General features: G+C 39.2%; 2 protein-coding genes across 3 annotated transcripts; both read right to left on the bottom strand.

Annotated features, from left to right (window-relative positions):
- Positions 1 to 44,896: 44,896 nt before the first annotated feature.
- On the bottom strand, positions 44,897 to 45,481 carry LOC131148393 (ankyrin repeat-containing protein BDA1-like). Its single transcript, XM_058098100.1, has one exon. It carries the CDS (start codon positions 45,479 to 45,481, stop codon positions 44,897 to 44,899), a length of 585 nt encoding a protein of 194 aa, XP_057954083.1.
- A 925-nt stretch (positions 45,482 to 46,406) lies between these two features.
- Positions 46,407 to 59,828, bottom strand: LOC131147835 (uncharacterized). Of its 2 annotated transcripts, XM_058097441.1 has the most exons (7): positions 59,479 to 59,719; positions 57,922 to 58,017; positions 54,622 to 54,694; positions 54,407 to 54,500; positions 53,960 to 54,076; positions 53,825 to 53,882; positions 46,407 to 47,174 (listed from the first exon to the last, which is right to left on the bottom strand). In XM_058097441.1, exons 2-7 carry the CDS (start codon positions 57,934 to 57,936, stop codon positions 46,725 to 46,727), a joined length of 807 nt encoding a protein of 268 aa, XP_057953424.1. In that variant the 5' UTR covers positions 57,937 to 58,017; positions 59,479 to 59,719; the 3' UTR covers positions 46,407 to 46,724. The 2 variants fall into 2 exon arrangements, with proteins under 2 accessions (XP_057953424.1, XP_057953423.1); XM_058097440.1 differs by lacking the exon at positions 57,922 to 58,017 and having other exon boundaries at positions 59,479 to 59,828.
- Positions 59,829 to 72,089: the final 12,261 nt, after the last annotated feature.

Below are 72,089 nucleotides of genomic sequence, written 5' to 3'. Positions count from 1 at the left end.
TTTGTGTGTGTGGGGAAAATGAGCCACTTGTTGGTGACCGAGTGGCTGGTCAAATGTGACCTGGATCAAGGCATGGCACAATCCTGACCGTCCTTGGAAAACACAGATTGTGCGGTGATCAGGGTGGCCACGCAGACACTTTAATCGAACAGACGACGGATTGCCACGTGGTTGAATCCTGTGGCTCCGGGGCTTTAGATATTTAAACCTAATTTTTTTGTTCTGTTCATTTCCCTGCGTTTCATTCTCTCGAACGCCCTCTCTTTCTCTCTTCTCTCTTCTCTCTTCTTTCACCCTTTCTGTTCTCCTCTTTCAATCTCTGTGCTCTGCTCTTATTTGCTGCAAACTTAAAACCCTAGCCCCTCTGTAATTTCTTTCCTACTCTTTCCTATCTCCAAGCTCTCTCTCTATATACCGTTCTTTAGAGACCTTAGATCTTGGCAAACTTAAGATCCCAAACATGTTTAGAGGTGATCCAACTCCGATCGGCCTCCTATTCTGTTTTCGCGGTTAGCTCTGGAGAGATCTGGTGAAGCCCAGACAAATGATGATCACCGGGAGTGCCCCGGTAGGGAAGATCCGCACAGATGCAAGGAGAGTTCTTTCAAACTCCCATAGTAGATAAGTTCTTTCTTTCTTCCCTTTATAGATATATATTTCAATGTTGTGTATGTTTGATTACTGGTTGTTATTTGTGTGGAAATTTTGGGCTTGAGGTATTTTTGGTTTGGAAGTTAGGTTTAGGGTTTCATTAGGGTTTCAGTTGGGGTGGTGAGGTCGAGGATGAGTCAACTCGTCTTCGAGTCAAGTGAGTTGAGTGAATTCGGGGGATCACGAGCAAGCCACATGGGCTCTATCACGTGTTTAGGTCACGTGTGGTCTTTGGGACGGGCTTGAGTGAATTGGGCCCGAGTTTGCTTTCGAAAAATGGGCTTTGATTTTTAAAACGGGTCGGCCCAATTCAGAAAGAAACAGGACCCAAGTCATTTTTAAAATAGGCCGGCCCACTTTTCCTTTTGAAAAAATAAGGCCCATGTCTAAATAAACAATTAGGCTTGGATGGAGTTTTAAAACTAGGCCGGCCTAATTCAGAAAGAAATAGAGCCCAGGTCATTTGAAACAAGCCGGCCCACTTTTTTTAAAAAAATAAACCCCGTGTCTATTTAAATGGTTGGGCTTGGATTGAGTTTCAAAACCGGGCTAAACCAATTCAGAAAGAAATAGGGTTCAAGTCATTTTTAAAAGAGGTCGGCCCACTTTTTTTAAAAAACAAAAGCCCGTGTCTATTAAAACGGTTGGTCTTGGATTGAGTTTTAAAATTAGGTCGGCCCAATTCAGAAAGAAACAGGTCCTAAGTCATTTTAAAAATAGGCCGGCCCACTTTTTAAAGCCCATGTCTATTAAAACGGTTGGGCTTGGATTGAGTTTCAAAACCGGGCCGAACTAATTCAGAAAGAAATAGGGCCCAAGTCATTTTTAAAAGAGGCCAGCCCACTTTTTTTTTTAAACAAAAGCCCGTGTCTATTAAAACGGTTGTGCTTGGATTGAGTTTCAAAATCAAGCCGAACCAATTCAGAAAGAAATAGGGCCCAAGTCATTTTTAAAAGAGGTCGACCAACTTTTTTAAAAACAAAAACCCGTGTCTATTAAAACGGTTGGGCTTGGATTGAGTTTTAAAACTGGGTCGGCCCAATTCAGAAAGAAATAGAGCCCAAGTCATTTAAAACAGGTCGGCACACTTTCCCTTTTCAAAAATAAAACCCGAATTTATTTAAATAGTTGGGCTTTGTGCAAAATAAACCGGCTTTGGGTTCTTTTTAAAAACCGGCCCCAAGAATAAATGCGCCCCTCCTTTTTTTCTTTTTCTTTTTCTTTTCCCTCGGGTTTAGATATTATGACTGGTCCACATCTCTCAAAATCCGCCTCGGGATTTTTTTCTCCGCCTTGTGAACATAATCCTCCACTGAGGGGACTGCACAACTCCCATAGCTTACCTCGCTCACAACCTTTGGGGGCTTCTCGATGCACGTCGCCTCTCTCGTCCTCTTGTCAGACACACACTCAGCATGACAATTCTTTTTATTCTATTTAAGCAGACTTCCTCTCACACTTAAACACCACAGGCAAACTCCACGCGTGACTATAACCTATCTTTGGCCATCCTCTGTTACGAGAAACCGTACCTTAACCATCTCAAATCTCTCAACACTCTTAATCGTATCTCATGGCTGGGGCTTCATCTTCTAAGCAGGTTCCCGATTTGAATGTGGCACCAGAGGTGCCATCCTGTTCTACTGTTCTCAGTTCCTTCCAGCTCTCTCCTCAGTTCCAAAAAGAAATGCTAAGGAATGAGGCAGTATTGGCCACAATGTCCGATGTAGGCATAGTCAATCAGGCACTCTATCACAGTACCCAGGCAATGTCTTCGACATCTCACCTTGTCCGTCGCTTGCCGAGACAGAACGAGACCGTGACCCTCCTTGGAAATGAAACCTACGCCTTACGGACGAAATACTAAGAGGAACAGCAGAAATGGAGAAACTTAAGGCAAGAAAATATGACGTTAAAACGGGAGATCGATGATTTGAGAAAAATGGAGGTAGTTTACTCCGACGACCTTAGGCCTAGAATAGTTGAGTTAGAGAAAAGCCGGGAGGACATCTAGCGGGAGCAAAAATGGCTTAAAACCATGGCGCATGGAAAAGGTCCAACTTCTCGTTCTTCAACCTGAAATGAAAATCCGTTTGTATGTGACCTGGAAAAGGTCAAATTTTTTTTTTTTTTTTTTTTGGGTTTTGGGAGAGTTTTGGTTGTAATCTCCTAGAACCGTGACTGTAACCACGGTATTCCTCTGCCATAAGTAAGGGAAATTAATAAAATTTGAGTATTTTCTCTTTCTTTTTTTTTTTATTTATTACTGAGGATAATAGTATTGCTGGTACACTGAACTGAGTTATAATATCCTCTGAATGACTTGTTATGGATGTAAAAATTTGGGTCATGGGGGTACAATGACCAAACCCCCACGCTGGTTGGCTATGGATGCAAAAGAATTAATCAAAAATTTATTCAACCAGACAAGTATGAATGAATGGTGGTCTACTGCTATATGTATGCGTGTTACTAAATTGCGATGCTTGAATTCAGCGGCATGTTGTTATATATACATGATGCCCATTACATGATATGTCTGTATGCTGCTACCTATAATGGGAATGCCTTTCACTAAATGCATGAGGATGCATGAAGTGCATGCATGAAATGGAACTCAACAACTGCCCCGGTTTCACCCATATGCTATTAGTCTTTACCGCATTTTGGATTCCAAAAGGGTCTCGAAATCTGTTCCAGTGCTTTTCTCGTCACGGCTCTGACCATTTTCAAATTTCTACAGGCACTCAAAATCTGCCCCAGTGTCTGACTGTTGGTACTTTCCAAAAGATACTTAACATTTGTTATAGTGTTTGGTTGTCAGTACTTTCTTCAAAATTAGAAAGATGTTTAATTTCTGCCTCGGTGTCTGACTGTCGGTACTGTCCATGATCATCAAAGCTCAGGGATTGTTCAAGATCTGTCCCGGTAGTTGATCACTAACGCTTCAGTGATTTCCAAAACTTGAAGGAGTACTCCGAATCCGACCCAGCATTCCTTCATTACCGATGTTTGACACGCTTCAGGCTCCCCGTTGGGGTCTGAACACCCTCCTAGTGTATTGGGTTCCCGATTTTTTAACTCAATAAACAGGGGATTCCTAATAATGAGAATAATCATGCATTTATATCATTAATGTGCTGAATCAAGACGTCAATCTGTTTGAAAGAGTTGTTCTGTTACATTCAAAATTTATTCAGGAAAAAGATAAGTTTTACAACAACATCCCCTGTTCCAAAAGGTATCGACATTAATTTGTGAAAACTGAAATCTCTTGTTCTTGCGACAACTGCCTCAGTTTCAACTAGAAGGAGACTGACCCTTTTGGTACTATAAGGTTGAATAGTGCCTTTAGGTCCCTTGTTTGCTCGAGGCTTATTTTGGTGCTTTGCTTCATATTTCGATCTCTGGATGGTTTTTAAGACTCGGGACGAAACGTAGGCTTGGGGATTTAGGTTTTCAGAAGAATAAGGAAACCAAGGCTCAAAAACCCATCCCATGGCAACAAATCCTGCCCCAGTTTGGGGTGAGACATTTTTGCAGGAGTTTGACCAAACTTGTCCTTTTGAACAAGCTGCCTACGTACCTTTTCAGGATCAGGTTATTACGTAGTCCAGACCCAAAATTGAGTCTAACAAATCATTTTAGCAACACATTCCAAGCTGGTCAGTCTTTTCATTTCCTGGTTGTAATGATGTATTGGTATTGTTAAAGAAAAGAAGGTTTGCATAGGCCGAACGTATGACATTTTACCAAAGGGTAGGCCAAAGATCACAAACACCATATCTCCTGCCTTTCTTGGCTTTGATTTTCCCCTTGTTTTTTTTTTTGTTTTTTGGAATCATTTTCCTTTTTTTTTTGACACTGGGATCTCCTGTCCATTTATTATGTGGCTTCGTTTGAGACGGTATTTCAAACAAACTGCCCCAGTGTGGGGTGTGATCCTTGGGCGGGTGTAAAACGAAGATTAAACAGTTGTTGCACATAGGGGATATCAGAGTTTTTCTTTCTCTCACATTTGGGACATAAAAATGTCCTTCCGTCATTTTTGGCACGACATTATTGCCTCGCACTGATTTTGTTTTACTTTGAAATCCCAACCTGGTTTAATTCTGGAAATGACTTTTTCGAAGAAGATTATTTTCCGCTTTAAGCTCAAAAATGTTCATCAAGTGTATTAAAAATATGGGTTCCTTACGGGAACTGGTGGTCCAAAAATGGTCCATCCGTCATTTTAACTCAAACAATGAGCACTAGGGAAACAACATGAATATCCTTTCATTAATTTCTTTGGGGAGATGTATACACCCATTCGGCATATATTTCTTTGACGCATTCATAGTGTAACGGGGGTTCCTGGTGTTCCTTCCATATTTGCTAACATGTAGTGCATCCTCTTGCGAATGCCTCTTTACCACTTACGCTCTTCATAGTTTGGCGTCCACTTGCCACTAGTGTGTGGTATTAATCGTCAGTAAATCTTTTTTTCCGTCTCTTTCCCCCCTCTTGAACATCGGGGCCGTACTTTTGGTAACGCTCTTACATCCCTTTTTGGGTATAGTGTCTATGGGCTTATGACAGTCATCCTTTTCTCCTCAATCAATTTTAACTGTTCTTTCCTCTTCCTTATATTCCCATTTTTCATGCTGCGTGGGTTCTTCCTCATTTTCCCAGTTTTAATCAAACAGTGGGATCGCTACTAGTAAAGGTTGGTTTTTTTCACAATCGCATTTTAACATTCTTTCTTTCCTTTCAGACAGTTTATTTCTCGTCTCAACTTCTGGTTTACATATTATATTTTCCAAAGTTAATGTCATTACGTGGTGAGGAGGGATTCTGGTGTTGTTATTTACTTTATTCTGCTAAATTAACAAACAAATGTTTGACAGTTGATGTCCAAAATGCTCATATACAAGGACTTCATGATCATTTTCATTAATGGCTTCCCCTATTTTTCAAAATGGCCAGGGGAATACAAAAGAAAAACAGAACTAAACAAATCCTGAAAAAAAGATCATTACATGATGATATCTGGTAAATCAAAAGAACTCCAGTTCTAAAGCTGTACTCCTGGTTGGAGATGACGGATCCACTCTGTAGAAGTGTTCGAGGGGATTTCAGCATCCAAAGCCAAATGATCTAGGTTGGCTTCTTGTGGCTTTCTAAGTTCTACCCCGACCATACCAATCTGGTCTCCCTCATGATTGGGTAAAGGGATTCCTTGAATGCCCGTCGGCTTGTCATTAAAGGCCAGCCACCCTGCATCCTTCAATGACTGAACTTTATATTTGAAAGCCCAGCACTGGTCAATGGAGTGGCCCGGAGAGTTTGCGTGGTATGCACAGCAGGCATTGGGATCAAACGATCGTGGTGGGGGATCGGTGATGGGAATGGTTGGTATGGTCATCACCATTCCTCTCTCACACAGTTGAGGAAACAAGTCGGCATAGGGCATTGGGATTAGGTCAATCCTTCTAGCATTCCTCGGTGCATCCCTTTCTCGAACTTGATTGTTTGTTGGTGCTGGTCTTAGTCGGGGGGTTGCAAACTGGGGCCTTGGGCCCATATGTAGTGTTTGGTTCACTTCTGGTTCCATGTAGAAATTTCCCCTAGGTTGTTGACTTTGGCTTCTCTGCCTTAGGCTCCTGATAGATCCCTGTATCATTTGGGTCTCTTCTTCCTTTTTACCTTTGATCCACTTCTTACTTGGGCCGTTATCGATAGTGCCAGTCTTTATTCGTCCAGCTTTGATGTCGGCTTCCACTCTAGGCCTTGCCGCCACAATGCCCATGAAGTTATGAGGGGTGGACCCTACCAAATGTGAACGGTAGGGATTAACGTCCCTATGAACATCGATATTACCTCACGGTCGCTGACCGGAGGGTCCACTTGAGTGGTTGCGTCTCTCCAACGGTGTGCATACTCCCTGAAAGTTTCTGTTGGCTTCTTCTCCATCTCAAAAAGAGAGATCCTGTCCGGAGCCATTTCCAAGATATGACGATATTGTGGTTCGAAGGCATCAGCCAAGTCACCCCACGTACGGATCTGGGCCTTATTCTGCTGGACATACCATCTAGCCGCTGTCCTGGTAAAACTGCTTCGGAAACAATGCATCATCAACTTCTCATTATCGGTATAGGCGGCCATCGACTGACAATACTTCCGGAGGTGGGTCTGAGGGCATGTGGTCCCTTCAAACTTCTCGAAGTCTGGCATCTTAAACTTTGGAGGAAGGACTACATTAGGCACTAGGCAGTAATCTGAGGGTTTGGTGGTACTAGCGGTTCGAGTCCCCTTTATGGCCCTTAGCCGCTCTTCCAGCTCGTCACAACGGTATTCCGTCACGGTATTGCTTGTCCCTACACCCGCAATTGCTGATGAGGGCATCCCCATTCCTGTCACTACCGGGATAAAGGGTGGCGTGTCATGCGGCGGTTTCTTCGAGGTGAATGGGGGCAGACCAGAAGATTGCCCATGAACTGGCATAAAATCGAGCGGGTGGATAGGGTCATTTTCTTCTTCATGATCCTGATCTTGGACTGTCTTCCCTTTGTTCAGTAGTAGGTCCAATATCTTCTTCAGCTGATTGCTCAGCTCTTCCTGCCCCTGCTCGATCCCTAGAACACGACTTTCCAATTGTTCTGCCATAGATTTTGCTTTTCTGCGAGTGTTGTAAAGGTGTGTATTAGTGGGCTCAATGTTGGGATTCTGGATTTAACTTTGCCTGATTGGAAGTCAAAGAGTGATTACCGGCCCCTTGGAGAAAACATGTATGCATGGAATGCAACCTAACTAATCATTTGGCCAAGGTTCCGGAAAAAAAAACCTCAATGATCTCAAGGATGATCCATTTTCCCCTAGGTAGGGTACTTTAAGAGATAAAGTTTGACTTTTAAGTGAATCAGGCTTTTTTTGAAACATTGGCCAAGTAATATGGATGTCTGACATGGAGGCAGGAAGTATAAAGCACAAGGCATTTCATATATACAACAGACATGGATTACAACATGTGGAGACGGATGTGGCTTCTGTCCCGACCCTGAGGAAGGTATGTACATAGATTCCTCTAAGGCTCTACCCTAGGCTAGGGATTATGGATGACCACGTGTGGTTAAGCTCTATCCTTATAGACAAAAGGTTCCCAGATTGAAATTCCATCCTCCCTCACAGAGGTCCGAATAGAGCTCGCACTGAGCAGAGTGGTTCGCGGGTCCCCATAGGCCATGCCACATAGGAACTGGCACTATTACACTCCTTTCTAATCCTAGCTGGGAAAGCCTGGGTGTAGAGCTGTGAGAGTGTGTAAGTTTAACCATTTCAACCTACACCCCTGACCCCACATCCATCCATTATTCAAAATACATGCTTAATAAAATAGCAAGGGAAACAAAACATCATGCTTATTCGAGGTACTTCTAATCACATGCTTAGAAAAAACAAACAGAACTAAACACATGCTTATTCACATACCAAAGCAAGCAAGGCATTCACAATTATTCATGTATATGCAACCAAATTTGTACAAAAATGAAATGGAGTAATCAAAAAGGCTTATTTCGATTTGACCCGGCCCAGAGAACCAATCTCTGGTTAAAAATGGGTTCGGCTTGCGAATTAGGAAAAATGAATGTGTCTTTTGAAAATGTGAATTTTCATGGAAAACGATGTGTGGTGGAGTCTCCACTAACCTTTTGAAGTGTGGTTAGAACACTTGATTGCTACCCCGTTAGGGGTAGAATCGGTCTGCGTCACCAAAGTTGGGCTCGGGAGTATGGTTACACAAGGGCAAAGTATTAGCACCCCCTACACGCCCGTTCTTACGAACGGTACCAGATTAATAAAGAGTTTTCCCGAAATAAATGTAATAAGCCTTTAAAGATTACTCCCTTTCAAAAGTCAAAAAAATGAAAATACTATATAGGTATTCCCTCAGAACCGGGACAATCCAATACCCCAAAGAGCCAATGCTCTTGGTCGCAATCATCGGGAAGGAAAATCAAAAATAGGATACAAAATACGCTCCCGGGGATTTTGAAATCTATAGGTTTTTTTTTTAAAGTATCAAAAATACTATTTCGGGAGGTTTTTGAAATTTGTTTGGGATTGGAATGATTTTTTTCTTATGCCTAAAAAGATATTTTTGTGATTTTTTCTAAGTGCGAAAATGATTTTTGTGATTTTTCCCAAATTTTCAAAATAACACAAATGAAATCAGTTGAAATCAAAATGTGAAAATATTTTTGGAATTTTTGAAAATTTCATGATTTTTGTGAATTTTATGGATACAACAATAATATACAAGCGAAATGGAGAAAACCAGGGTGAATCAGTTCGGGAATGGTGAGTCGGTCAAATGTTGACCAGTTTGGGGGAAAACCAGTTTAAGGTCTTGGTCGAGACCATTGATTTTTCGGGGTTTTCCAATGTTCTTCCAAATATAATAGAATTTTAGACAACAATCATGAAAGTCATAGTTTTAAAGACATGACTTTAGAATGTATTTTTGAAAATTTTGAATGTAAGGAAACAGATCTAACATTTGCCAAACATGTTGGAAACTTTCTTGGATTTTCTTCAAAAATTTTCAAATGTAAATAAGTTTCAAAGCCTTAAAAATTTTTGAAATTTCTTTGACAATTTTTTTTGAATTTTTGTGTCTTTTATGAAATTTCTTTTTTTATTTTTTATGAGTTAAAAAGAAGCCATTTAAAATAAAATGAGAAATGAAATAGAATCAAATAAGCCAGCAGAGGTCAGTTCGGGAAAGGGGGGCAGAGGTGTAACATAGGAAGAGAAAGTTCATTGGTTTTACCTATCGTCTTTTTCTCCTACGGTCTTCTTCTCCTGTCTGTGAATCCGCAGGGGTTAGTCTACAACGCCTTCCCGAGGGTTGTTCTTGAGCTCCGACTCGAGGCACTAGGGAGTACCTTCTTCAAATGGAGTGACCCGGTACCAGCAGGAAACGGGATCAATCAACTGCTTGATCTTCTTTTTTTTTCCTCCACTCCGGTCTTCTTTTCCTGTTGGTGAGTCTACTAGAGCCGCTCTACAGCGTCTTCCCGAGAGTTGTTCTTGAGTTCTGACTCGAGGCACTATGGAGTGCCTTCTTCAAATGGGGTGACTCAGCACTAAAAAAAAACTAGCTTCACAAACTTATAATAGAAAACTTCAATATTTTAAATCTTCTCCTTATCACCACCAAGAACTCTCCTCCCTTGTGCTTGGAATGAGAGGGCTATTTATAGACTTAGCTTGGGGCAAGCATAGGAAAGAAGATATAAGGGAGTGATGATGGGGGGAACCAAGTATGGGGGGAAGAATGATGAAGGGAAATTAGCATGGGAAGAATGGTAAAAGGAGATAACATGACATGTGGTAAGTGATGATGGAGGGAACAAAGTATGTGATGAAGAATAATAAGGGGAATATAGTATGAGAAGAATGATAAAGGGAGAAAACATGACATGTGGTGAGTGATGATGGGGGGAACAAAGTATGGGATGAAGAATGATGAGGGGAATATAGTATGGGAAGAATGATAAAAGAAGATAACATGACATGTGGTGAGTGATGATGGGGGGAACAAAGTATAAGATGAAGAATGATGAGGGGAATATAGTATGGGAAGAATGATAAAGGGAGAAAACATGACATGTGATGAGTGATGATGGGGGGACAAAGTATGGGATGAAGAATGATGACGGGAATATAGTATGGGAAGAATGATAAAGGGAGGAAACATGACATGTGGTGAGTGATGATATGGGGACAAAGTATGTGATGAAGAATGATGAAGGGAATATAGTATGGGAAGAATGATAAAGGGAGGAAACATGACATGTGGTGAGTGATGATGGGGGGACAAAGTATGGGATGAAGAATGATGAAGGGAATATAGCATGGGAAGAATGATAAAGGGAGAAAACATGACATGTGATGAATGATGATAGGGGGACAAAATATGCTTGCATTTGACAAATTAAAATAAATAATAATAATAATAATAATAATAATAATAATAATAATAATAATAATAATAATAATATGAGGGTTCTAGAAGCTGTGCGGAGCCCATCGAAGATGTGTGGGGCCCACGCGCCATGTGGGGTCCATAAGTTATTTAAGGGTTATAGAAACCCGAGCTAGCAAGGCATCGGATATGTGAATCCGAGCTAGCGTACCAAAAGGGGTAACGTGCATCGGATATAGGAATCCGAACTAGCGTACCAAGAGAGGTGGGGCCCATAAAACATGTGGGCCCCGATGAAGATATGTGGGGGGCCCACAAGTTATGTGGGGTCGACGAGCCATTTGAGGGTCATAGGAACCTGAGCTAGCAAGTGCAAGCATGCCAAAAGAGGTAACGTGCATCGAACGTAGGGATCCGAGCTAGCTTACCAGAGGGGGTAAGGTGTATCGGATGTAGGAATCCGAGCTAGCATACCAGAGGGGGTAACGTGCACTGGATGTAGGAATCTGAGCTAGCGCACCAGGGGGTAACATGCATCGGATGTAGGAATCCGAGCTAGCGTACCAGATGGGGTAACGTGCATCGGATGTAGGAATCCGAGCTAGCGTACCAGATGGGGTAACGTGCATCGGATGTAGGAATCTGAGCTAGCGTACCAGATGGAGTAACGTGCATCGGATGTAGGACTCTGAGCTAGTGTACCAAGAGATGTGTGGCCAACAACATATGTGGGGCCCAATAGAGATATATGGGGTCCACAAGCAATATGGGACCTACAAAGGTGTGTGGGGTCTACAAGCAGTGTGGGACCTACAAGGATGTGTGGGGTCCACAAGCAGTGTGGGATCTACAAGGATGTGTGGGGTCCACAACTAGTGTGGGACCTACAAGAATGTGTGGGGTCCACAGCCAGTGTGGGAAGGTTTTGACATGAGGTCTCCTCGGAAAGGCTTGGTTAAAATTAGGGTGTCTACAGCTGCCCCTCTTTATAGGTCTTGTTGCTTTGGGGTAACAATAGGAACTCTCCTATGTTATCTATAGCAACAAGCCTATAAAGATAAAAGACACCTATTTTAGCCAAGCCATACAACTAATCACGTGTCGTCTTCTGAGTAAGGTTATGTGCCGATCAGAAAAAAGGAAGATAGAGGGTGACCCAGATCGAAGACGTGGCATGATCTGGTTTGTCCAGGGAAAACCTAGATCATGCGGTTAAGGAGAGGTGCCACGTGTCAGTGATTGAGTGGTTGGTGTATGTGAGTGTGGATCGATGACATGGCTCAATCCAAGCGGTCCTTGGAAAACACAGATCATGTGGTTGAGGAGGGATGTCACGTGTCAGTGACTGAGTGGCTGGTGTATGTGGATGTGGATCGATGACGTGGCTCAATCCAAGTCATCCTTGGAAAACACAGATCGTGTGGTTGAGGAGGGGTGTCACGTGTCAATGACTGAGTGGCTGGTGTATGCGGGTGTGGATTAATGATGTGGCTCAATCCAAGCCGTCCCTGGAAAACACAGATCGTTTGGTTAAGGAGAGATGCCACGTTTGAGTGACTAAGTGGCTGGTCAAATGTGACCCGGATGAAGGAGTGGCACAATCCTAACCATCCTTGGAAAACACAAATCGTGTGGTGATCAGGGTGGCCACGCAGACTTTTTGTGTGTGGGGGAGAATGAGCCACGTGTTGGTGACTGAGTGGCTGGTCAAATGTGACCCGGATCAAGGCATGGCACAATCCTGACCATCCTTGGAAAACACAGGTTATGCGATGATCAGGGTGGCCACGCAGACTCTTTGATCAAATGGACGGCGGATTGCCACGTGGTTGAATCCTTTGGCTCCGGGGCTTTAGATATTTAAACCTAATTTTTTTGTTCTGTTCATTTCCCTGTGTTTCATTCTCTCGAACACCCTCTCTTTCTCTCTTCTCTCTTCTCTCTTCGCTCTTCTTTCACCCTCTCTATTCTCCTCTTTCAATCTCTGTGCTCTGCTTTTATTTGCTGCAAACTTAAAACCCTAGCCCCTCTGTAATTTCTTTCCTACTCTTTCCTATCTCCAAGCTCTCTCTCTATATACTGTTCTTCAGAGACCTTAGATCTTGGCGAACTTAAGATCCCAAACATCTTTAGAGGTGATCCAGCTCCGATCGGCCTCCTATTTTGTTTTCGCATGAAGCCCAGACAAATGATGATCACCGGGAGTGCCCTGGTAGGGAAGATCCGCACAGATGCAAAGGGAGTTGTTTCGAACTCCCCAAAGGAGATAAGCTTTTTCTTTCTTCTCTTTATATACATATATTTTCAATGTTGTGCATGCTTGATTACTGGTTGTTACTTGTGTGAAAATTTAGGGCTTTAGGTATTTAAGGTTTCTGGTTTGGAAGTTAGGGTTAGGGTTTCATTAGGGTTTCAGTTGGGGTGGTGAGGTCGAGGATGAGTCAGCTCGTCTTCGAGTCGAGTGAATTTGGGGGATCACGAGTGAGCCACATGGGCTCTATCACGTGTTCAAGTCACGTGTGGTCTTTGGGAAGGGCTTGAGTGAATTGGGCCCGAGTTTGTTTTCAAAAAATGGGCTTTGATTTTTAAAATGGGCCAGCCCAGTTCAGAAAGAAATAGGGCCCAAGTCATTTTTAAAACAGGCCGGCCCATTTTTCCTTTTAAAAAATAAGGCTTGTGTCTAATTAAACGGTTAGGGTTGGATGGAGTTTTAAAACTGGGCCAGCCCAATTCAGAAAGAAACAAAGCCCAGGTCATTTAAAACAGGCCGGCCCACTTTTTTTAAAAAATAAACTCCGTGTCTATTTAAATGGTTAGGCTTGGATTGAGTTTCAAGACCGGGCCGAACCAATTCAAAAAGAAATAGGGCCCAAGTCATTTTTAAAAGAGGTCGGCCCACTTTTTTAAAAAACAAAAGCTCGTGTCTATTAAAATGGTTGGGCTTGGATTAAGTTTTAAAACTAGGTCGGCCCAATTTAGAAAGAAACAGAGCCCAAGTCTTTTAAAACAGGCCAGCCCACTTTCCCTTTTCAAAAATAAAACCCGAGTTTATTTAAATAGTTGGGCTTTGTGCAAAACAAACCGGCTTCGGGTTCTTTTTAAAAAAACAGGCCCTAAGAATAAATGCGCCCCCCCATTTTTTTTTTCTTTTTCTTTTTCCTCGGGTTTAGATATTATGACTGCTCCACGTCTCTCAAAATGAGCCTCGGTATTTTTTTTGCCGCCATGTGAACATTATCCTCCACTGAGGGGATTGCACAACTCCCATAGCTTACCTCGCTCATAACCTTTGGGGGCTTCTCGATGCACGTCGCCTCTCTCGTCCTCTTGTCAGATACACACTCAGCATGGCAATCCTTTTTATTCTATTTAAGCAGACTTCCTCTCACACTTAAACACCACAGGCAAACTCCACGCGTGACTATAACCTATCTTTGGTCATCCTCTGTTACGAGAAACCGTACCTTAACCATCTCAAATCTCTCAATACTCTTAACCGTATCTCATGGCTGGGGCTTCATCTTCTAAGCAGGTTCCTGATTTGAATGTGGTACCATAGGTGCCATCCTGTTCTACTGTTCTCAATTCCTTCCAGCTCTCTCCTCAGTTCCAAAAAGAAATGCTGAGGAATGAGGCAGTATTGGCCACAATGTCCGATGTAGGCATAGTCAATCAGGCACTCTATCACAGTACCCAGGCAATGTCTTCGACATCTCACCTTGTCCGTCGCTTGCAGAGACAGAACGAGACCTTGACCCTTCTTGGGAATGAAACCTACGCCTTACGGACGAAATACTAAGAGGAACAGCAGAAATGGAGAAACTTAAGGTAAGAAAATATGATGTTAAAACGGGAGATCGATGATTTGAGAAAAATGGTGGTAGTTTACTCCGACGACCTTAGGCCTAGAATAGTTGAGTTAGAGAAAAGCCGGGAGGACATCCAGCGAGAGCAAAAACAGCTCAAAACCATGGTGCATGGAAAAGGTCCGACTTCTCGTTCTTCAACCTGAAATGAAAATTTGTGTGTACGTGACCTAGAAAAGGTCAGAATTTTTATTTTTTTTTTTTTGTGGGTTTTGGAAGAGTTTTGGTTGTAATCTCCCAGGACCATGACTATAACCACGGTATTCCTCTGCCATAAGTGAGGGAAATTAATAAAATTTGGGTGTTTTTTTTTTTTTTTTACAGAGGATAATAGTATTGCTAGTACACCGAACCGGGTTATAATATCCTCCGAATGGCTTGTTATGGATGTAAAAATTTGGGCCATGGGGGTATAATGACCAAACCCCTATGATGGTTGGCTATGAATGCGATAGGATTAATCAAAAATTTATTCAACCAGGCAAGTACGAATGAATGGTGCTGTACTGCTATATGTATGCATGTTACTAAATTGCGATGCTTGAATGCAGGGGCATGTTGTTATATATACATAATGCCCCTTACATGATATGTTTGTATGCTGCTACCTATAATGGGAACGCCTTTTGCATGAGGGTGAATGTATGTATGAAATGTATGAGGATGCATGGCCTTTCTTCTCGATCCCAGATCTTGGCCAAACTTTTAAGTTCTAGTCTGGCACGACGATACCCAACTTCGCCTTTATGGAACCCAACAACTGCCCCAGTTTCGTTCGTTGGCTATTAGTCTTTACTGCGTTTCAGATCACAAAAGGGTCTCAGAATCTACCCCAGTGTTTTCTTGGCACGACTCTAACCATTTTCAAATTTTTATAGGAACTCAAAATCTGCCCCAGTGTCTGACTGTTGGTATTTTCCAAAAGATACTCAATATTTATTATAGTGTCTGGCTGTCAACACTTTCCTCAAAATCCAAAGATACTCAATTTCCGCCCCAGCGTCTGGCTGTCGGCACTTCAGATTTCAAAAGATACTCAAAATCTGCCCCAGTGTCTGGCTGTTAGTACTTTCCATGATCTTCCAAATTCAGGGATTGTTCAAATCTAACCTTGCAGTTAATCACTAACGCTTCCAGTGATTCCGAAAACTCGAAGGAGTACGCCGAATCTGACCAAACATTCCTTCATTACCGATGTTTGACATGCTTCAGGCTCCCCATTGGTGCCTGAACACCCTCTTGGTGTATTGGGTTCCTGATTTTTGACCTCAGTAAACGGGGAATTCCTAACAATGAGAATAATCATGCATTTATGTCATTAATGTGTTGAATCAAGACGTCAAGCTGTGCGAAATAGTTGTTCTGTTACATTCAAAATTTATTCAAGAAAAAGATAAGTTTCACAACAACATTCCCTATTCTTAAAGGGTATCGACATTAATTTTTGAAAACTAAAATCTCTTATTTTTGCGATAACTGCCCTAATTTCAACTAGAAGGAGACTGACCTTTTTGGTACTGTAAGGTTGAATAGTGCACTTAGGTCCATTGTTTGCTCAAGGCTTATTTTGGTGTTTTGCTTCACATTTCAATCTCTGGATGGTCTTTAAGACTCGGGACAAAACGTAGGCTCGGGGATTTAGGTTTTCAGAAGAATAAGGAAACCAAGGCTCAAAAACCCATCCCATGGCAACAAATTCTACCCCAGTTTGGGGTGAGACATTTTTGCAAGAGTTTGACCGAACTCGTCCTTTTGAACAAGCTGCCTACATACCTTTTCAAGATCAGGTCATTACGTAGTTTAGACTCAAAATTGAGTCTGACAAATCATTTGAGGCAACAACAGATGCTAATTTGGTCAGGTCTTTTCATTCGGGTTGTAATGTAGGTTATGGGTATTGGTTAAAGAAGAAAGGGTGCATGACGCTCGAACTTATGAATTTTACCAAAGGGTGAATTGGCCAAAAATCACAAACGACGCATATCTCCTGCCCTTCTTGTGCTTTGATTTTCCCCTTGTTCTTTTGCATCATTTTCCTTTCTTTTTTATAGGGAATCGTGCCTCTATATATTTATTTAGGCTTTGTTCGAGATCGGTCTTTCCAAAATTGCCCCAGTGTGGGGTGCGATCCTTTGGCGGGTTTAAACGAAAGATTAAATATTTTTGGGCACAATAGAGGGTATCAAGGGGTGTTTTCTTTCTCTAGCTTTTGGGTAGCAGAAAAAAATGGTCTGCCGTCATTTTGGCACTGCATTATTGTCTCGCATGATTTGTCTGATTTTTGAAAATCCCAACCCGGTTTAAATTTTGGGAAATGAATTTTTTGAAGAAGATGGTTTCGATTTTAAAGTTCAAAAAGGTTCATCAAGTGATTAAAAACATTGGGTTCTTTAAGGGAACTGGTGGTCCAAAAATGGCCATCCGTCATTTAATCGAAACAATGAGCAAAGAGGGAACATATGAAATAACACTGTGATCCTTTCATTAATTTCTTTTGGAGATGTATACAACCATTAGGCATAATATTTCTTTACAGCATTAGAGTTAACAGGGTGCAATAGGTCGGTTCCGTCCATATTTGCTAACAGTAGGGCACCTCCTGAGAACGCCTTCTTTACAACGTAAGGCCCTTCATAGTTTGGTGTCCACTTGCCACGAGGGTCTGTATGAATCGGTAAAATCTTTTTCAGCACAAGGTCCCCCTCCTGAAACTGTCGAGGCCGCACTTTTCGGTTAAACGCTCTCATCATCCTTCTTTGGGCCATGGTGGCCATCCTTTTCTCCTCGATCAAGTTTAACTGGTCATACCGGGATTGTACCCACTCTGCCTTAGCCAACTCTACTTCTTTTAAAACTCTTAGAGATGGGATCTCAACTTCTACAGGGACCACTACCTCCATTCTGTACACCAAAGAGAAAGGAGTAGCGCCCGTGGAGGTTCTGGTGGTAGTCCTGTAAGCCATTAGGGCGAAGGGAAGCTTGTCATGCTAATCTCTGTAAGTTTCTGTCATCTTCTCCAAAATGTTCTTAATGTTTTTGTTGGCTGCTTCCACCACGCAATTCATCTGTGGTCTATAAGGCGTTGAATTGTGATGCTTAACCTTGAACTGATTGCATAGCTTGGTCATTACTGCGTTGTTCAGGTTCTTGGCATTATCCGTGATTATTCTCTCAGGGATTCCGTACCGGGAGATCAACTCTCTTTTGACGAAACGACTTACAACATTCTTTGTGACACTGGAATACAAGGCGGCTTCTACCCATTTAGTGAAATAATCGATTGCCACAAAGATGAAACGGTGTCCGTTATTGGCTTTTGGGCTTATTGGCCCCCGATCACATCCATGCCCCAGGCTGAAAAGGGCCAAGGTGTGGAGAGAACATGAAGTGGGGCTAGTGGGACTTGGATCCGATCACTGTAAACTTGGCACTTATGGCACTTTCGGGCGTAGTCAATGCAATCTCTCTCCATGGTCATCCAATAATACCCACTCCTAAGTATTTTTTGTGCCAATGAGTGGCCTCCAGCATGGGTACCGCAGACTCCCTCATGAACCTCACGCGTGACTTGTCAGGCTTCCTGTGCCTCTACACACCATAGGAGGGTCATGTCATGATTTCTTTTGTACAAAACCTCACCATCTAAGAAAAAACCCATGGCCAACCTTCTAATAGTCCTCCGATCATTACTGGATGCCCCTTCAGGATACTCATTTTTCTGGAAATGGCTTCGGACAGGATCTCTCTTTCTGAGATAGAGAAGAAGCCAACAGAAACTTTCAAGAAGTATGCACACCGTTGGAGAGACGCAACCACTCAAGTGGACCCTCCGGTCAGCGACTGTGAGGCAATATCGATGTTCGTAGGGACGTTAATCCCTACCGTTCACATCTGGTAGGGTCCACCCCTCATAACTTCACGAACATTGTGGCGGTAGGGGCCAGAGTGGAAGCCGACGTCAAAGCTGGACGAATAAAGACTGGCACTATCGATAACGGCCCAAGCAAGAAGTGGGTCAAATGTAAAAAGGAAAAAGAGACCCAAATGATACAGGGGTCTATCAGGAGCCTAAGGCAGAGAAGCCGAAGTCAACAACCTAGGGGAAATTTCTACATGGAACCAAAAGTGAACCAAACACTACATATGGGCTCGAGGCCCCAGTTTGCAACCCCCCGACTAAGACCAGCACCAACAAACAATCAAGTTCGAGAAAGGGATGCACCGAGGAATGTTAGAAGGATTGACCTAATCCCAATGCCCTATGCCGACTTGTTTCCTCAACTGTGTGACAGAGGAATGGTGACGACCATACCAGCCATTCCCATCACCGATCCCCCACCATGATGGTTTGATCCTAATGCCTGCTATGCATACCAAGCAAACTCTCCGGGCCACTCCATTAACCAGTGCTGGGCTTTCAAATATAAAGTTCAGTCATTGAAGGATGCAGGGTGGCTGGCCTTTGATGACAAGCCGACGGGCATTCAAGGAAACCTTTTACCCAATTATGAGGGAGACCAAATTGGTATGGTCGGGGTAGAACTCAGAAAGTCACAAGAAGCCAACCTAGATCGTTTGGCTTTGGATGCTGAAATCCCCTTGAACACTTCTACAGAGTGGATCCATCATCTCAAACCAGGAGTACAACTTTAAAATTGGAGTTCTTTTGATTTACCAAATATCATCATGTAATGATCTTTTTTTCAGGATTTGTTTAGTTCTGTTTTTCTTTTGTATTCCCCTAGCCACTGAAAAATCGGGGAAGCTCCTTAATGAAAATGAATCATGCATTCCTTGTCATTTATGTGCATTTTGGAAATCAACTGTCAAAATTTGTTTGTTAATTTCATGCATGAATAAAGAAAATAACAACACCAGAATCCCTCGCCAAGTAATTGACATTAACTTTGAAAATCTAATCCATGAAACCGAAGTTGAAGATCGAGAACTAAACTTGTCCCTTGAAATGGAAAGAATGTTAAAATCCGATGAAAAACCAACCTTGACTAGTAGCGATCCCACTGTTATGATTAAATTGGGAACTGAGGAAGAACCCAAGCAGATGAAAATCGGGGCACCACTAAAGGAAGAGGAAAAGAACCAGTTAAACTTGGTCGAGGAGAAAAGGATGACCGCTATAGCCCATAGACAATTGTACCAAAAAAGGATGATAAGAGCGTTTAACCGAAAAGTGCGGCCCCGACAGTTTCAGGAGAGGGACGTAGTACTGAAAAAGATTTTACCGATTCATACGAACCCTCGTGGAAAGTGGACACCAAACTATGAAGGGCCTTACGTGGTAAAGAAGGCATTCTCAGGAGGCCTCCTACTGTTAGCAAATATGGACGGAACCAACCTATTGCACCCTGTTAACTTTGATGCTATAAAGAAATATTATGCCTGATGGTTATATACATCTCCAAAAGAAATGAATGAAAGGATCATTTCATGTGTTCCCTCTTTGCTCATTGTTTCGATTAAATGACGGATGACCATTTTTAGACCACCAGTTCCCTTAAAGAACCCAATATTTTTAATCACTTGATGAACCTTTTTGAGCTTTAAAATCGAAACCATCTTCTTCGAAAAAGGCATTTCCCAAAATTTAAACCGGGTTGGGATTTTCAAAGGTTAGACAAATCATGCGAAACAATAATGCAGTGCCAAAATGACGGCAGGCCATTTTTTTGCTACCCAAAAGTTAACGCGACACATATAACAATTAATATGACAGAAAATTGGAAGTCTAAATTCAATACAGAAGTCTGAAACAAAAAAAAATAGACCAAGAATAATTTATTGCTAATCACTGCCAAAACTTGAACTTAGGGCCTTAAGAAAACCTCACCTAGTTCTGCTATTTCAAAACACAATAAGTTAATAGTCTATACGATAAATAGATGGTCATATTCAAGAAAGGCTGAATTAATATTTGTACTAACTTACACAACCTGCAATTTTCTTCCACAAACAAAACTAATGAAATACTAAAAATAGCTATGTTCTTTGTTCTGTTTCTGGAACAGTAAAAGAAAAGGACAGAAAGAAAAATACACTCACGCAGTGGGCACACACATATTCATTTACTCTACTCCCTATCTAAAATTTATTACATCAGACAAAGTACAAGGTATTCATGAAAAATCTATCACGGGCCTAGGTCAGGCATTTTCTTTGGACACACCTTCCGAGGATGGCTTTTTCCTCCAAACTTTAGACATTCTCCCATGGATTCCTCCCCTTACATTATCAAGGGTTCTAAGAATAATGTGCCGCGTTATCACTACATATGCAATAAAAGTAAAGATCCATGTTGGTAGCTAGGTAAGAAAGAAGGTGGTCACATCTGCTGACATGCTTGTTAATAAGGCCAAGTTACCATCATTGAGCCAAGGGCAGTAGGTAGAAGAAGTGTGGCTGAGGACTTTTTTCCCAAAAACATGAGCAATATGAGGAGGATAGAGGATAAAAACCCTGCTGTGTTGGAACACATGAAAATATTGTATGTTAGGGCAGGACATCTGTTCGGACCCCAGAGAGAGCTATTCTTTTTAAAAATACATGGTAGTCCAGTTTCATGTTTTCCTTCCATATGGTTACAGGTGGGGTAAGGCCTGCTTGGTAAGTCACTGTTGCTATCAAACTGGCCACAACTAGAACCAAGTCTTGATTTTTTTCCACACCACTCCACCTTTCGTCGGTAGATTTTGCATTTTGATCTGGTTGATGCAGTGACGATTGCTCTGTGACCATTGTCTCTAAAATAGTTTGTGATATTTGGAGGTTGTAATTAGCAATAGCACAGCCTTCTCGCTCCAGTGCAACAGGAACTTTGAAAATGTCCTCCGGCACTATCTTGCTTACATTTTAAGTAATTCTAGTATCTGCGAGTAATATTATGACTCTATTAATTATTCTATGCTTGAGAAAAATGAAGTTAAAGCTAACTAATTAATAAGATTCCAATTAATGACATATATGCAATATGGAAATGAAAATGATTAAATTCCATCATGAAAATTGACAATAACCAGAATAAAAAGGAATAGACAACATTAGTAGGCTTGAGCATAATACAATGATAAAAGATACTCGCCCCTTGTTTTTGTGCTTCCCTTCATGTCTTTTCTGTTTACTGTCTTTTGTTGCATGCATAATATGTTGGAAAAATATTATATATGCGAAACAATTCCCACACGTAAATTAATGGCATAATGCAAATAATAAATAAAATGAGACACACAAAATTTAACGTGGTTCCCTCAAATGTTGAGGTACTTCCACAGGGTACGGCGGTCCAAATCCACTATCACCAAATATGTTGTACAAAGTGGATACAAAAGGCACGAGCCTTACAAATACACAAGAGTGTATAAAAAAATATAGTAAGATGTAGATACCTCACCAAATATTCTGAAAAAAAACTCAAAGCAACCAACCAAAATAAGCTCAACCAGAAAAATCTCAAAATGTTGTTGATAATCCAAGGCCGTAGTTGCAGAAGAGAAGAGCAGCAACAGGCTACTGCAGTGAAGAAGGCGACCAGCGCTGGTGAGGTACTACTGCTGACGGAGGTTTTGTGTGAGTGAAAATCCAAAAAATGGAGAGAGAACTAGGAGAGCCGCAGCTATTGTAAGAAAAATGGAGAGAGAATTAGGAGAGCCATAGCTACTGTAAGAAAAATGGAGAAAAGGAGATGAAGGGGCTGGAGCTGTTGCTGCGCCTGAGACTTGTTGCTACAAGCATGAGAGCTGCTTCCTTGAGAAGCCAACAAGCCTTATAAAAAATAAAAAAAACACACCACTTTCCAATTGTTGCGCCCCACAAGGAGGGAAACCCATCAAATCTCCCCCTCCCGACTTATGGGGACGACTCCACCAATCCAGCCAAAACTCTACAGTTCACATGCTTCTCCCTAAAACTTTTGTCATCATATCCAAACCATTATCATCGGTGTGAATTTTGTCAAGTTCCAACAATTTCTTATCCAACACATCCCGAATCCAATGATATCTAACATCAATATGTTTTGACTTTGAATAGAAGAGAGAATTCTTATTCAAATGAATTGTGCTTTGGCTATTACAATAAAGAACATACCTTTCCTGTTCTATGCCTAACTCTTTCAAGAATCTTTTCAACCAAAGCAATTCTTTGCAAGCTTCCATAATGGCAATAAATTCAGCTTCTATAGTAGATAGAGCAACACCTTTCTGTAATTTAGATTGCCATGCCACAGCTTCCCTTGCAAAAGTCATCAAATAACCCGAAGTGGATTTTTTAGAATCAACATCACCAGCTATGTCGGCATCCGTCAATCCATGGAGCATAGATTTACCATTTCCAAAACACAAAAACACCTTCGAAGTGTCTCTAAGGTATCAGAGAATCCATTTTACCGCTAACCAATGCTCTTTTCCCGGATTAGAGAGAAACTGACTAATAACTCCAACAGCATGAGCTAAATCCGGTCTTGTGCAAACCATTGCATACATTAAAGAACCAACGGTAGAAGCATAAGGAATTTTCTTCATCTTTTCCTTGCCCTTCCCACTTGTAGGACTTTGTTTTGTATGAACCTTGAAGTGAGTAGCAAGTGGGCAACCAATGGGTTTTGCTTTATCCACATTGAACCTCTCAAGCACTTTTTTAATGTACCTTTCTTGAGACAGCCAAATTTTCCCTTTTTCACGATCATGAACAATTCTCATGTCAAGAATTTGTTTTGTCGGTCCCAAGTCTTTCATAGCAAAATACTTGCTCAACTCCAACTTCAACTTATCAATCTTGGAGGAGTCTTGTCCTACAACAAGCATATTATCAACATAGAGTAAGAGAATAATATAAGTACCATCCGGAAATTTTTCACAAACACACAATCATCTGAAGAGGTTTTTGAGTAACCATGATCAATCATGAAAGAATCAAATTTCTTGTACCATCTCTGTGGTGCTTGCCTCAACCATACAAAATTTTCTTTAATTTGCACACTAAACTCTCTTTCCCTTTTTGTTTGAAACCTTTCGGTTATTCCATGTAAATTTCATTTTCCAAGTCACCATGTAAGAAAGCAGTTTTCACATCTAATTGTTCAACTTCTAAATTCAAGTATGCTGCCATGCCTAGAACAACCCAAATAGATGACATCTTCACAACCAATGAGAATATTTCATCAAAGTCAATTCCCTTTTTTTGACCAAAGCCTTTTACCACAAGCCTAGCCTTGTACCGAAGATTCTTTCCATCATTTTTCAACCTAAACACCCATTAGTTTTTCAAAACTTTCTTTCTAGGAGGATGTTTAACCGAATCATAAGTGTGATTGTCAACTATGAACTTCATTTCCTCTTGCATAGCCTCCATCCATTCAACTTTATTTTCATGGTTCATGGCTTCTTGATAGCTTTTGGGCTCTCCTTGATCTGTTAGAGTAACATAATCACTTGATGAATATTTAGTTAAAGGTCTTGGCTTTCTTGAAGATCTTCTCAATGGAACTTGCTCTTGAACTTGTTGCTCTCCCTCATTTTCATCTTCAACATCACTAGGAATTTCATCATTTCCAACATCTTCAAGAGGTGGAAGAACATCTTCCATATTTTCATCATGTGCCAAAGGTAGAGAAGGTGACTCTAAGTCAACAAAATCATTCTCATTAGATTGTGGTTGCTCAACCGTGCCAAAATCTTCAATTGTTTGATCTTCAAAGAAAACAACATCCCGACTTCTAACAACTTTCTTTTCAACTGGATCACACAATCTATATCCAATTTCATCATACCCATAGCCAAGAAAAATACATTGCATTGTCTTATCATCAAGTTTGGATCTTTCATCTTTTGGAATGTGAACAATTGCATGACAACCAAATACTTTCAAATGATCGACATCCTTACCTTTCCAAATTTTTTTGAGAACTTCACCAAGTAAAGGAGTTGAAGGAGACAAATTAATCAAGTCCACCGCCGTTCTCATTGCTTCACCCCAAAAGGATTTTGGAAATTTTGCATGAGAGAGCATACATCCCATTCTTTCTAGTATGGTGTGATTCATCCTTTCGACAATTCCATTTTGTTAAGGGGTTTTCTTGACGGTCTTTTGATGTCTAATGCCTTGGCTATAAGAATATGCATCAAATGGGCCAATGTACTCTCCACCATTATCCGAGCGCACACATTTCACCTTCTTTCTAGTCTCCCTTTCAACTTTAACCTGAAAATGCATAAACACATCTAAAACTTGATCTTTGGTCTTCAAAGTGTAAGCCCAAACTTTTCTTAAACAATCATCAATAAAATTAATGAAATAAAGTGCACCACCATGAGATTCAACTTTCAACGGACCACATACATCGGAATGTATCAAATCTTGAACATTTGATTTTTTAATAACATTATTTGTATGAAAATGAGCTCTATGTTGCTTACCGGCCAAACAATGAATACAAGCTTTAACAGAAGTACCTTTCATTCAGGGTAGAAGCTTCTTTTTGAACAAAAACTGTATTCCTTTTTCACTTATGTGCCCAAGCTGCTTATGCCACAAATTAGTGGAAGAGTGACTCTCAATTGCATTCACAATATCATTACCAATTTTACCTTGCATCATATAGAGTGTACCAATCTTCTTGCCTTTAGCCATCACCAAATTACCCTTTGTGAGCTTCCATTTTCCATCACCAAAATGGTTGTCAAACCCTTCATCATCAAGCTTTTTGGTAGATATCAAATTTGGCCAAATGTCGGGTACATGTCTCATATCTTTGAGCACCAACTTACATCCAAGATTTGTTTCCAAACAAACATCTCCAATGCCAACAATTTGTGACAAACCTTCATTTCCCATCCGAACGACTCCATAATTTACTTTGGAATAAGAAGTGAAGAAATCTTCCCGAGAAGTAACATGGAATGACGCACCAGAATCAATAACCCAATCAGTTTCTTGACTTGTCAAATCAATGCAACTTTCATCCCAAACAACCATAAGATCACCATCAAATGCAACTGAAGTTATGTCATCATGTTTTTTCTCAAAATTTTTCTCTTTGTTTTGCTCCTTGAATTTCAATTTTTTACACTCGCACTTCATATGCCCCTTTTTATGACAATAGTAGCACTTAATATCTTTTTTCCGAAACTGAGTTGGACCGGCCTCTTTATTTATCATTACGGTGAGAATACCTGCTTTTGTTTCTGCCTCTCCCCTGCTTTTCTACCACAAGTGCCTTTGAATGAGAAGAGCCAACTGATTTCTTCTAATTTCTTCATTCAACAAGCTGCTAGTTACTTGGTTCATAGTAATAATTCCATTGGGAGCCGAATTATTAACTATCACAACCAAAGTCTCCCAACTTTCTAGCAAGGAGCTATGAGGCATTAAGGTCTGCAATTCATAATCAAAAACTATTTTCATAGTAGCAAGCTGATTGATTGTAAGGACCTGAATTCGAAAAATAAATAAAGGAAAAGAGGAGGGAAAGTAAAAAGGATAAAACAGCGGAGCTCATCTACGAGGCTCCATTTCTCATCGACAAAGTCTCTTTTGTGGCTCGGCGACGAGACGCAAGGATCCGTTGACGAGAAGATACCGAGGGATTTTTAAAGATTCTGAAATCTCAGGCTCGTCGACAAAGTAATGTTCTCGGCCACAAGTGACCCTCTTCGGCTCGTCAACGAGAACTCCATTTCGTCGACGAGGCTGGCTGGGTCAAACTAGATATAAATAGAATATCCTTTACTTACATGCTAAGTTATCCCATTTCTCTCTCTCTCTCTCTCTCTCTCTCTCTAGAACTCAAACCAACCCTCTTTATCCCTAAGAATCCGTGCCATCGGTTGCCAAAATCAAGGATCTGACGTTGCTACGTGGGTTAGGAGGAGAATCTCTATAGTTATAGCAAATTAGATTTTTGATTTGAGGATTTTCGGGTTTTTCTCTAAAATCGAGGTAAGGATCCGATTTCATTTTTTATTCAGTATTTATGTAGTAGTCGAGATTATAGTGAAGTAATGTTCTTTGATTTTTAGGTTTCGGGGATCCCAAGTCGTCGTTTTGGATCGATCTGTTCGTGTTTCGATTTTCGGGATTAAGTTAAGGGGATTTGTTTACATAAGTTTTTTTAGAAAAAGAAATCACAAGATATGTAGCTTATATTTATATGTACTTATTGATAGCTTATTTGTAAAGTTTTACAGGGTATAAATGCTGATTCTTATGGTTTTCACGATTTTACGGTTTGGGCAAAAATGAGGTTTTTGGCATATGATCTCCAAATTTCTTAAACTACTTTATTTGCACTAAAACTAAAGTAGGAGATGCTTGAAACTCTTAATAGCAACAGAAATGATATTTTATGAACCAGTTTATATGAATTGTATATGTATATGATCAAATAAGTGTGATGTATGATATGAATTGATTCTATACTGATTTGAGATGCATGTATATGAACTATTGGGACTAAGGTTCCAAGTGGTTATCAAAAATTGAAGAAAATAGGTGCCGGTTAGATACCATTCCAAGTATGAGAAAAGGGTAAAACCAAGAGGTTATGAGCCGATTTTTACCACAGTATGAATGAAAGTATGCATGAATGGGATTGTGTAAATACTGGAATTGCAAAGGTTATTATGCTTTAATGTAAATTGTATATATGATATTGGGACCGCAGCTTGTCTCAATAGTATATGAAGCCTTAAAAAGCTTATATTATGTAGGCTCAGTACCGTTGCCAAAACAGAGGTACAGTGCAACCATGCATAGTTATTGTTCAATGTGGGTAACTAGTAGTAGGCTTGGTAAGAAGGGCCACTGGTCAATAGGGATTAGGGTGGTGATGGCCAAGTTGAACTGCAATATGTTATGATGCCTGACAATGCCTGTACGTACAAGGCTCGATCAATGTTTTCTTATCACACAACCCTTGCCATGGGGAGTTACTGGCGTTGTTATGATAGTTTTGAGTTGGACGGTATTCTAAATATGCATATACATGATTTAAAAACTTTACTGAGCAAAGTCACAGGTCTGAGTACCGGGCGAAGGGATTGTACAGTGTATGGGTCTGTACCCTACCCTAACATCGAGAACTCTCGCCTGTAATGATGCTGGGTTATATGCTATCTGGGATTTATATATGTACTATATATATTACAACATTGAGAATGTGCAATCTACAAAACTGTTTTTAAACAAGAATATAATTGTACAGTCACACACTGATGCAATATCTTCCTCCTTACTGAGAAGTGTCTCACCCCAATCTTACAACCTTTGTTTCAGGGGTTACAGGAAATCAGTCCTAGTCTTCTAGAAAGACTTTAGAGTATAGCGTCTAGTTAGTTGACATAAGTTTTGTATAAGTTCTGGGTTGTTTAGCCAGGATGGGTTTTCTTTTTAGGAATGTAATACAATTTATGTTTTACGTACTGATGAATGTATGTAAGGTACAGTTAGATACTCTGGTATGTCTATTAGAATCCATATTAAATTGAATTGAGATATACTGAAATATGATTGATGATATGCCAATATCGCACAATAATTGTGGGTGGGTGGTATTCCTTTCCTATTGATGCTGTTGGGGACGTATGCTCAGTATGGAGATTGTGTGTGTGTGAAGTTCCTACTAATGCCGTTATGGAGGTATGCTCAGTAGGGAGATTGTGTGTATGAAGTTCCTATTGATGCCGTTAGGGAGGTATGCTCAGTATGGAGACTGTGTGTGTGTGTGTGCGAAGTTTCTACTAATGTCGTTGAGGAGGTATGCTCAGTATGGAGACTGTGTGTGTGTACGAAGTTCCTATTGATGTCGTTGGGGAGGTATGCTCAGTATGGAGACTGTGCGTGTGTGCGAAGTTCTTACTGATGCCGTTGGGGAGGTACGCTCAGTATGGATACTCTGTGTGTGTGTGTGTGTGTGTGTGTGTGAAGTTCCTACTGATGCCGTTGGGGAGGTATGCTTAGTGTAGTGACCCGAAGAATAATAGTGTTTTAATAATTAAGAGGGAGAGAAAATAGAAATAGAAACAGAAGGAGGCCGTAGACTTCGTTGACGACATTGCATTTTAGAGAATAAAATAATTTAATTTAATTTTAAGGAAATTACCAGGCTTCGTCGACGAACATAGGGTTTCGTCGACAAAGGTTTAAGAATTTCGTCAATGAACACAGGGCATCGTCGACGAGAAAGTACCAAGAGGGGGTCCGAGGTAGCCTGAATTTCGTTGACGAATATAGAGCTTCGTCGACAAATTTAATAAAGGACTCGTCGACGAGATGACGTGTCTCGTCAACGAATCTGGAAGTATATAAGGAGAAAAATTGGAATATTTTTCATTTCTCTTGCTGCTCTCTCTCTCTCTCTCTCTCTCTCTCTCTCTCTCTCTCTCTCTCCTACGACTCTCTCTCCCTTCTCTCTTTGTTTTCAGCCCTGCTAGTCACCGTATCAACAATCCGAGGTTACCACGACACTCTTGGCGGAGTTCTCCACAAGTCTGCCGGAGCGGATCATCAGAGAAACGAAGTTGGGTTTCATCCCAAATTCAGGGTAAGGTCTTTTATCCAGTTTTTGACTTCCTGGCAATTATAGGAAATAATGTAGGCAGAAAAATACTGATATTATGTTCTGGCATATGTTTGTTTTAGGGTGTTTTGTAAGAGGCCCTGCGGAAGTTAGGCTAGTGTTCCATATGGGCTTTTCAGAGTTAAAATAAGAGAAATATGCTATGCTAGGAAATTTCTAAATATTATACAGTATATTTATTTACGAAAATTATGTATTAAACTATGGTGTGACTTGTGAATATGTATGTAATACGGGGATATGTTTTACGTATTGTAGTTTCATGATTTTTATGAATTTCAATACCATGATTTTATGGATTTAAGTACAATGATTATGTGAACTTCAGTACCATGATTTTATGGATTTTAGTACCATGATTATACGACTCTCAGTACTATGTTTATACGAATTCTAGTATTATGAATATGCAGTTCCATGTTATGATTATTCAGATTTCAGTACGTTATGCAGCATCATGGTTATTATGATTACTTCAAAATCATGGTAAATCAGATAGATATGTATAGAAATATATTATATGATATCAGACCCTGTTGGACTTGCAGCTACAAAGCACGGTACCGTTGTTACAGATACTATGTTACTTATTTAGTGTAACCACCTATTCAGATAATACGTGGTAAGGTCGACCACCTAGGCCCTTGAAGAGGTTAGGCTCCCCATCCAGATATGGGTTGAGGTGGGAAGGTCGACTGACGGAGTTCAGTGATTTATTTCTGATTGGCTAGCCAGGGTAAATCCATCCTACGGGTTGCACAACCTCGTCATGAGGGGCATGTCATGACACAGATAGCCACAAGGAGCAGTTTCAGTTACTATTACTTATGTATTGATTTACACAAACAGGGATACTACTTATGTACACTAGAAGTATTTTGAATTATAACCATAATACGGATATGTTAAGCAATAGGGAAAAGGGGCGGTGAACTTTATTATTTGTACTCGTGTACTCAGTTATTCATGTTTATATGAAACAGATTTCATGATATATAGTAGCTCATTTGCCACACACTAGTAATAACATATTTCTTCTTATTGAACATTGGCTTATCCCAGTGTTGAAATATTTTTCAGGTGATCCCGATAGGCGAGCAGATCAGGCTCGCAAATAGAGGGGCGTCTGTAGTGCCCTATCAGTAAAGTGAGTACAGTGGAGGATTTTTGCATTTACCCTAGTTAGTTGAGGGTATTTTTAGGGAAGAGATGTATGTATATATATATATTTTGGAAAACATGTAGTACTCCAGTATTGTGTGGTATTGGTTTTTGTATTGTATATAATGGTTATGGATATGTTTATATGATTCTGCTTCTCGCTGCTTAGGTTAATGTTGTGGTATCAGAGTATGTTAATTGTTGCAGTATAAAAAATAAAAAATAAAGAAATCAAATCAGTTAATTAAGTAGGTCGTTAAAACTCAGTATGAAGACTCTGTGTGTGTGTGTGTGTGTGTGTGTGATTACTACTAATGTCGTTGGGGAGGTATGCTCAGTATGGAAATCGTGAATGTGTTGAGAATTGGAATTATGTGATTTAATGTATTATGTAAAGTACATAAATGTGAATTTATGTATACATAGATATGTAATGAGTTAAAATGGGAAATGATTATGAAAAATGAAAGAGTGTGTGTTTTATAAAATAAATAATTGAGGCGAAGTGAAACTCTCCTCCCGAGGGCTTACTGAGTAAGATGAGTGCTCTGATAGGTATCAGATGTGATCATTCCTGGTAGCATAACGTGTTAGAGCAGAGAGAAGCTACCTGTATGAGCGGGTGACTCACTCGAAAAATGAGCAGCTCGAAAGCTATCCCAAGTATAGGAGTTACGTCGTGTAATATTAAGCCCAAGGGTTAGATCGTCTCCCAGAGAATGCGTTTTAATCTCAGATTTTACGTTCTTCCAATCAAAATTAAGAAGGCACTGAACTTGGTTTAGATTCGGGGTTTTTAAAGATTGTTCAATTTCACTTTTGATGAATTAAATGACACGTAATTTAAAATTCTAAACTAACATGCACTAAATAAAAGAAAACAAGAATAGAAACCCTACGTCTACTTAAAGAAACATTGGGACACGCGTTAATAAAAACTGGAAACCTAAAACATAGAACTAAAACATGCAAGAATGGAAACTCTAATCTACCTAAGGAAACATCAAGACACGCACTAATTAAAAATGGCAACTTTGGACACGGAATTAAGAGCACACTATGGAAACTCAAACAGACACAAACATGCACTAAAAATCGAAACTTTAACAAAAATCGAGAATTCAAACCAAAATTTAGTATTTTGAAAACTTAAGAAATACCCAGACAATATATAAAAACACAAACTTTAACAAGAAGAAACCTAAACTAAATCAAACTTCAATTAAAAATTAAATTTTTTTTAAGAGAAGAGAACAACTAAATTAATCTACTACTAATTTATGGGAAGACAAAACAAAACAAAACACAAGAAAAAAAACACAATTAAATAACCATTACAAAATAAAACATTAAAACTCAAACTTGCAAATAACATAGATAAATAATAATAAACACAATAGTATCCATCAAAAGAAATAAATAAAGAAAGAAAGGAAAAAGAAGAAGAGAGAGAGAGAAATCCTTGAAGATGTGGATGTTGTTGTATGCTGTGGCAGAGGAGGATTGATGGTGTGTCACGGTTCTGCTGTTCCTACTCGGTTGCTGCTGTCTTTGGCTGTGTTACTGCTGGCCTCTGCTGTGTTCGTATGAGCTGTGTGCTCTGGCAGTAACAGAGGAGCTGCTGGGTGAAGCCGCGGCTGCTGCTGCTGTGCGTGGTGTGTGGCAGCAAGGGTTGCAGTAGCTGGTGTGCTCGGGTGGACTAGCAGGGGACAGCAGGGAGGGCTCTCGGGTTTGGCTACAGCAGAGGGAGTTTTAGGAGGAAAACAGAGGAGGAAGAAGATGGGAAAGGAGAAGAAGAAAAAGGAAAAAGAAGAAGAGAAATAATGGAAGATAGAAAGGCTAACAGAAATACCAAAAGAGAAGACAGAAACAGCAAAGAAAAGTAAGGAGAAGAGAAGAAGAAGGAGAAGAAGAAGAAGAAGAAGAAGAAGAAGAAGAACAGAGGCAGCGTGAAGAGCCCCCACGGGCTACCTTCCCAAAAGAATAAGGAGGAAGAGAAGATTTAAACGGGATGGGGAAAAGCCCTATGACCCGAATTACCCAACCCGACCAGTTTGCAACGGGTTGACCCGGCAACTTGATTTTTTTATTTTTTTAATTCTCTATTCGTTACAAATTCTGCTCTTCTGGAGCCTGTATCTCACAAAACTCAAAACATGAAAGTTGTAGATGATCCTTTCCTATTTCTCTAGAAATTTGAATCGTCTCGATCGAAGCTCGGACAGAAAAGTTATGTACAAAATAAAAACAGGTATTGGTTTTGATTCCCGGGAATTTTCCTGCAACAAAAAATTACCAAATTCTCATAAATAGTGCAATAAAGTTCAAGAATGATGATTTTTGCATTTATTAAAATATTGGATAATTTTGGACATTTAATTAAAAATATAAACCGTAAAGCCCGGGTTAAGATGCCCAATTACGCAGTTTCGGTGCGTAATCAGCGAGCAATCTTCCTTATTCTCAGGAACATCATGGGTAATTATGTGTATTGGAAATGAATAAACTTGAGAAATGATTTTAAAGTTTATAAAAGCTTGTGTTGTATATCTATATGATTATGAGAATGTGAATATCAGTGTATTTTCTCAGATGAAATGTTGTTTTGAAAAAAAAAAAAGTAAAGCATGTTATAACTGAACTCATATGGCCACACACTTTAAATAATTTATTACTTCTTACTAAGATGTGTCTCACCCAAATTATCTAAATTTTTTAGGGAACAGGGATAGGCAAGGTGATAAAGCTCCGTGATAGGGAGTTGGGACTCTGACACCCAGGGTGAGTTTCTGGATTAGTGGAGGTGTAATTCCCCTAGAGTTGAGTTGTTTTTGAGTCTATTATGGTGATGTGTATATATGTATGTTGATACTCTGGGTATTGTATTCTGACTGATATATATATATATATATATATATATATATATTGTCTTATGTTGTTTGATTTTATAAATAAAATGACTTTTTACCTGGTACCCAATACGGGTCAGGTCGTACGAATGATAGTATGATTGTTGACGTGGACGATTTGTGAATGTTATGGATGACGTGTGATTATTTATTTATTATTGAAAAAAAAATTGTATGAAAATCGGGGCATCACAGTTTGGTATCAGAGCCTAGGTTGCTAGATTCTGTAGACTTAAATAAATAGTAGAATACAATACCAGAGTACATAAGTGGATTTTAAGGGAAATAGGAGATGAGTAGATTGAAATGGAAGTTAGTGGTTGTTAGAGGATGAGGAGAGAATTTAGGATTCTATCTTGTGGCCTAGAGACAAGAGTATTGGGGTTGTTTCTGTGTTTTTCCTGAGGTGACGATTTCAGGAAAACCATAGATACTGTCGCTGGATGTTGTTTCTGAGTGGTAGGACTGAATCTTAAATGGGGATTAAGGATGTGGATAGAAGAATAATTTATGAGTTACTGTAGTGTATGGGTTGTGTGATAGTGAATGCTGAGATTAGTTACTCCCTTTGCATGATGGATTTGGGGAATAGTAACACGAATGCGAGAGGTGATGGAGTAGGACCTTCCAGTATGGGTGGTGGAGACCCTGACGCGGTGTTGCGTAGCATCACTAAACAGGTGATGGTTGAGATGGCCAAGAGTTCAGGGGAGCGGAGCTGCGCGATCGAGCAGTTCATGCGTATGTGACCCCCGTATTTTGCTGGAGGAGCGGACCCACTGGTAGCAGAGAACTGGGTTCAGGACATAGAGGACATATTGGTAGTCGTTTCATGTATAGATGAGCAGAAGGTGTTATTTGCTACATTTAAATTGACCGAGGAAGAAAAGCGATGGTGGAAGTTAGTGAAATTACTTGAGGAGCAGAGGCTTAACCCTGTAGCGATGACGTGGAGTCGCTTTAGGGAGATTTTCTTCAAGCGGTACTTTTCTACTACGGTTAGGAGTGCGAAGGCATCAGAGTTTCTGTATCTAACACAGGGGTCTATGATGTTGTAGCAGTACGTAGCGAAGTTTTTTGAGCTATCCCGGTTCGCCCCGTATATGGTGCCAAATGAGGAGAGGAAGACGAGGAAGTTTGAGGAAGGTCTGAGACAGAACTTGTATAAGCAAGTGGTAAGTTTCTGAACTCAGACCTTCTTAAAGATAGTGGACAGGGCTGTGGTGATTGAGAGCAGCATACAGAGAGGCGCAGCAGCACAAAGCTAGAGGAAGAGGCCCGCGCCTTCTGATTTTCAAGCAGGGTCCAGTCGCGGGCTGTGGAGGAGATATGACAGTTGAGAGGGACGATGACAGGGAGGAGGAGAGCAAGTAGTGCAGGGCAGACATATGCTCCCTCCTTGTCCTAGATGTTTGAGGAGGCACCCAGGAGAGTGTTGAGCGAGGGAGGTTGTCTGTTATCAGTGCCACCAGCCTAGACATTTTGTGAGGAACTGTCAGGCACCGCCAGCGGTAGCAGTTGCTCCTCAACCATACAGAGGAGGCTACCAGGCACCTCGAGGTGGACAAGAGAGGAATACTACTCGGGCGCGAGTTTATGCACTAACGCTGGGAGATGCTGAAGTGACAGGAGATGTGGTGATAGGTACTGTTTCAATACTGTCATTTAAAGCTACTGTCTTATTTGATTATGGGGCGACACATTCTTTTATCGCTCGAGATTATGTAAAGTTGTGTGAATTTGAGCCTCAGCAGTTAGATATTAGTTTGTCTGTTGCTACGCCGACTAGGCTATAGGGATATGTAGAAAGGTACTCAGATACTGTCCAGTGGGTATTCAGAGGAGGTCTTTGCCAGCTAATCTGGTGGTTCTTGATATGCATGGGTTTGAGGTAATCTTGAGTATGGATTGGCTAGCTGCCCACTATGCTAGCATTGATTGCCATCAGAGAGTGGTAGTATTCAGACCTCTAGAGGGACAGGAGTACAGATTTGTGGGATCATGTGTGCGCACCCCACCTCAGTTACTATTAGCTATTCAGGCATGTAGGTTGTTATTAGAAGGCTGTCAGGGATATTTAGCCTGTGTGAAGGCAGTATCGGAAGGGAAGCTGAGGACGGAGGAGATCCCAGTGGTGAGGAATTTTCCTGATATATTTCCCAAGGATTTGTCGGGACTACCTCTTGATCGTGAGGTTGAGTTCATTATTGATCTAGTTCCAGGGACTGCGCTGATTTCGAAGGCGCCGTATAGAATCGCACCAGTAGAGCTAAAAGAATTGAAATAGCAGTTGCAGGAACTATTAGATAAGGGGTTTATTTGGCCTAGTGTGTCACCCTGGGGAGCACCGATTTTGTTTTTGAGGAAGAAGGATGGGTCGATGAGGTTGTGCATCGACTATCGAGAAATAAACAAAGTGACTATCAAGAATAAATACCTGCTCCCGCATATCGATGATTTGTTTGACTAGTTACAGGGGACACAGATCTTTTTGAAGATAGATTTATGCTCCGGGTATCATCAGGTGAAAGTCAGGGTAGAAGATGTTCTGAAGACGGCATTTAGAACACGGTATGACCATTATGAATTTCTAGTTATGTCGTTTGGTTTGACGAATGCTCCTGCGGTGTTTATGGATTTGTTGAACAAGGTTTTTCACCAGTATTTGGATCAGTTTGTGGTAGTATTTATTGATGATATACTAGTGTGTTCGAAGAGCCCAGAGGAACATGAGGAGCATCTAACTATAGTGCTTCAGGTATTGTGAGAGAAGAAGCTTTATGCTAAGCTCAAGAAGTGTGATTTACAGTGATGCGCCTGTGTTGACGATTCCTTCAGGAGAAGAGGGGTTTGTGATTTACAGTGATGCGTCCCATAAAGGGCTCGGATGCGTGTCAATGCAGTAGGGGAGAGTAATAGCCTATGCCTCACAACAGTTGAAAGAATATGAGAAGAACTACCCTATCCATGATCTGGAGTTGGCAGCGGTTGTTTATGCACTAAAGATTTGGAGGCATTATTTATATGGGGGTAGGTATGAGATATTTACTGACCATAAGAGCTTAAAGTATATCTTCACGCAAAAGGAATTAAACATGAGACAGAGGAGATGGTTGGAGCTAATAAAGGATTACGACTGTACTATCAGCTACCACGCGGGAAAGGCTAATGTGGTTGCTGATGCTTTAAGCCGAAAATCAATGGATTCGTGTGTATCTGCGATGGAAATTCAACATTTGGTCCATATGGATCTGGAGAGACTTGGTGTGGAGCTAGTAGAGGACGATACAAATTTTGGAGGATATGTTACAAGCATGTGTGCTGGACTTTGGAGGTCGTTGGATACAATATTTGCCACTAGTCGAGTTTGCGTATAACAACAGCTATCAGGCCAGTATTAGGATGGCACCGTATGAGGTACTGTATGGCAGGAGGTGCCGATCCTCATTATACTGGGATGAGATTAGGAAGAGATAGATATTAGGGCTAGATCTGATACAACAGACTCAGGATAAAGTCAGACTCATTAGAGATAGGATCAAAACAACGCAGAGCCGGCAGAAGAGTTACGCAGATACTTGCAGGCGAGAATTGGAGTTTGACGCAAGAGATCACGTGTTCTTGAAGGTGGCACCGATGAAAGGGGTTATGAGGTTTGGGAGGAAGGGTAAGCTGAGCTTTAGGTATATTGGACCATTTGAGATTCTTGAAAGAGTGGGTCCAGTTGCCTATCGATTGGCATTACCACCGGTCCTATCTAGGATCCATGACGTATTCCACATTTCTATACTAAGGAAATATGTCCCAGACCCCTCCCATGTGATCCACTATGAAGCACTGGAGTTGGGTGATACCTTAGTTTATGAGAAAGTGTTAGTGCAGATTCTTGACAGGAAGGAATAGGAGCTACGCACGAAGAAAATTCCACTGGTGAAAGTTTTGTGGTGCAATCATGCCGTTGAGGAGGCATCCTGGGAGCTAGAGGATCATATGCGCAAGAGGTATCTACACTTATTCAGTGGAATTTAGGGTTGGGCCAGTGAGAATAAAGGAAATAAGACTGTATATTTTTATTTGTATAGTGTAACGTAGGATGGATAGAGTTTTTAGTTTTGAGATATGAATGGATTTAGGAGAATTTTGGAAAAATTGTAATCTCCCAGAACCCTCATTGTAACCACGGTATTCCTCCGCCATAAGTGAGATAAATTAATAAAATTGGAAGTGTCTTTTCTAAGGATAGGAAGCAAATGAATAGCAAATTTCGAGGATGAAATTTTTATAAGGAGGCGAGAATGTAACACCCCAGGAATTGATAGGCTTGAGAATGAAAATAAAATAAAATAATAATAATAAATAATAAATAATAAAATAAAATAAAAAATAAAAAAATAAATTAATTATTAATTAAATTAATTAAATAATTATTATCATTAATTAAATAATAATACTATAATATACATTAGATATATAATTTTAAAAAAAACCAAACAAAGCTTCCTGAAGCTTTTAAAGCTTCAGGAAGCATCAGAGAAGCCAGAGACCCCCCTCGCCCCTTTCCTTCTGTTTCTTCAACGCGCAGGAGTTTCTCTCTCCTCTTATTCTCTCTTCCTTTCTCCTTGATTTCGTGACGGATTTTTACCAGATCGAAAATTGGAAGATACTGCTAGACTCCATTCTCTGCTACCATCATTTCTACCGGAACGGATCGGTGGTAGGAGCGGCGTAGACGTATCTCCTAGGGTAAGCCAATTTTCCCTTTTCTTTAATTTCTTACAAATTATAAGCCCAAACGACGAACAGACACCACCACGAGAATCTAGGGATGATTCTCTACAAATCTAGCGGGATGAAATTTTCGTGGGGTCGTGGTGGGCAAAACCCCAAATTTGGGGTACGGGGGTTATTAAGGGGCTTATTTTTAATTAATTAGTATTAATTTAGAAATAATAAAATATTGAGCATCTGAGGTTGAAATAGGATTTTTGAAATTTAGGACCTGGGTGAATATTGCGAGTGTAATTTTTGGACCCGCAGGTAAAATTTAGAAAATTAAGTGGGGGTGTCAAATATTGGTTTAAATGTTAATTTGAGGTATATAGAGCCTAGGGAATGTTAGATGGGTATTCTTTTGGAAAAATGAATTAATTAATCTGGGGAAAATGCAAATTTCATGATTTGAATTTTGAGTGCCAAGGGCGTAGGATTTGGGTCCTAATGAGACTCTTAATAACCTAGGTAAGTAGAATAAATTATAGCAGTATTTTTAAAATTACCGTTTGAATTAATGTATGAAAATGAGCATATTGTATTTTTCCTGAAAATTATTATGATATAAATATCAGATAAATTGTGTGGCATTTGAGTAATATTAATTTGTGATACTTTGGAGTCTGAAATTAATATATTATGAATATTAGATGAAAATTGTGTGGCATATGACAAGTGTTGAAAAATATGAAATATAATGATGTGTATTTTTTGAGAAAATATTGAAATGAGAATGATTGATATGATATTTATATGTGAGTACAAATTATTTGCATGAAAAATGAGCTTGTACAAATTACTGATATGAGTATTTTGGGAAATGTGGAAATATGTGAAATATGATATATATTATTATGAGAAGATGAAATGTGCACAGAAAATGATGAGAATATTTATATTAAATTGAATTGAGATATACTGAAATATGATTGATGATATGCCAATACCGGACAATAATTAAGGGTAGGTGGTATTCATTTCCTACTGATGCCGTTGGGAAGGTATGCTTATTATGGAGATTGTGTGTGTGTAAAGTTCCTACCGATGTCGTTGGGGAGGTATGCTTAGTAGGAAGACTGTGTGTATGAAGTTCCTACTGATGCCATTGGGGAGGTATGCTCAGTATGGAGACTATGTGTGTGTGTGCGTGCAAATTTCCTACTAATGCCGTTGGGGAGGTATGCTTAGTATGGAGATTGTGTGTGTGTGTGTGTGTGTGAAGGTCATACTGATGCCGTTGGGGAGGTATGCTCTGTATGGAGACTGTGTGTGTGTGGGAAGTTCCTACTGATGCCGTTGGGGAGGTATGCTCAGTATGGAGACTGTGTATGTGTGTGCGAAGTTCCTACTGATGCCTTTGGGGAGGTATGCTTAGTATGGATATTGTGTGTGTGTGGGAAGTTCCTACTGATGCCATTGGAGAGGTATGCTCAGTATGGAGACTGTGTGTGTGTGTGAGAGAGAGAGAGAGAGAGAGAGAGAGAGATTCCTATTGATGCCATTGGGGAGGTATGTTCAATATGGAAATCGTGAATGTATTGAGAATTGCAATTATGTGATTTAATGTATTATGTAAAGTACATAAATGTGAATTTATGTATACATAGATATATAATGAGTTAAAATGGGAAATGATTATGAAAAATGAAAGAGTGTGTATTTTAAAAATAAATAATTGAGGCGAAGTGAAACTCTCCGCCTGAGGCTTATTGAGTAAGGTGAGTGCCCTAATAGGTATCAGATGTGGCCATTCCTGACAGCATAACGTGTTAGGGTAAAGGGAATCTACCTGTATGGGCGGGCAATCTTCCCTATTCTCAAGAACTTTGCAGGTAATTATGTATGTTGGAAATGAATAAACTTGAGAAATGATTTTAAAGTTTATGAAAGCTTGTGTTGTATATCTATATGATTATGAGAATGTGAATATCAATGTATTTTCTTAGATGAAATGTTGTTTTGAAAAAAAAAAAAAGTAAAGCATGTTATAACTGAACTCATATGGCCACACACTGTAAATAATTTATTCTTTTTTATTGAGATGCATCTCACCCAAATTATCTAAATTTTTCAGGGAACAGGGATAGGTAAGGTGATCATAGGGAGCTAGGACCCTGACACCTAGGGTGAGTTTTTGGACTAGGGGAGGTGTTATTCCCCTAGAGTTGAGTTATTTTTGAGTCTATTATGGTGATATGTATATATGTATATTGATACTCTGGGTATTATATTCTGACTAATATATATATATATATATATATATATATATATATGTATATTGTCTTCTGCTGTTAGATTTTATAAATAAAATGACTTTTCACTCGGTACCCAATATGGGTCGGGTCGTACGAATGATAGTATGATTGTTGACTTGGCCAATTTGTGAATGTTATGGATGACATGTGATTATTTATTTATTATTGAAAAAAAATTGTATGAAAATCGGGGCGTCACAACTGCGCAATAGTAGTGAGGGTGCTGGCCATGAGGCTGGCAATGACTCTACTAGTATGCTATAAGACTTCGCTCAGCAGCTTATGGCTGAGGTTGTTTGGACGAATAAAGGTCGGGATCGTCCCCTTGCTAAGTTGGGATGCTCCATTGACCAGTTCACACGACTGAAACCTCCTGTCTTTGTGGGGAGTGCGGATCTAATTCAGGCTGAAAATTGGATTGGGAAGATTGAGAAGATTCTAGACGTCCTGAACTGCACTGAGAAGCAGAAGGTAGCTTTTGTGACGTTCAAGCTGACGAGCAAAGTAGAGAGGTGGTGGAAGTCAGTTAAGATGCTTAAAGAGCATTGACCTACTCCTATGGTTTTGACGTGGGATCGGTTCGAAGATTTATTCTTTGAGCGGTATTTTCCAGCCACGGTCAGAAATGCCAAGATGGAGGAATTCATGAGTCTAGAGCAAGGGTAGCTGTCGGTTCAGCAATATGCTGCCAGATTTCAAGAGCTATCCTATTTTGCTCCATTCATGATTCCGGATGAGGCAAAGAAGGCTTGGAAGTTTTAGAGGGGCCTAAAGAAGGAGATGAGGAAGCAGACTGCAATCTAGCAGATGTAGGGCTTTGTTACTCTGGTTGACAAAGCCACCATAGTGGAAGAGAGTTTGCAAGAGGACCTTGAGGTTTAGGTTCCGAAGAAGAGACATGCGCCTTCTAGTTCTTATGGACGGGCAAAGCAGGTTAACTGAAAGAAGAATTATGGTGGTGTTTCTCAGAGTACCGCAACTACTCTGGCTTGTTCCAAGTGTGGGAGACCTCACTTAGGGAAGTGTTTGTCGGGTTATGGCGCTTGTTTTCGTTATGGTAGGATGGGACATCAAAAGAAAGATTGTCGCATGCCATGAACAGCATAGCTCCACAACAATCATATGGAGGAGGTGTTCAGGCATAGCGGGGTGGTCAGCAAGGAGGGACAGCCTAGGCTAGGGTGTACTCCCTAACTCCTGGTGATGCAGAGAATGCAGGAGATGTTGTCACAGGTACCATTTACTTGCTTTCTAGTAAAGCTGTTATACTATTTGACTTGGGGGCAACACATTCCTTTATCTCACGGGGATTTGTTAAATTGTGTGGCATTAAGACTCAACAGTTAGATTATGAATTGGTGATGGCTACGCCTTCAGGGTCGGTTGTTGTATGTAGTGGGGTAATCCGTGACTTTCCAGTATAAATTCAAGAGAGAGTACTACCAGTTAGTCTCATTGTGTTTGATATGCATGCTTCAATATTATTTTGGGTATAGACTGGTTGTCTGCCAGTTATGCCAGTTTTGATTGCCACATAAGAAAAATGGTGTTTAGACCTCCGGGGAAGTGGGAATTCAGATTCTTAGGGTCGTGTGTGCGTTATGAACCATGGATCCTCTCGGCTTTACAGGTTAGGAGGTTTCTTTTGGAAGGATGCTAAGGGTATCTAGAATTTGTGAAAGACATGCCGACAGGGGAACGTGAACTGGAGGAGATTCCTATTGTGTGTGAGTTCCCAAAGGACTTGTCGGAATTACCTCCAGATCGTGAAGTGCAGTTTGGTATAGAGTTGGTTCTTGGTACGACGCCAATATCAAAAGCTACGTATCGTATGACTCCATCTGAACTGAGAGAGTTGAAAGAATAGTTTCACGAGCTGCTAGATAAGGGGTACATTCAACAAGTATTTCTCCCTGGGGAGTACCTGTGCTATATGTAAAGAAAAAGGACGGGTCGATGAGGATGTGCATCGACTACATAGACCTTAGTAAGGTGACGATAAAGAACAAATACCCGTTACCAAGGATTGATGATTTGTTTGATTTAGGGCACGCAGATCTTTTCTAATATCAATTTATAGTGTGAGTATCACCAGCTAAAGGTGAAAATGGAGGATGTTCCGAAAATAGCTTTCCAAACTCGGTACAGCCATTACGAATTTATGGTTATATCATTCGGTCTAACGAATGCACCTGCAGTATATATGGATCTGATGAACTGGGTCTTTCATGAATACTTAGATCCGTTTGTTGTAGTATTCATTGATGACATCCTAATATATTCTAGGAGCGCTGCAGAGCATGAAGTTCATCTGAGTGGAATTTGTAGAGAGAAAGGGAGGGGTTTCGTGGGTTGTAAGAGAGAGAAGGAGAAGGGAAATTTATTTCCTTCAAATGAGTTCTCGGTTCTTTTATAATCTTAGCACCGTCTCAGAAAACCGTCAATAGTTTTCCTAACTTCTCAGAAAATCGTTGCCGATTTTCTATTAACCGACCCCTAAAATTATCATTTTACCTTTACCCTACTGCGATTAAAACCCAAAACCATCGCCGATTTTATACCTCTTTTAGAAAACCGTCGCCGATTTTCTCCTTCCTTAGCAAAAAATCCTTTTTTCCAATTTCTTTTACTATTTTATTTTCCAGGTCACTACAAAATGAGTTAATGGATCAGGACTTTAGGGTCCGGTACCACGCCTTGGCATTCCCTTTAAGGGTGGCCGTGAACGCACGACACATGATAGCATCTGGTGTGCCTTGCAGTTGCATTAACACCTTAAAGGTATCTAGGTGATCAACCGGGTCGGTCGAGCCTCCATACCTTTCAAAGGTAGGCATTTTAAACTTATTTGGCAGTGGGGTCTCCATCACTTCTTTGGTGAAGGGTGGATCTGAACACTTCAACGAGTTCTCCCCACAGGACATGTTGGTATGAGTCTCCTTCATCATCTTTTCTATTTGGTCAATCTTCTTGATCCTCTCCTCCAGTTCGTTCGATCACTGTTCATTGATCCCCACGCTACTTGCATCCTCCACCTTCTTTGTGGGGTTGGTCTTTTCACCACTCTCCTTCTGGTTTGCCATTTTTTCGTGAGATTTAGGATCTACTTGCTGATGGTGAGGAACAGTCTCTAGATGACCCCTTTGTTGCAGGATCATTTTCAACATGTCCTCCATCTTTTTCTAGGAAGTTGCCATGTCTTCCATTCTCTTCTGGGAAGCGAGGAATTCTCTCCTCGTCACACTAGTATGATCTCTGAGTGTGGAGTGAATGGACTGAGGTGATTGATCACCCGCAGCCGACTCTGAGCTTGAATTGTTGGACATTGTCATATTTCAAGGATCGAAGATCGGAAGTAGGAAAGAAAACTCTCAAAAGCGTTCCCATAGACGGCGCCAACTGTTGTGGAATAAAAATATCGAATGACCTCCGACACCTAAAAAAGGATGAAAGAAGAGTGACTTGGAGGATTTGGAGTATACTCCGGGGGATCACTTCGATGCCTAAGTAAGGGATTGTTCCACAGAGGTTGTAAGCAACAATAAAGATGGGTTAGGATGAGATGTCGTACCTTATTGCAGTGCTCCCCTTTTATATTGGCGAGGTTTGACCCTCAAGAGATTCGCCATTTATGAGCGTGTTTATGATGCTTGGTGTGAATCCCTACAATCATCATAGCGGTGGTGTCAATTGCTTTGGCCGAATAATTGACTTGAGTGGTAATTGCCCTCATCAATGCTGGGCCTTAGTCTCCTCTTGACTTATAAGGTGATATACTTTTGGGGTATATCATATATATATATTGGGAGACAATTTGACCTGCCTACAAACCGGGTTCAGACTGATTAGCCCAGTTTCAACTGGGTTGCCCGGTTCAATCCTAGTTTGCTTCAAAATGGAATATAGGCTGAAATCTCTTTATTTGTTCTAAATAAAAATAATACAAGGAGTAATCCAGATACAAAAAAGTAATATTTGTTTCTATCACATAGCATTAAATATTTACAATTGAAATTTTAATAATTTATTGTTAGTCTTTGAACTTCAACAAAAATATTTAATTAACAATCACTATTAACAAAAAAATAAAATTAAAAAAAATATTACTGATGGTTGATTGATGTTTTTGGGTGTTCATTCAGGTTTGTCATTGATCGATCCATACTCTTATTTTGTGCCTCAAATCAAGACTGTAAAGTGGGATTACTCAGGAGACGGAAGATTCGATTGTATTTCCTGTAAATTCTTGGCTTGGATAGCTAATAAATAAACCTAGAATGTGGAAATAATTCTCAAACAAATTTTTTTTGGGGGGTGGGTGGTGTTGGGGATATAATTCTTATGCAAGTATAGAAGATTTATTGGTCATTTTGTGCAGTCCCACGCAGTTTCTCAGTTTGTATCTTGATGTTATAAAAATAATAGTCAATTATATATATTTATATATATATATATTTCAAGCAGAGCAGGTGTTGTATGTCCGCTATCCAGAGTTCTCGAGTGCCTGTATTGTTCCTGAATATAGGTTGATCTGTCTTGGAATGTTTTTAACTTTTTATTTTTTTTCCCACAGTAGTGCATTATTCTGTCATGCCTCTGAACTCCCCATCCTAGTTTGTGATCAACCCTTCTTTTCCTTAGAAGCCATATGATGACTACTTCAACACTCAACTCTAATTTAGCATTGCCTGGATAAGTGTACTGGCAAGAGACGAGTGCCCCCTTGGTTAATTTACCTGGAGTTGTTTTTTAGCCATAGCCAGTTTCAGGACCGTATCGCCTTCATTATCCTTTGCGTTTACGAGTTCTCCATCATCGTCATTGAGCTTTTCGAGCAGCATTTTGAAGGCTTCAAACTGGTTATTTTTCACAGCTAGGTGAAGCGCGTTGCTTCCCCCGACTGCTACTTCTCTGATAGCCTGGGGACACTTGGACAGCAACTCTTCCTCTACATGGACTCTCCCCTTGATGGCAGCAAAGTGAAGGGGAGTTCGGCCGCCGTTGTCTCGGAGAAGGCAAAGGCTGTCACCAAGCGTCAAGAGCTCTCTCACCATCTCAATGTTCCCGGCGGCTGAAGCTATGTGCAAGGGGCTAAACCCATCTCGGTTCACTTCCTCTGCAAAGGTAGGCTTCCTGCTGATCATCTCCTTGACAAAGTCAGTCCTTCCGGCCAGCGCAGCAACATGGAGGGGAGTTTCAGAGAAGCCTACAAGAGCAACTCTTTCCAAGATCAGTGGATCTTCTTCCAGTAATGCAGCATTTAGTGTAGCAATGTCTCCATATTGTGCTGCTTTGGATAGCCTTGGATCCATCTATGCTGCGTACAAATTTGAAGGATAACCCCTTGATTAGGACGACGTATTTTTATTCATATGCATATGAATCACTGAATAGATGGATCCAAGGCTAGCCAAGGCAGTGTGTGTGTGTGGCTCTCTGAGATTCACTGAATTATATGCACAAGTGGCTCTCATTTATTCTTTGATTCTTAATTCTTTACCAACACTTCAAAACAGACAGCTTTTCTTTGATTCTTAATTCTTCACCTACACTTCAAAACAGACAGCTTTTGGAGCCCTGTTGCACGTGCTTTGTGTGCTGTGTGTACTGATTTCTTTGACACTGTTGGTTTAATGATAATTTTAGGAAGAATGCTATTCGTAAATTCTTATTCTAAATTTATACTTCCTTGCATGGCATTTTATGTATTATATTATGGATTTTATTATAACATTGGGCTGTTGCGGCAATACATATTCCACAGGTGCATACATTTAACTTTAAATTGGACTCTAAATGTTCCATAGGTCCACCCAAGTGCAATCAGAAGCTGTAGGTTTGTGCTTTCTCTATCAAAAGCTGAACTAGCTATAATAAAAATTTTGGCAAAAGCCCCATGGCAAAGCTCATTTTTCTCGTTTTCAAGCAATTGTGTTCAATGCAGTAATCAAAATAATCTGTATTCATGTAGGGAAAGATTGTCTCATGTTTGTTTGTATAAAAATGAAATGAGATGAGAATGAAAATGAAATTACAAAATTAAATGGGGATTGCAGAGAACAATTGGCAGATTTGATTCCATTCCATTTAACTTCATCATATTCCTGATCCAAATAGCTAATATGTACATTAAAATCCAATTTCAGTCTATGCATCAAAACTGGCAATCAATTTATCATCACAAGCCAGGGCCAGAAAAATTAAACTTAAGGTTGTGCAGAGAGAGAGAGAGAGAGAGAGAGGAAATTCTAAATTAAATTTGGTCAGTTACATAATCCAAGGATTTCAAAATTAACAGGAATCAATATATACTGCTACTGATGTTAGTAACCTAATGGATGGTATGCAAACATATGGTACAGACTTTTCTTGAGAAGCCAAAAGGGAGAAAAAACCCTTTTTAGCCTTCCCAGTTTCCTACCTACCTACATGTTTTTCCAAGCTAACCACCATCCGCAACCCATTGGCTTAACATCTACCCCAAATAAAAGAGTATTAAAAACTACCACTGCCACTGATGTAAGAAACAACAAAAACAACCAGGACTGCTATCAGTTACCATTCCTCATCATAATCTTCATCATCATTTATCCCCCTGTCCAAGTTGGCAAGTTGAATGGGATCAATGGCCATACTCTCCATGTCAGGGAGGGACCAAGCAGGGCGCTCCTCATGCTTTGTTTCCGGGGTAGGCTTTAATGATGAGCCAGCAGGGGCAGCCGCTGGTGCTGCTGTTGTCTCACCATTGTCATCCAAGTCCACATTCAGGTCAAAGTTCCGAACTTGTGTGTCTACAACATTACCGGACAATATAATCTCCCTTGATCCTCCAGTCTTGGCCAAATTATCCAGGCCTCCAGTGCTTTGGTTGTGCTCGGCACCATTGCGCACAGAAATGTCTGGATCATCTTCATACTTTTCTAGAATTCTACTTCCTCGCACACGACCTCTGCCTCTTCCTCTTCCTCTTGCTCGGCCACCGCCAGTGGTTTGGCCAGTCTCATGCTGCAAAATTAGATGGGAAAAAAAGAATCATCAATTAAGCATAATCAATTACAACATTTTAAATCTACCAACACCTACTTTATCATTATTTTTAGCCACTTACGAAATTGCATATATGTAATATTATAGCACAAAATAATTATTCGAGAAAATGACCACCTAAAGAAAAAGCCATGAAGGTTTCCAATGACATTACAACAAATTAGCATGAATAGAAAAATCGAGTAGATTTTTTATTAACTAACAGCATCAAACATCTGCTCAATTAGACAATGCTATCATCAAATTTTAATTATTCAATAAAAAGGGTATTTGCATCAAATGAATAAAAGCCAAAAAAAAAGGTGATCTTTTTGTACAATATATCGATTTTTTAGAAGTACAATTGTACAAGTAATATCTAATATACGAGGAGGTATTCTTTGGTAGAAAAAAAGAGATTCGCCAATATGGGGAAATAACAATCCTTAATAGCTCATTTAGCTCAGCAGAATAGTTATTCCTTCAAATAGGATTACAATTTAAATTTTGGAAGTTGAGGGAATAGTTATTCCTTGTATTTCATTCAACTTGTAATAAAAAAGGAATAAAAATCCTCATGATGGAATTTGGGAATAGTTATTCCTTATTCCTTATTATGGATTCATAAAATGTTTCACATTTTTATTTTCTTTATAGTAACATAATTTCTTGTATAACAAATTGTAACTAAACTACCAAAACTAATCTATACCTGGGAATAAGCATTCCACAAACCAAAAGTAACCTAACATTTTAACAACCAGCACTCCTGACACTTTAGGAAAATGACCACTGCAAATTCTCACTTGCTGCAAGACATCCACTTTTCCATTTTTTTTTGGGTTGATGCTGCTTGATAACCTAAAATAATTGTATGAACCATGATTTTAAAACCCAAAAGGGCAAACAACTCATAGGTTGGTTGGTGAGATTGGTTAAAAAATCCAAGGGTTGGATTATAATTACAAAGGTATTCCTTATAAATTATAATAGTCAATTAAAGCTTAAAATAATAGCTTAAAATAATAAAGAACAAAAACAAAGATAATTTTGGTACTACTCTCCCTATCATTAAAACAATCTTGAAACCTATTATTATTACTATTAACAAAAATAACAAGAGAAAATATTTGATTCTCTAATATAGTTAAGAGTGTATACCCAACGCACCTACATAGAGAGTACAGCAACAGTACAGTAACAAACCTGAAGTCCCTCTATTATTGTCAATAAAATTACACAAGAGATAAGCAGGTGCAGTGGTAAACAGTTGCTCACTCTCCTATGAGGCGTCCAGCTCTAGTCTCCTTGTCCAGCAATTTAAACTCGTTTTGGGTCAGTTAAATGATCCGGTTCCCAGGGTCTGGCTGAGACAGACAGAGTCACCTGGTTTTGGCCAGGTTGACTTTGGCTCACTGCAAATCTGGTTTTGTCATATCATCTGGATCAGTAAGATGACAAATTCCGATCCAGCCAAGTCAGAGCGGCAGGACTGATCCAGGTTTTTAAACTGTTCAAAGAAAAAAGTCATTTGAGAGTGAAGGTATTTTTGTGAATGACTTTTTTATTACTACTATATAAGAGGCAGGCCTTAATGCTCCAAAAAACTGCTGAGTGATTTTGCTCCTTTACTCCTCTTGTTCTCATCTCCATCTCTAAGCCTTAGTGTTGTATTTTCTTCATTGAATCTTCAAATTATTTCAGATCTACAACATGGTCTTAGAGCAATAAACTTCTCTGAACCTGATTAATCCAATGTAGTTACAGCCCTTATCCTCCATAACTTTTCTCCCTTGTCGAGTCTTGGAGAATAGTTTTTTTCTCCTCGTCTGAGTCATTTAGTGTTTCTCATCCTTCTCTCATCTGTGAGCCACTTTTGTAGGTGTTATGTGTCTTGTGGTACTTTGCTCCGGTAAAGACAGCAATCAACTGTTTCTAGTAGACAGCTATTGGTGCTCTGATGTTTCCTTTGATCAGTGGTCAGGTGGTGATACTGGTATGATGTTGTGATTGCTGTTTCCATGCATGCATATGCTTCTAGCACCTGCCAGGTCGTTTGAGTGCCTGCACTGCTGTTTAAGTGCCTCCAGTGCTTCATGGTCAACAATAATCTGCCTGTTCTGTGTGGAACTGTGGTCGAAACCAACTTTGACTAGATGAATGACACTATTTATGTCTATGACTCGTAGGATCGTGTAAAGTGTTCATAGTTGCCTCTTGAAGTTCTGGACCTTCGAAGTTATGCAGTGTTGTTTTATGCTAGTGTATGTTGCCTGATTCAATATTGTTACTAGTTCATGCTTGATACTGCTGTGCTGAATGTAGCGTATTAAGGGAGGTTCTAATGCCCTCTACAAAGAGAGCTTCAGCTGATGCTGTCAACATACAGATTGCAGCCATCACTGGTTGGATCTTCCAGCTACTTGTGGTTTCAGGCACTGCTGTAAAAAGTGAGGTCCAAGGATTATGAAGAATGATGAAAGAAAATGACATATTGTTGAGTGGTTGTGGAGCAGCATGGAGGCACGAATTGTTGTGAATGTGATGTTTAATAGGACATCCAAGGCCTTATTGGCTGATCTTAGCGAAAGCTTCTCACAAGATAAATAAAATCAAGCTCGTGTTTTGACCAGCATGATGAATTTTTCTAGTAAGACCAAGGACTTACGTCCATCACTGAGTATTACGACACCCTAATGGGTATGTGGGAGGAACTCAATATCCATCAACGACTTAGTTCTGAAGTTGAGATGATAAGAGACAGCGAGCAGAGCTCTTGGCTGCCAAATTTCAATTTGGGATTTGTCTAAGTCTTCTTCTCAAGTCTCATGATAGTCCAGCTCCCGTTAGCACCACCCCTAACTGTACTAAGGTAAGTGTTGGAGGATGAACACAAGGGTTCATACGGCGATCATCGCATAGTGTATGACAATAAGGAGTTGGTGGTGGCAATTCTAGCATTTGAACACATTGTGGTAGGGGTAATGACACTATTGATCATATATGAGATCTCTTTGCAAAAACCGATTGGGCCAATAAGTGTCTTGCCAAGGGTGATTCTACCGTTGACACTTCAAAATGCACTGGCCACTGCATTAGGGAGTTGAGTCCATCATCTACCATGTCCCAAGAGAAGTACAACAATCCTATCTGCATGGTTCAAAAACTCCAAACCCATTCTTCTATGTCTATTGCTATTGTGGCACATTTTGATGTATAGCAGAGCTTCTTGCCTCTTCATCCTTCTCATCTAAGGTTATTGATTCCAGTGCATTCTTCCATTAAATGGTAGTCCTAATTTATATCAATCCTAAAAACTCACTACTTTGCACTCAAATGTTACTCTTGTCAATGGTTAGGTTACGCCAGGCTTTGGTTGCGGAAATATTCTTTCATTTCCTTCTATTTTTGTCTCTTCTTTGTTATATGTGCTTAAATTTCCCTTGAAGATGTCGACTTAACTAAATCTCATAACTATTCCATAACCTTCTTTCCTTCTCATTGTATTATTCAAGATCTCCAAACGAAGAAGAGGATTGAGGCAGACCTTGAGAAGAATGGCTTGTATAGTTGTACTATTTCAATGGTGATGGTGGTGGTAGATCCAATTCTTATCATCCGGCTTATTCAATTTCTACTCATGCTGTTCCTCTAGATTATTGGCATGTTGTTTGGGTTATCCATCCCTTGAAAAGCTACAAGAGTTTCCCACCTTCAAGTCTATTTCTCATTTTGAGTGTTATGAAAGCATATTAGGGCATTTTTCATCTAGAGTCAAGTCGCATAGTATGTCATTTTATCTTATTCATTCAAATATTTGGGGTCCACGTGGAGTAAAGAATTTTAACGGTTATTAATATTTCGTCTGAATGATTTTTCGAGTATGACTTGGATCCATTTGTTAAAAGATAGTTTTGAATTTCTTAGTTTATTAAGAAATAAAAACTCAATTTGGTAAAGGAATTCAAATGATTCGATCTATGAAAGGAATTATTCATCAAACATCATGCACCCGCTCAACAAAATGAGTGGCCTAATGAAAAATTAAACATTTACTTAACATGACGATCTTTACTCTTTCCTATGCATATTTCTACAACCTTTTTGATTGATGCTCATCTTACATTATGTTTTCTACTTTACATGATGCCCTCTAATTTTCCAAGGGGACAAATTCCCTTCTCCATTGTGAACCCAAAAACATCCATGTTCTCAATTGTGCCTTATGTATTTGGGTGCACATGTTTCATTCATGTTCCACATTATGGTCATGACAAGTTCTCTCCTCGTGCCGTTAAATGTGTCCTTATTGGGTGCTCGGCTCAAAAAGGATATAAATGCTATGATCCCCACACTTGCAAGAAATATGTTAGGGCATATGTCACGTGTCACTTTCTAAGGGAAACCTTACTTCTCTGATGTCAGGTCCCTCTTGCATGAATCTATTTCGAGTCCATCAATAATTTCCAGTCAGCTCGTGTATTGATCCTCCGATTCATACCCGCATCCGTTTGGATAATACTTCTATCCTCTTCCAATTACATCAATTACTGACCCAGTGACACAATTGAGAATTTATGAATAACAGAAAGCAGGCACATATCATCATTAGCACCATGCAGCCGCCTCTTCTACCCTTCACTATTTTGACTCTTATTTTTGGAGATCCATCCATCTTAATGTGAGGATCGTCAATTGCTCCAGAAAAGTACCCAAACATGTACTCAGCACCACATAGTTGCTTATCCTATAGAATAACATGTTCCAATTATTCACCTTCCTAGTTTAATGTGTTCTTTTGCCTTGTCTATTTCCTGTGTTTCTATGCCTTCCTCATATGTTGAAATGCTTACTTACCCTAGGCGGAAGCATGCAGTGGAATGTAAAAATGGATGCCTCGACCACACGAAAGGGATGTGGGACTTGATGGATCTTCTTATTGGTAAGGAATTCATTAGGTGTTGCTGGGTCTACACCATAAAAAATCTTCCAAAAGGCTGTGTCAAATGGTTTAAGGCTCAATTGATTGTCAAAGAATACACCCAAACATATGGTATTGATAATTTTGAGACCTTCTCTCCTATTACTGGACTAAATCCTGATTGTGTATGATCTTGTTGGCAATTAATTTTAATCAGCCCTCATACCAGTTGGTTGTTGAGAATACCTTCTTGTATTTGTATTGCTTGAAGATGTGTACACAGAGCAACCCCCTGATGTGTTGCTTGGTAAGAGGATGGTAAAGTACACCAGTTGAGTATGGCCATTTATGGTCTTAAGCAATCTCCTTGACCTGAAACATGTATTGATCTAGTTTTATTGGTGCCATTCTGATCCGCAAAAAGCACACAGGTGTATTTTTTCTAGTAGTTCACACTGGTGATATCATCACTAATAATGACCAGAGCATGTAATTGCAGCACTGACGTTAAGAAAATTTTCAAATCAAGGACTTGGGTAATCTATGTTACTTTCTTGGAATTGAGATTGTATGGTGCAAGAAAAGTTGAATATGCCTCGGCAGAATATATCTTTGTTAAGTAAGACTAGTATGTTGGGAGCTACACCTGATACTCCTACGCGTCCCAACATGAAGTTGTTCAAAAATGTTCAATTGAACTTTGAAAATATGCTTTGATATAGGGAGTTGATTGGCAAGTTGATCTACTTGATTATTGATTGTCATTAGACCTAATATATCCTTTGTTGTGAGGTTCATGACTCAGTTATGGAAAATCCAAAACAACATTGGGAGTCAGGGATGCTGTTTGTAGAATGCCACAGTATCCCAGAGGCTCTCCAGGGCAGAAGGTTTGATATGCAATAGAAACTGAGAGATCATGGATACTGTGTTGCAGATTGGGCTAGCTTTGCTGATGATTGAAGGTCTACCAATGGATAATGTACATTTGTGGGAGGTAATTCTGTTATAGGCATCACAAGAAAGAAACTACCTGCGAGTAATCTTATGTGGTTGAAGTCTCTTATGTTAGAGATAGGATTCTTGAAATCTATAGATGCTATTTTAAAATAGTTAAGCTGCCATATTTATATTGCTAGCAACCAAGTGTTTCATCAAAGGACAAAGCACATTAATGTTTATTGTCATTTTGTGAGGGATGCAGTGTTGAAGAACGTTGTGAGAACTCCAATTGTAAAATATGTGGATCTGTTAAGTGATGTTTCCACAAAGGCTCTTTTAAGACTGTTTTGTTTAATGATTGTAATAAATTGGGTTAGGTGATATTTATACACCTCCAACTTGAGGGGGGTGTTAGAAGACAGTATATTATTCTATTAACTTGGTGGTGCAAGTGGGGGTCTTTTTGTCCTTTACCTCTTTTTGATTATAAATATATGAGGGCAGACCTAGAGCTGCATGTACGCTCAGACTCAACTTTCTCCCTTTCTTCGTTTCTCCATCACTAAGCCAAAGTGTCATGCTTTCTTCATTGAATCTTCAATTTATTTCAGATTTACAGCAAAAACTATGGTTAAAATAACAATATTTGGCAAAAGCTCAATAAGAAAATATTTTCCAAAACAAGTGAACAAAACCAACACCCTACCAAACCCAGCTGGGAGGGGAATATAAATATGGTTTAAGCAAAACGATCGAAGCATCTTACCATCCTACCCCTCTTGGACTCATCATCATTTTCATTTTCTTCATCCCCGGCAACTTTCCTAGAAAATCAAAGAGTAAATAATGAGCCTGAGATTACATTGTCTACAAGCTCATAGAATATTACAATCTCACAAACCTTCTTTTCACAATAGAACGATCCTCACCAACAGCATCATAGCCACTTAAATCAGGAACCTTACTGACAATTTCCCTTAGGAAATCAAAAACATTAAAGCTCTGTATGCATTGCTTTCTGCAATTGTTTGGAAAAAGTTAAATTATCTCAGTTCTTAAAAAATTATATATATATATATATATATTGGAAAAAAATGTGCAGCATAATCATTTCCTAGAGCATGACTCATCCTAACGTTATTTGAGTGAAAAAACTTGAGAGAGAGGGGGAGGGGAGACACAGAGAGAATTCTATTAAAGGGGATATTAATGAGTGTGAGCTTAGGTCATTGCTTCGATGATTAAGAAAAGTTAGAAAACAAATAATATGGAAGGGCCAATTTAAATTTATTAGATACTGGTGGCCTTCCTTCAACCATCTTAAAAATGAACAAAACAATTGGCTTACAAATGCAGAGAAGTCAAGGTCTTTACACCACGTTGGAGGGTTATCTCATATGTCTGATCACACAGATCTTGCAGAAATAGTTCCAACGCTTTAGCTGCAGGTATTCAATTAAAAAAATGCATTGATTAAACAACAATATAATTGCAAATAACCAATATTATTTAAACCAGACAAATATCGAAATAGATCAACACAAAATGCTTTGAATTACTTACAGACAAGAAGAGGTACAGCCATCGCAATCTTTCCAACATCCTCATCAGCTTGCATTATCCTTTTTATCCGGCCCTACCAAATGAATATGCATATTAAATCAGATGACTACAAATTCAGAACTTGATTTAGTGATCACCATTTTAATACATTTTTTTTAACCAGGTGATACAACTTTAATACTTAATTTTATCAAACAGCACCAAATTTGGAAAAATGGCATTGCCAAACATTAATCTGATGATTGTTAGAGATTCATTACCACTATCTTATACTAAAAATAGAAATATATTTCTCAAAAAACCATAAAAGTAACTCCGTTAGATTTTCACTAGGCAACATTTGATTGCAAAGAAAATGGAAGAAAATTTAATACACAAAAACAAATCCTGCATCCATTTTTTGACTCGTATACTTGAACCCCAGATCTCCCTTATCCCACCCAACCAATTACAACCTGACCTAGGTCTCAAGGGCAAGTCCTACATCAAGGTCTTAAATTTCGATTTCGACTCAAATTTCGAAGCTCCAAAAGTACAAAAATTTCCACGGAAATTTCAATTTTGATTTGAAAAAATAACGGAAACTAGTAGTAAAGCATGAAATTATTTGTGAAACTTTAGAAATGGTTAACAAACATAATAATATAAGTTTTAAGACTAATATATTACAAATTAAATACATCTATGTTTTGTATGAAGTGGAAAAGTCGTAAAATAGTATGTGCATCAAACATGCTTGTAAGATAATGTACATTAAACATATTCAGTTAATGCAAATGAAATTCATAAATCATTTAAAAATTATTTATTATACAAATATTGATAATTTAGACATGAATGGTTAAATAAAATATTACTATAAGTTTATTTTTTCATATAATTTCAAAAGCACTTGTGATAACCTTTTTTTTCAATAATATAAATTAAAAGATAAATTTCACTTCACTCTTGAATCCTTCATTTGAATTTCGACAAAATTTCATTGCATAGTTAAAATTTCAACAAATTTCGCTAAAATTTCGAAGTTTCAATAAATTTCGGATGATTCGTTGAGATTTCGACGGAAATTATGCAAGACGGAAATTGATTGCCATTTCGATTTCGAGGGTGACGGAAATCGGAAATTTCGATGGAAATTTCGACAATTTCGTGGAAATTTAAGACCATGTCCTGCATCTGAGCTTAGTTTTCAATGTTAGGGGCAAAAATAAACTTGTGCACTACTCACTTTAACTCATGGTAAGTTTCATTTTGTACGAGTTTCAAGAAAAAGAATAATGTTTTTTAATGGAAAAGAAGCTCCATTAAAACTAGCAGGAGAAACAAATACATAACAAGAGAACAAGAATTCCTCAAACATAAAAAGATTAAAAAAAAAACTAGCATCATCTTAATAATGCAACCCAATGTCTGTTAAAATCCTAAAAACAGCAGCCCTTAAAACAGCCTGCACTATAAATATGTAACCCTTAAAGTCAAAAATTCTGAAGCAAAAGAGATCATATCTGCCAACTACTCTTCAAAACTGCTCTCATAAAAAAATATAAATAAGACAAAATAAAAACTAGCATCATCTTAATAATGCCACCCCATGCCGGTTAAAATCCTAAAAACAGCAGCCCTTAAAACAGCCTGCACTATAAATATGTAACTCACATAATCAAAAAATCTGAAACAAAAGAGATCATATCTGGCAACTACTCTTCAAAACTACCCTTAAATAAATAAGGAAAGGAAAAAAAACTCAATGCACCCAGCCCGTCTATGTAAACAATGAGCAAAACAACATCCCTGAATATTCTACTACAAAAAAATACAACCACCTTTCTCCACGTTCATCTTCAAAAACAAGCATATTATTTTTTTAAAAAATAACAACAACAACAAAGCAACTTCCTTCTACCTCTAAGAAAAGTATTTTCAACGTATAAAATACATACAATCTATTGCAGGAAGAAACTTATAAGGCCATCTTCAAATACAAGATAACGCTTTTAAAGTACAAAGAACGATTCCCCAATCACTGTCCTGTGATATAGCAGCATACATTTGGCACAACAAAAGGCAGGAACTTTATGAAAAAAAAAAAAAGCAACTCCGATCTAACTCTAAGACTCCACTGAGGGAAAATGAACTGTACATTTGTAGAATTCGTTAAAAGATCTATGATTTCTCTGTTTGGAACAATGTTTTTTAACTCAGACCAGGCATTGAATCAGCGAGTTGTTCAGTTACAGGTTGAACAGTTCAACCAACTCAGCCCATCCTGTTCAACCATGATGTCAGCACACCATATATAGTATACACTACATTATGTTTTTACCTATTCAATTAAAAGCATAGTTAAATGGCTTGGTGATAAGTACTTTTGGTAATGTTCCAGGTCTGAGTATTTACAATCATTGTTGTTATAATTGTATGATTCTCTCATATGATACAATTCAATTTAATTCACCAGCCGACCCACTTGAATCTAGTAGGTAGGTAAAAGAAAGACTCACTTGACCATAAATTGTGTGATTCTCAAGTTGAATCTTACAATTCGAGAGTCAAATATTAGATTCACGCTTCAATGAGCAAACAGGTCCAACCTTTCAATGAACCCAGTTGGTTGTAACTTCTAACCAAACCCAATTATTTAAAAGCCCAAGAATTCACCATTTTTTTTATACAAAAGTGCCTTAAAAATCTTTTCCTAGAGTCTCTAGAACTAAAATAAATAAAATTCACCAACTTTTTCTTTTTTCAAAAATTTCAGGGTTTCTAAACTTATTCAAGGCAATTTGAAAATCCCATTAAGTCTTCATTTGTTCAATTATCATGAAGAAGAGTCAGTTCGGATGCTCGACATGTTTGGGCATGAAGAATTTTTGAAGTTTTGATATTTCAAAGGTGAGTTAGTTTGACATTGTTAACTTGCTAATAAATGAGTATTTCATTTCCCATAAGGAGATGCTATTGGCGCACTGAAAAATACCACAAGTACTCAAATCATTTTTTCCACTCAATGAATAGCAGCCATTATTTTTTATCTTTTCACTGTCAAGTAAAAATTAAGAGATAAGGTGAAGGTATGACATTTGAAATATCAAAACTTTAAAACATCTTCATGCCCAAACACGTCTCGCATTAGTACTCCATCTTTTCCACACAATGAAATGATGAATTTGCAGCCTCCTTTTTTTTCCATCATTTCATCTGTAAAGTGAAAACTAAAAACATAAAGTGAAAGTATGACATTTAAATACATTAAAAATAAATATGGAGTACCAATCAAATTTTTTGGAGCATTAATAGAACCTTTTTTTCAGTCATGGGTTTGATTCCCAAGGCATTATGCCGGTGAATTACTAGAATGCGTCAATGGGCGGACGGCTTTCACCCCTGGGTTTGGTGCTGCACCATAGTGTCCAAAGTGGCACGATGGTCGCCAGAGTCGCCAAATTATCAAAAAAAAAAAATTCATTAATATATTAACATATTTATTAACAATGCATCACAGCTTGGCACACTCAGAAATCAATTTCAAAGCAAAACCGTAGACAGTTACACCAAACCATCGACAGTTTCATCAAACTGTCGACAGTCACATTTGTCCACTGCAGGTTTACATGACGAAGATCTGAGGAAAATTATCACAATAAAGACTAAGGAGCATCAAAGATCCAAAGTCAATTGTGTGAAGAATGAGGATCATATATGCTAAAAAATCATAGCCTATTGATTCAAAAAGAGAATATATGACAACAAAACAGATCTTTATCTCAAATCATGAGATTTATGATATATATCATGTAGTAGAATATAAATACCCCTACTTGTATCCTCTCTAAAGCACGTAGTATTCACGGCTCAGTTATTTGAATAAAAAAATCATTATTCTTCATGTTTCATTTTTTATTTATGGTATCAGAGTCATTGTGAACACTATATCAAAATAAAAAATATAAATTAAAAATTTCAGCCCCTGTAAAATCCATATCTTTTTTTTTCACCATTGTGTACACTACATCTCAATACTACATCATAGCATGGCGGAAGTCTAATTGTCCCCTTCGAGGATGGATTGGACCCATCAACACCATTTCTCAATTATAGATGCAGAAGTCATCAATAGATCAACTATCTTTGGAAAGAAGATCATACAACAATAGCCGAACATATCCATACCCTCAAAGGCCACTCTTCATTTTTTTTTTTTTCAACAAACTTTGCCTCCAACTCTGGCAAAGTTTGCGGGAGGGTGTTAACAATGCATCACAGCTTGGCACACTCAGAAAGCAATTCCGAAGCAAAACCGTCGATAATAACACCAAATCGTCGACGGTTTCATCAAAACGTGGACGGTCACATTTGTCCACTACAGGTTTAAATGACGAAAATTCGAAACAAATTATCACAATAAAGACTAAGGAGCATCAATGATCCAAAGTCAATTGTCTACGGATCATATATGCTAACAAATCAGAGTCTATTGATTCAAAAAAGAGTATATATGACAATAAAACAGATCTTATCTCAAATCATGGGATTTATGATACCTTATTTATCATTACCTATGTTATGAAATAGTGTATAAATACCCCTCCTTGTATCCTCTCTAAGTGTTCACGGTTCAATTATTTGAATAAAAATATCATTGTTCTTTTCATTTTTTCTTTAGTTTCTAGTTTTTACATGTGCATGTGTAAAAACCAACCATTAGAATTTGTTTACCAAGCCCCACAACAAATGCAGAGTTCATTACACATGCGTGTCTTACAACATACAACCAAAAGATTTTTCAAAAAATTAAAAATAAATATAATTAGAAAAAAAAACCTAAAAGATGAACATGAAAGAAACAGAACAACTTACTGCAGGAAAACGAGTGTCCAGCTTCTTCCTCATGGCCTCAGACGCTCACTTAGTAGTAGAATCACAAAGAGACCAGACCCAAAACCCAAAACCCAGAACCACCAAAACCCTCCTCCCTCTTCTCGTAATCCTAACGGAACCCACGTCAGATACGAATTTATAAGGAAACCCACTTCATAGATGCATGCAGAAAATGGGAATCGGTGTTCTATCAATTCGTAGCAGATGGTATGCCCGCCAGTTTCCCTCCACGGTCCCAACTCCCTTTTTGATTTTGTTAAGCTCTTTTTACCCCAAAAGCAGTAAAGAACTCGTCCACCTTCAATTGGACAAATTTTTAAATGGTTTTCAAAATCTGTTTTCCGCCCCCCACTGTTAGTATTTTTCTTATGGCGACCCCTGGGATATTTTTTTTTTATATTTTTCATATTTTTAATAATATATTTAAACCTTGAAAATTATTAAAATTTATTTAATTATTAAAAAAGGAAATAAATGAAATATATATTAATTATAAACAAACGCCTAATTTTATTATTTAACAAATGAAACGAGATAAGACAAGACAACTGTCTAACTACAAAACCAAAGGTATAGTCACGTATCATGATCCTTCAATAATGTGAATATCTAAACTGATATTATAATTTATTTTTTTTTAAATGCTTACATCTACCACCCATAAATTGCATTTCAAAACCAAAGCAAATACACAACCACTCGAAGTCATTTAGTAGGTTTCTAAATAGAATGACATGGCATGTGACACATGTCGCATTAAGAAGGAATCATACTCAATTTTAATACATAGATATAGATTACATTTGCCTCATTTTTACGTGTGCTCATTGAAGCTTTTATATATCAGATCTAGTTATCGAGTAAGAGACAATTTATTTCCTTTTCATACTAATTTTTAACTCTCACGAGTTTAAACCCGAGACTCATAACTTCTGTCTAAATATATAGATATTTTAAAATATTAAAAATACTAAAATACATCATTTGCATTCAAGTGCGTGTGTACGTGCATGCACAATCAATCGGGTATGTGTTTGCCAAATAATGAACTCATACTCACATAAATAAATTATAGACCAAATGATTGACTTGAAAATAGGTAGAATTTGGTAAAGGTACAAATCATAACCTCGACCATCTAGTCCGAAAATAGTACTTACCTATAGTCAAACATTATTTGACTCGAATCTAACCCGAACCAACCTCATAGTCAAATTACTACCCGAATGTACACTCAAATATATACACTGCTATAAATATGTGTGTATATATATTAGGCATGAATATAAATTATATGTAAGAAGTGTTATAGTAATTTCAGAAACTTCAGGGAATCGATAGCTTGCTTTAACATTATTATGGGGGTCAATTTATAAATATTTAAAACTGTGGTGAAGCTAGGTCAAGTAGTCCACGTATGGTAGGTACAATTACGTGCGCAAGAAGATAAATGACTTTCAAACTTGGGTTGCCCGCGGCAATGGCAATAGATAATTAATGAATGAGATGTTATAATATAATTTTATATTATAGTTCCTTTCCAATTCTATGTTTCAAAAGGGTCAATGCCCTACTTAGTCAAAATTCTAAAACTAAAAGATACTTTTTTTTTTTATTTAATAAAAAGATAGAAACTATTCTTGAAATTTCAAATGCTTCATCCACTTTTCTTGAAATTTTAAAAATATCATAAATCTTACATGAGATTTATCAAAAAGATATCAATTCCCCTTTCAAAAGACTTGTCTTTTGCAAAATATAAGAAAATATTTACATTTTTTTTGACAAATTTGAAGAAAAGTTCTTGAAATTTTTAAAATCCCAAGAAAGATTTTTGAAATTTTTAAAATTTTGAGGCTGGTTAATGTTTTTTTATCAAATTTTAGGAAAAATTAATTTCTATTCTAGTTTTATATATTTTTTATCAATTATGAGAGCTATTAAATGTATAGTGATGATGTGTCATGTGCACATGTGTGTCCAAAAAAAATTCTCCACTAATTAGATGTCTAAATATGGAAGGCATAATAAGTTCTTGGGTTCATTACACACACACAAAGAGAGATGTTCAGTCTTAATCAGCTGCTTCGATCAACAAGCGTTCGTGGTCCGACTGAACTGAAAATTTACAGGGATGTTCATGACACATGAAGCTTCATTGTGAACGGTGGAGATTGGATTCTAAGCATTCGGCGTTGGTCTTTAGCCCGAGAACAGTAGCCTCAATTTTTTTGCTGCCACACAGAGAGAAAGGTGTCCAGTCTTGATCAACTTCTCCGATCAACAAGCATTGTGGTCTGATTGAGCTGAATTTTCATAGGGATGTTCATGACATATGAATTCATTGTGAACGGTAGAGATTGGATTCTGAGCATTCATTGTTTTTTTTTTTTTCCGGCCTGTGAACAGTAACCATTGTTTTAGTGAGATCTTTCTTTAATTCTTGTAGAAGGTTATTTATGCCAAGGAATTCTATTTATTGAAGATAGTTGTTGATTGTATGCCTCTAGTTTAGACCAAAGAAGACTCATGTATTCCCGTAATTATTGATAGTGGAATTGTTTGAGTGGACTACGGTCCTGTGGTTTTTCCTTCTCACGTTGAGAAGGTTTTACATGTAAAAATTGTGTGTCTTGTGCTTCTGGTGTTTGGATATATATTTTTCGCATATATATTGCTCTATTTTATAATTTCCTGCAGATTCACACAAAGAGGGAGTTTGAGTATTGTTGTTTCTCCCAACAAAATGGTATCAGAGTAAAGTTTGATCGAGCGCCCTTAAGTGGTTATTATTTTGTTAAATATCTTGTGCTGAATTATGGAGGCTAATCTAAGTAGAATGGTGTCTTTGAATGGTTCAAATTATCATATATGGAAAGGAAAAATGAAAGACCTACTTTATGTGAAACAATTCCATTTACTTGTGTTTGCTTTTGAGAAGCTAGAAAATAAATCTGATGAACAATGGACTTTTTTGCATAGATAAGTTTGTGGATATCTTAGGTAGTGGTAGATGATAATGTTATGAATCATATTGCTAGCGAGACACATGCACGCACTGTGATGACCAACTTAATTTCCACATTTTTTTTTTATAAAATCAATATCACAAATCCCAGTTCAGCAGATCATAACCCACCTGGACCCATGGGTACCAGGGATAAATCTAAACATGACACGGAAGCCTAAGCAACAGGAAACATATATTCACAATATTGTAAATACAAAACATCCATCATATTGCTACAAATACTAGAGTCACTATACCATTATATTTTAGTATATACACATCTCAAACAAAATCTAGGGACATTTCCCCCCAAAATCCAACTGTCTCTACTAAAGCTTACCCTTTAAAAAGGGCAGACTACAGCTCTAGATCAGCGGGGCTTTTCTCGCTCTCCTATCTGGGGCTCCTAAAAAGTTTATAAAATTTTAGCGTGAGACACCTCTCAGTAAGGGAAATAAACTAATACCAGTGTGTGGCAATATGAGTATTTCGTGTTCTACATATACCATACATAATATGTTCAGTAACTATTTTGTCAAATCTAGGAAAACATCTATATATCAAATCATGGTAGAACATACTACATTTTCATAAACCAATCTCATCTCATATAATAATAATAATATAAAAACATTCTTGGTAGGTTAGCTGGCTGTTGCCATGTATTACCCACACATGACTGGATTGTGTGACCCGAATGTGAGACCTAACAATGGTTGGCCGACCATTGCCAAGTCAAAAGTACAGTATGTAAATCTAATGGGTCTGCAAGACCAGGTCCGTACACCAGGAGCAATCACACACTTCTTAAAAACCACATTGACCATCCAATCTCACACCACTCCGTACAGCGGCGTTAACACAAATATCATGATCACGAAGATCATGGACACATAGCAATGGTACCATGCAAGTGTTAGCCTGAACCAAGCCAACCAGGTTCTGATACCATATAACGTATATTGAAACTATGATACATGGATATTTCATATCATTAATTTTCACATCAATCATATCATTTTGCATATATACATATATCATGAAAATCATCGGTCTGTATGCCAGTATTACACATTTTTTCATAGCTCGGCCCGTACGCCGGTAAATCATAGCACAGCCCGTACGCTAGCAAATCACATCATAGTACAGCCCATACGCCGGCAAACATATCATAGCACGACCCGTACACCGAAAAATAACATCATAGCACGGCCTGTACGTCGACAAACATATCATAGCACGGCCCATACGCCGTCAAACCACATCATAGCACAGCCCGTATGCTAGAAAATCACATCATAACACGACCCGTACGCTGGCAAATGACATCATAGCACGACCCGTACGCCGGCAAACATATATAAAAATCCCTATTTAGAAAACAGTATTTCATAACATATTATACTCATGTCACACCGAACAGATTTTCCGCATATTTAACATATCATCATTTTAACCATATTTTCCCAAATATAAATCATATATAAATATATTCATTTCCCTGAAATAAAATTTTACAATAATATACATACATTTTTCATAAAATACTGGCTTAATTTATCCCCTTACCTGACTACTAAGAAAGCCCCCAAAATATTCTAGTCTAACACCGATAGGATTTCTTAACCAATACCCTGAAAATAAAAACTTTCAGTATTAAATATTTCCATGTGTATATCATTTCCTATAACTATCGTAAGACCAAATTTGGCTTAAAAATTCTTACCTCAACTTAGGGATGATTTCCAACTTGCTTTCACCAATGATCCGCTCCGGTAAATTTGGAGAGAACTTCCCCATGAGCGTCGTGGTGACTTCAAACTGTCGATCTGGTGTAAATTTAGCCCGAAATCAAAGAGAGAGAGAGAACCGAAGGGGAGAGAGAGAGAGAGAGAGAGAGAGAGAGAAGAGAGTTAGCTTCATTAGTAAGTTAAAAATCTAGATTTTGATATTTATAGAACAGGGGATTCGTTGACGAGACACGTCATTCGTCGATGAATCCTTCATTAATTTCATCGAAAAAATTTAGTCGTCATCAACGAAATTCAGTCGGCTCAAAACCCCTCTCGGTAATTTTTCGTTGACGAAATTCCGTCTTCGTCGACGAATTCTCTAAAGCCCTCGTCGACAATGCCCTGATGATTTCCCCTCAATGATTCCTTCCAAAGTGCAATGTCATTGACGAACGCAAAGCGTTCGTCGACAAAGTCGACTGCTTCCTTCTATTTCCGATTTCCATTTCCCTTTCTTATATTATTTAAATACCATTATTCTTCGGATCATTACATTCTCCCCTCCTTATAAAATTTCGTTCTCGAAATTTACTATTCACATAATTCGCCATCCCTTAACAAGAAAAGGATCTACTTATTTTATTACTTACCCTCACTTATGGCGGAGGAATACCATGGTTACATTTCAAGTCCTAAGAGATTACATATACAAAATAAAAATTCTCCCAACACTAAAATGCTACACTAATTAAACGATTACATGTACTTGCAAAAGAAATATAACTTAACTACTTACATTTTACCAAATCAAACTTCTGGGAATAAATGTGGATACTTCTGCCTCATCTGCTCCTCGGATTCCCAAGAAGCCTCTTCTACCACATGATTCCTCCACATCACTTTCACCTGAGGAATATTCTTGGTACGTAACTCTTGTACTTTCCTGTTCGGAATCTATACTAGTACCTCCTCATACACCAGTGAATCATTAAGCTCTAATTCATCATAACTGATGATATGAGAAGGATCTGGGACGTATTTCCTCAACATAGAAACATGGAATATGTCGTGGATCCTGGACAACACCAGGTGGTAAAGCTAACCTGTAAGCTACCGGCCCCACTTTATCTAGAATCTCAAATGGACCGATAAACCTAGGACCAAGTTTACCCTTCTTCCCAAATCGCATAACCCCTTTCAACGGAGCTATCTTCAAAAACACATTATTACCCACATCAAACTCCAAATTCCTGCGACGATTATCAGCATAACTTTTCTGTTGGCTCTGAACTGCACTAATCATGTCCCTGATAAGCATAACCTTATCACACGCTTGCTGCACGAGCTCTAGCCCCACTACTTGCCGCTCACCCACTTCATCCCAAAATAAAGGAGAACGACATCTCCTACCGTATAAAGCCTCAAACGGTGTCATGCCAATACTGGACTGGTAATTGTTATTATACGCAAACTCTACCAATGGCATGAACTGAGTCCAACTACCTCCAAAGTCTAATACGCATGCACGGAGCATATCCTCTAATGTCTGTATCATCCTCTCAGTCTGCCCATCTGACTGAGGATGGAATGTCATGTTGAATGATAGCTGAGACCCTAAAGCTTCCTGCAGACTCTTCCAAAAACGTGACGTAAAACACGGGTCTTGATCTGACACAATCGATACTGGCACCACATGAGAACGAACTATTTCCTGAATGTAGATCTCCACTAAGCAGTTAAGGGAGTAGCTGATCTTGATAGGTATAAAGTGGGCGATCTTAGTCAAACGATCAACAATCACCCAGATGGCATTCTGGCCATGTAATGCCGTCAGCAGTCCTGACACGAAGTCCATAGATATATGATCCTACTTCCACTCTTAGATAAATAACAGCTGCAGCTGCCCTACGGGCCTCTAGTGCTCAGCCTTTACTTGCTGGCACGTCAAACACTAGGCTACATACTCAGCGATCTCTCTCTTCATTCCACTCCTCCAGTACGACTCTCGTAGATTTCTGTACATCTTCGTACTACCGGGATGAACTGTATACAAAGATCTGTGAGCTTCCTCTAAAATAGTCTTCCTGATCTTTGTATCAACAGGAACACATAATCTGGAACGGAACCGCAAAGCTCCGTCATCTGCAATACTAAAATCCTCCCCTTGGTCATTCGACACTCTATCCATCACCTCTACTAATTCTGAGTCTTCCTTTTGAGCGGCTTTAATCATTTCTTGTAGAGTAGGCTGTACTACTAGGCTTGCAATACACACTAGAAGATCATTCTCTACCAACTTTATGTTGAGTCTCTCTAGATCCATCATGATCGGATGCTGGATCTCCATAGCTGCCAACACTAGTTCCTTGGATTTCCTACCCAACGCATCAGCTACCACGTTTGCTTTCCCCAAGTGATAACTGATGGTACAATCAAAATCCTTAATCGGCTCCAACCACCTTCTCTGCCTCTTGTTCAGTTCCTTCTGCGTGAAGAAATACTTTAAGCTCTTGCGGTCGGAGAAAATCTCACACTGCTTTCCGTACAAGTAATGCCTCCAAATTTTCAATACGTGTACCACTGTAGCCAATTCAAGATCATGTGTATGGTAGTTCTTTTCATATTCTTTCAACTGCCTAGACGCATACGCCACTACCTTGTCATGCTGCATCAATACACAGCCAAGTCCCTTCAAGGACGCATCACTGTAAATAACATACCCCTCACCCAATGACGGGATAACCAATACTGGTGCCGTGACTAATCTTTGTTTCAATTCTTGAAAACTCTGCTCACAGCTGTCGTCCCACTCAAATATGACATTATTCCTCATCAGTCGTGTCAAAGGTCCTGACAAAGTTAAGAATCCCTCAACGAAACGGTGATAATAGCTAGCTAGCCCCAAGAAACTCCTAATCTCCTAGACATTTCTCGGTCTAACCCAATTCACTACCGCCTCAATCTTGCTAGGATCTACAGAAATACCGTCTCCAGATACAACATGCCCCAAAACATGACCTTCTCAAGCCAGAATTCACATTTACTGAACTTGACGTATAACTTCTTTTCCCGAAGTGTCTGTAAAACCTACCGCAGGTGCGTCTCATGCTCCTCAAAGCTCCTCGAATAGACTAGTACATCATCAATAAAAATAACAACAAACTGGTCTAGGTATTGGTGGAAAACTCTGTTCATCAAGTCCATAAATATCGTAGGAGCATTCGTCAAACCAAACGGCATAACAAGAAACTCATAATGCCCGTACCTAGTCCTAAAGGTCGTCTTCGAGACGTCTTCTGCTTTCATTTTCACTTGATAATAGCCGAATCTGAGGTCAATCTTCGAATACACCCGTGTACCCTAGAGCTAGTCAAACAAATCGTCAATACGGGGTAAAGGATACTTGTTCTTGATTGTCACTTTATTAATCTCCCTATAGTCTATACACATCCTCATGGTCCCATCTTTCTTCTTCATAAATAAAATTGGGGCTCCCCACGGAGATACACTGGGTTGTATGAAGCCTTTACCAAGTAAATCTTGTAATTGATTCTTCAATTCTGCCAACTCTACAGGCGCCATCCGGCAGGGTACTTTAGAAATCCACGCTGTACCTAGAAGTAGATCAATAGGGAAATCTACCTCATGATCAGGTGGCAAGCATGGTAACTCATCTGGGAAAACATCTGTAAACTCCTTTACTACAGGCGTGCTAGCAAGTTTCAATTCATTTTCTGACGTCTCCTTTACAACAGCCACAAACCCCTAACAACCACTCAACAATAGTCTTCTAGCCTGAATAACTGAAACGAACAAAGGCGGGGATTGCACTCGCGACCCTACGAACTTGAATTCTGTTTTCCCCGAAGATCTAAATATCACTTCTCGTGCTCGGCAATCTATGCTAGCAAAAATTGCAAAATTGGCCGCTAGCCAATCCATGCCAAATATAACATCAAACTCATGCATGTCTAGCACTATCAAATCAGCTGACAAAGTATTTCCTTGAATATCAACTGGACAACTTTGGAGCACCCTACTACACCTCACTGCTAACCAAGTTGGTGTAGATACCAGCAATCCAACATCTAATAGTTATGGTTCGGCCCCACACAATTTAACACACCCTGAAGACACGAACGAGTGTGTAGCTCTTGAATCAAATAATGCAATACTTTAAAAGAAAGCATAGTAACCATACTTGTCACCACATCACTCATCGTCTCAACCTCACCCAGCGTCAGAGTAAACACCTTGGTTGGAGCCGTATTCCTCTGCTGGCTCCCACGTGGTTCCTGGTAACCTCCCCGATATAGTCTGGGAGCTAGAACTACATCTGGTGGGGTAGGGTAGTCTTGCACCATGTGCCCTGATCTACCGCAGTGACAACATACCACACCACCTACTGCATCTAGTTGGTAGGGCAGTCTCGTACCATGTGCCCCGATCTACCACAGCGATAGCATACCACACCACCAGCTCGACACTCTCCCCAGTGCCTCCTACCATAAATCTGATAGATTGGAGGACCTTGCCCTGTCTGCACCTGGCGTCCTCCTGTCTCCTACCTCCGTCCTCTACCATGATTTCCTCTCCTCCACTAACCCAGTCTATGACCCTGCTAGTAGCCGGTAGATGCAGATCTCTTCCTCTGTCCCTGGTCTTCTACATCAAGGCGCTCACCAATCTCTGCCGAGGCCGTTCTGTCAACTAACTTGGCAAAGTCCTGGATCCGCAACACCACCACCTGCTTAAATATATTCTGCCTCAAGCCTCTCTCAAACTACCTCGCCTTTTTCACTTCATTAGGAACAATGTATGGGGCGAAACGAGAGAGCTCGATGAAACGTGCTACATACTGCTGTACGGATAGCTATCCCTGCTTCAGACTCAAAAACTCTTCTACTTTAACCTCCCTAATAGTAGCTGGAAAATATCTATCGAAAAATAATTCTTTAAACCAATCCTATGTCATAGCTGTCGGAGTCACCCTATGCTGCTCCAATAGTCTCACCGCAGTCCACCACCTCTCGGCCTCTCACGTCAATTTATAGGTGGCGAAGAGGACTCTCTATTCCTTAGTACACTGTAACACAGCCAATACCATCTCGATCTCTTGCATCCAGTTTTCAGCGGCTACCGGATCAACTCCACCTGAGAATGTCGGAGGATTCATCTTTGTAAACTTCTCGATAGTGCACCCATGACCTGTGGATGGACCACTTTGCTCCCTCGAGCTCCTAGCGATCTCAGCTATAACCTACTGAGCCACGCTACGTAATACTGCATCAGAGTCGGTCCCAGCTGCACCTGATGGTCCTGCTCCATCACTGCCACTCGCATGGGCACTATTTCCTTCTGGATCCATCTTAAAAAATAGCAGTTGCAACTCAATAATCCTATCCTCATAATTTACTCACCTATCCTCACCACTCATCTTAACATTTCTAACTCATTTCTAATTCCCAGTCCTACATTCTAAGAACACAACCCGACAATAGATTACTATGGTTTTCCTGAAATCGTCACCCCAGGAAAAACACAGAAACTACCATGGAAGTCTTGCCTCTAAACTATAGAACAAAATCTCAAATCATTTCCTAAACTCTGGTATTGTTTCCACTGCATTCTAAAGTCTACAGAACCTAACAACCTAGGCTCTGATACCAAACTGTGACGACCTGCTTAATTTTCACATTTTTTTTTTTATAAAATCAATATCACAAATCCCAACTCAGCAGATCATAACCCACTTGGACCCGTGGGTACCAGGGATAAATCAGAACACGACACGGAAGCCTAAGCAGCAGGAAACATATATTCACAATATTGTAAATACAAAACATCCATCATATACTACAAATACCATCGTCCCTATACCACTGTATTTCAGTATATACACATCTCAAACAAAATCTAGGGACATTTCCCCCAAAAATCCAACTGTCTCTACTAAAACTTACCCTTCAAAAAGGGCAGACAATAGCTCTAAATCAGTGGGGCTTTTCCCGCTCTCCTATCTGGGGCTCCTGAAAAGTTTATAAAATTTTGGAGTGAGACACCTCTCAGTAAGGGAAATAAACTAATACCAGTGTGTGACAACATGAGTATTTCTTGCTCTACATATACCATACATAATATGTTCAGTAACTGTTTTGTCAAATCTAGAAAAACATATATATATATATATATATATATATATATATCAAATCATGGCAGAACATACTGCATTTTCATAAGCCAATCTCATCTCATATAATAATAATAATAACATAAAAACATTCTTGGTGGGTTAGCTAGCTGTTGTCATCTATTACCCCCACATGACTGGGTTGTGTGGCCCGAAGGCGGGACCTAACAATGGTTGGCACCATTGCCAAGTCAAAAGTACAGTCTGTAAGTTTGATGGGTCTGTTAGACCTGGTCCGTACACCAGCGGCGATCACACACCTCTTAAAAACCACATCGATTATCCAATCTCACACCACTCCGTACATCGGCGTTAACACAAATATCATAATCACGAAGACCATGGACACATAGCCACGGTACCGTGCAAGTGCTAGCCTAAACCAAGCTAACCAGGTTCTGATACCATATAATATATATTGAAACTGTGATACATGGATATTTCATATTATTAATTTTCACATCAATCATATCATTTTGCATATATACGTATATCATGAAAATCATTGGCCCGTATGCCGATACTACACATTTTATCATAGCTCGGTCCATACGCCGAAAAATCATAGCATAGCTCGTACGCTGGCAAATCACATCATAGCACGGCCCGTACGCCGGCAAACATATCATAGCACAGCTTGTATGCTGGAAAATCACATCATAGCACGACCCATACCCCGGCAAACATATCATAGCACGGCTCGTACACTGGCAAATCACATCATAGCACAGCCTGTACGCCGACAAACATATATAAAAATCCCTATCATAATCACATTCCAGAAAACAGTATTTCATAACATTTTATACTCATGCCACACTGAACAGATTTTTCGCATATTTAACATATCATCATTTTAACCGTATTTTCCCAAATATAAATCATATATAAATATATTCATTTCCCTGAAATCAAATTTTATAATAATATACATACATTTTTCATAAAATACTGGCTTAGTTTATCCCCTTACCTGACTACTAAAAAAGCCCCCAAAATATTCTAGTCTAACACCCGTAGGATTTCCTGACTAATACCCTGAAAATGAAAACTCCCAGTATTAAATTTCAGTATTTTCACGTGTATATCATTTCCTATAACTATTGTAAGACCAAATTTGGCTTAAAAAGTCTTACCTCAACTCAGGGATGATTTCCAACTTGCTTTCACCACCGATCCGCTTCGGTAGATTTGGAGAGAACTTCCCCAGGAGCGTCGTGGTGACTTCAAACTGTCGATCCGGTGTAAATTTAGCCCGAAATCGAAGAGAGAGAGAGAGAGAGAGAGAGAGAGAAGAGAGAAGAGAGTTAGCTTCATTAGTAAGTTAAAAATCCGGATTTTGATATTTATAGAACAGAGAATTCGTTGATGAGCCACGTCATTCGTCGATGAATCCTTCATTAATTTCGTTGAAGAAATTTAGTCCTCGTCGACGAAATTCAGTTGGCTCAAAACCCCTCTCGGTAATTTTTCGTCAATGAAATTCAGCCTTCGTCGACGAATTCTTTAAAGCCCTCGTCGACAAATACAGGGGATTCGTCGACGAAGCCCTGATGATTTCCCCTCGATGATTCCTTCCAAAGTGCAATGTCGTCGACGAACGCAAAGCGTTCATCGACAAAGTCAACTGCCACCTTCTGTTTTCGATTTCCATTTC

Source organism: Malania oleifera, chromosome 2 (assembly GCF_029873635.1).
Source record: "Malania oleifera isolate guangnan ecotype guangnan chromosome 2, ASM2987363v1, whole genome shotgun sequence".
In the NCBI taxonomy this organism is placed as follows: Eukaryota; Viridiplantae; Streptophyta; class Magnoliopsida; order Santalales; family Ximeniaceae; genus Malania; species Malania oleifera.
Note: the sequence above shows the minus strand (reverse complement) of the source record. Positions and strands in the feature narration are given on the sequence as shown.

What these genes read in the sequence shown, in the direction of transcription:
- LOC131148393 (XM_058098100.1), bottom strand. Translation starts at nt 45,481, where the DNA reads ATGGATCCAAGGCTATCCAAAGCAGCACAATATGGAGACATTGCTACA.
- LOC131147835 (XM_058097440.1), bottom strand. Translation starts at nt 59,511, where the DNA reads ATGAGGAAGAAGCTGGACACTCGTTTTCCTGCA. An exon ending in TGGACACTCGTTTTCCTGCA is followed by an intron (nt 54,695 to 59,478) that starts GTAAGTTGTTCT and finishes TTCATTTGGTAG; the next exon opens with GGCCGGATAAAAAGGATAAT. An exon ending in ACCTTGACTTCTCTGCATTT is followed by an intron (nt 54,077 to 54,406) that starts GTAAGCCAATTG and finishes AAACAATTGCAG; the next exon opens with AAAGCAATGCATACAGAGCT.